Below are 72089 nucleotides of genomic sequence, written 5' to 3'. Positions count from 1 at the left end.
TGTAGAAGCCAAGGTAGAGGAGAAAAAAGTGAGAGCATTTTAGGCACAAGAAAAAGCTGAGGCCACTGCAAAAATGGTTGGCATGAAAAGGCATAGAAGAGAAGAAGCAGAGAAGCACATCAAGGAGCTCCGAGATAGGCTTGAAGAAGTTAGAAGTGATGGGTACATCGCGAACAAGGAGCTAGTAGTCATGCAAAAGGAGCTTGAATATCAGAGAGCCAAAAAGGAGGGTCTTTACAAATGGCTCTGCAACCATTACGGGAGAAATGGGGTCTCAAAAGGGCTCCAATTAGTGGTTTCTAATTTCAAGGGATTAGAGAGGGATTTGAGGTGTACCAATGAGAGTGCTCCTTTGTGTGGGGCAATGGTATGTTGAGGTGGAGGGATGGCAGGCATGCAGAGATCCCCTATTGGCTATTCCTCTTACATTGGGGACTACTCAAACCATCCTCCCCCCCTTTAACCCATGCATGACTAGTGTGCACCCGCCCCAGATCATCCCCAAATCTCATTTATGTCTTTGTGGGCCCTTGTGGGTGAATTTCTCTTCTCCTTAGGTGTGTTGCAGGTCTACCCCCTCTTTCTCTGCTCCTCCTGGTCCAACTGCCCTCTCCCTTCATTGTGGGACCTTTTGGACAAATTTCTTTTATCCTCTAGCCTACTGCCCCTTTTCTTTGCTCCTCTACTCTGGTCCAACTACCCTTTCCCTCCATTGTGGGACCTTTTGGATGAATTTATTTTGTCCTCTAACTTATTGTAGGTTTGCCCCCTTTCTTTGCTCCTCTGCTATGGTCCAACTTTCCTCTCCCACCATTGTGGGACCTTTTGGACAAATTTCTTTTGTCCTCTAGCCTACTGCAGGCTTGCCCCCTCTCTCTCTTCTCCTTTGCTCTGGTATAGCTGCTCTCTCCCTCCATTTTTCAAAATTTGGGTTGCAGAACCTCCTACACCTGGTCTTCTCTCTTGTGCTCTTCTCACTATTTCTGTGTGCCTCCTCTTGCTCTATCCCCTCATGCTCTACCTTTGCCTTCTCTTTCCTCTCTCGATTTGCCCTCTTTTGCTCTATCCTACCAGTTCTCTTTCCCTTCTGTAGGTGCTTCTCGTTCTGGCACAGGTGCTCTTTTCCCTCCTACATGCACTTTTCCTTTTGCTATAGCAACTCTTTGCTCTCCTACATGAGCTTTTTCCCTCTTTCTTTTCCTTCTCATATAGGATACAACTGCTCTTTCCTCTCCTATAGCTATTGTTTTCCCAACAGGCATGGTCTAGAACACAGTGACACAAGGTGGTAATGCTGTGAGCTCGTGTGTTCTGGAGGCATGGTCAAGAAGAAAGTGACACAAGCTAGTAATATTGTGAGCTCTAGTGTGTTGTAGACACATGGTCAGGAACAAAGTGACCAAAGTGGCCAAAGATGGCAATATTGTGAGCTCTAGTGTGTTCTAGAATATGAAAATGCATTGGATGACTTGAACTTACACTTTGACTAACTAGATAGTCATGGAAGGTTTTGCCAAGGGTCCACATAAGCTTCCCAATAGGAAGGATGTATTTCTTAGACTATGTACCTTCCTTGCCTATCTTCTTTACAAGATCCTATTTTTGGCATAGGAGTGGGAAGTAGTGGAATCTTTGATATAACTGACAATGGACTGTCTGTAAGTTGTGCAGGAATACCTTTTAGTCATGGAAAACGAGATGTATAGTCCTTCAACTTTACTTTGAAAGGGTGAAATAGTAGGCAAGAATCTAGAGAAATGCATATGAAAATATCCATTTTATCCCTCGTGCAACATCAAACAATGTGTTTGACCAGTACAAGCTGTCCATAAATTGTAGGTTGGGCATTTTGGAATTTGCATAGGTTTTCTTCATGACTTGGAGGACATTAAAAGCATTGATGGTTTTATTGTGTGGTTTCGTGTCCAAAGTTTTTCAGGTAATATGTATAAAGTTTTCATGTCTAAAGTTTACAGTTAATGCCTATTTGCCTTGCTTGCTGATAAAGGAGACAATGCCATGATGGTAAGCATCCTATGTATTGATTTATATTTTATGGTCTGTGCTTTGTTAGGTCTACTAATGTAATGGTTGTTGAATTGATGCAGGAGGCATTTGAGATCACTCATTGGTGCACTATATTAGTTGAGTAGGAGGATACGTTGTGGTCTTTCACATCCAATTTTTAGAATGGCCTACTTAACTACTGAAGTGCATCAAAGTATTGGCAGCTTGATCATTGTGATCCACATCACATGCTTCCCCTATTGCATTGTATCCCATTGGGAATGGTGTAAAAAACTTTGTGCTTGGCTACCCTGAGAGGAGAGCCTTAATGGTATTAGTATTAGGATCTTACTTGGGGATTTCAAAAGCCTCTTTTTTCTATGTATTAGAGGTAGCAAAGAGGAGGTATAGGCTATGAAGAGTCTTACAAAAATGTACATTTTATCACATTCTCTTCCTTGCAAGATACCATGTCATAAGCAATAATTTTGATTGAATTTTGAATGTGTTGTTAATTCAATATAAGGTAATGTCGCTTTGAATTGTAGAGTATTGAATACACCACCTCCAAGTTTGTTGTGTAGAGAGGTGAACCTTTTAGATGCAAACTTGTCCCTTTTCCTTCATTTGTACCCAAAGTAATTACAAAATTTTCACCCCCTCAACTTGTGACTGATTTTTGAAGGTCTTCTACATTGAATTTGAACATTTGGGGAAGACCATATTTTTCCAGTCAAATATCATAGAGCTACTCATGCTCTTGATTTTGAACTAAAAAAATTTGCAATTGGAGCTATAGCACAAAAGTTATAGTTATTTTACTATTCTCTTCATATTCCATGCAATTAAGTTCTTTTACTTGTATATATATTTTTGTAAAACTAATTTAGGAAAATATTATGAATATTCCAACTCAAAATAATACTCTCGACCAAGTTTGGTAATTTTGGTGACCATTTTTGGCAAATGTAGGAGGAATTTAGCCATGGCACAGAAGGCAAAGTTGGTTAGGACATCATGGGGTGTCCAAAAATGCACAAACCCGCCACGGCACAAATTTGGCCATTTGGAGCGTGTCCAGATGGCCAAATTCGCACCGTGGTAGGTTTGTGCATTTTCAGACACCCCATGATGTCCTGACCAACTTTGCCTTCTATGCCATGGTCAAATTCCTCCTTTATTTGCCAAAAATGGACATCAAAATGGCCGAAGTTGTCAAACTCCTTCATCTACCTCTTCAAAATCTATATTTCTTTATAGGAAATCATGAAGTGCATCAATCCTTTAGAAGGTGATATAGTAGCAAACCTAAAAATTAAAATAAAAGATACATGGACATAGCCAACCTCCATGACTAAGAAAACATAGAAAATGAAAATTTTAGATTCCTCTTCAAAATATATATTTTCTCATGTAATGCATCAAATTGTTTCAAGGTGATTTAGTGATATGAAATCAAATATTTCATTGACATAGCCAACCTAAAAGGTGGCTCCAAAGGCAAGATAAACAAAGAAAATGAAAATTTACAAGGTGATGTAGTGGAAGATCAAAGTCTTCTAGATTTAATTAAAAATTACATCACATAGCCAACCTACAAGGTTCCTCCAAAGCGCAAGAAATTATATAGAGAATATATTGCCTAAGGGTCTTACTAGAGCTATGCTACAAGGCACATAAGTTGTCATATTGACCAAGTATCATTTGCTAAGTTACTTTGTAAATATTTTCTTTTCCAGGTTTATCTATGTTGAAGTTGATGCATCTATAAGGACACATGGATTTCAATTAGGGAGATGAAGGCATTTGACAATTTGGGCCATGCCAATGTCCATTTTTGACAAATGTTTAAGGAATTCGATTGCGGCACTGAAGATAAAGTTGGTCGAGATGTCATGGGGTGTCCAAAAATGCAAAAACCCACCATGGCATGAATTTGGCCATTTGGAGGGTGTCCAAATGGCCAAATTCATGCCATGGTGGGTTTTGGCATTTTTGGACACCCCATGATGTGCCAACCAACTTTGCCTTCTCTGCCGCGATCAAATTTCTCCTACATTTGCCAAAAATTGACATTAAAATGGCCAAAGTTGTCAAATTTCTTCATCTACCCCTTCAAAATATATATTTCTTCGTAGAAAATCATAAAATGCATCAATTCTTTACAAGGTGATGTAGGAAAATCTCAAATTTTGGTCTTTAAACACTCCATTTAATCAATGTGGTGCCATGGTCAAATCTCTTCTACATATGTATTGGAACGGCCAAACTTGAAAAACAACATTTTATTGACTTGTAAGTTACATCAAAATGTGACATAACGTTTGTGTGCAAGGCTGATATAAAAAAAGATGCAATATTAAAAACAATAGATAATTAAAATAGACATAACAAAAGATTCACCATTTGGCCATAGATACATGATTTTTTTTTGCTTTAGATAGAAGAATATTATTAGAAATAGGTGTTTGTATTTCAAATTGTATTACAAAGAGGCTTCATAGCCTGTTTCTCTTCTTCTTCAACTCTAATATACTAATAATAGGGTCTTTGAATCCTTGACTAAGTCCTTAGAAAGACTGCTATGCTAATTGGAATCTCACATTCAACTCGTAAGTTCTTATAATCTCATGTACAACACATTGGAATGGATCACGTAGGTTGCCTTGGGTCAATACTGTGAATTCTCCATGCCTTCTTGTTCCAAATGGATAGATTCTCCATTCCTGCTTGCTACTACACACATGAAGAAACATCATTTTAGAAATTTAAATTTAAATAGATGTAATGCATCATGTGAATTCTTCTTCTTCAATAAACTTTTGAGCTTCAAGACTTACATTAGCAGCATCACAATCTCCAAGCATCTCGTTTGCATCACTTCCCTTCAAGTCTTGCATCACCTCCAAAACAACTTGCTCATGCATGACTTTGTGTCTTTCGATATGAAGAGTCCATGTCATCCATGCCCACGATTCTCATATCATCCTCCATGAAGGTCCTGAAAGAACAACTAAGGGAACCTTAGCAAAAGCAATGCACCACTGTGGATAATCCAAAGTAAGAAATCACATTGAAACACTATGAAATTAACATTTTATCTCATATTCTCCTCTTTAGAGCACCTACTGAGGTTCAAGATGCTTCTTTTCTTGAAAAAAACAATCATGGATCACATATTGATCCTGCAACCGTATGGTCACATCGTATGGTCACATGGTAACATGGGAGATCTCCACAAATGGTGCCATTATTAGTTGCGGAGTTTATAGAGACTGTGATAGGCCATGATAGAAGGTAGGTGATGTTTGAGGAGGGATGAGAAGCACCGTGAATGATTACAAGGGAGGAGAAGCAAGCAGAGGACTAGGTGTGAGGATGAAGGTAGATGAATACGCATGAGTAGGAGGAGTAGAAGCAACAGGAGCAGGCATGAGCACGAGGCAAGAGGAGCTTGCATGAGTAGGAGGAAGGAGGAGTAGGCAGAGCATGAGGAGGAGTAGGAAAAAGTAGCAAGGGGGGAGGAGGAGGATGCATGTGGGAGGAGGGAGGAGGAGGAAAAAGCAGCAGGGGGAGGAGGAGGATGCATGTGGGAGGAGGGAGGAGGAGGCATGTGGACAAAGGGAGGAGGAGGGGGGAGGGAGGAGGGAGGCAGGGGGAGGGAGGAGGAGGACGAGGAGGAGGAGGAGGGTGAGGAGGAGGAATGGGACATGTAAAAGAGGAGGACGGAGGAGGGAGGCAAGGAGAAGGATGGGGGGAGGAGGAGAGAATTCAAATTCAAAATTCAAAATTTAAAAGTTTGACTTTGGAGGGTGGGGGGAGGGAGGGAGAGGGAATTCAAATTCCAAATTCCAAATTTTGACTTTGGGAAAAGTGACCCCTCCTTGGTGTAAGAGGTGGCCCCCTCCTAGGTGTAAGAGGTGGGATCAACTAGGCTTAACCCACCTAGGTAGGGGGGGTTAGGAGTCCCTTTGACCCCACAGGAGGACTTGCATTAGGCCTAATCCATTTCTTAACCCATTCCTTATGAGGCCCTTTCGAGACCCCAATTCTCCCCTAATGATGCAAAATGCATTGAACATTGAAAAAGACTAGATGATGGAGGAGTTGAAAAGGGAGAATGCAAAAACTAGAGCGGTGATGCAAGACCTACGAGAGAGCTTCAAGGCCAGGAAGGATGGGGCAGAGAGAAGCCAAGATGGAGAAGACAATGAGGTAGCTCTCCAGGACAAGAAGGATACAGAGAGTAGCCATGGTGGAGCAAGTTGCAATAGCCATAGTGGGGGTTGTTTTTTTGAAACACTATTGGAAGTTCAAAGAGTAAGCCACAAGACCCTGCAACAAGATTACAATAGGGTTATGCATGAGCTTGCAGTGGATTTCGAAAGTTTTAAAAAGAAGTCTGTCGTCATGAGAGATTTTCGAACTAGAGTGGAAGTCTTGGAAACAAACCATGTTGATGTTTTTGAGCAATTTAAGCAGCTTTAACAGATGCTGATGGATTCAGATGAAGTTGTTGCATGAAGTGAGTAAACAATAGAGGAGATGGAGAACATCCGCAACCTTGGGATGAGGGAGGAAGGAATCAAGAAACAACTTCATCATGTACGAAGCAAGATGTGTTATTGATGGCCACAAAAGTTAAAATAAGATGCCTACCCTACTATGCAGCAGGGTCCGAAATGCATGGTTTGCTATACCCCCATCATAGATCACTGAATGATCCAATAGCCTGTGTGCTACCACCTTGTGCATGTTTTTTTCTTTGCGGTGTTTGTGCATGGAATATCGGAATGTAGAGAATGTCATTTGACATTGCCTAGGTCATGGACATATCAAATGTGCCTGCCTACTACAGCTATCTACAACAAGAAAGTGCATGCTACAACTCAATTTTCCATTTAAGAAAAAATTACAAAAGACAAGGAGCTCAAATTGAAGAAGGCCAAGCCTAAGCCTGACTGTGAGGAAAAGGAGCCTGAAGGGAGGAACTAGCCCCCTTCAGGAAAGAAGTAAGAAGGGCCAAGCTTGCAAAACCAGGAAGCTCAAATCAAAGAAAGAGGAAGCGACATGAAGGGAGGGGCCGGCCCTTGAAGGAAGGAACCAACCAACCTTCGGGAAAGGAGAAAGGAGTGTCGAGCTTGCAATCAGGGAGCTAAAAAAGGTGACCTGCTCAAAGCAATGTGGAACCATCCCCCTGAAGGAAAGGAGTCTTTGAGATGTAATCTAAAGGAAAGGAGTCTTTGAGATGTAATCTATGTGTAATCTATTGAATTATTAATTTTCTCCAGAGTTTACTTGGGCAATGTGTATTTGTTTTAAGATAAATCATAACACTAGCATGGTGGTTTGCTTCTATCATTACGAGGGTCAACTTTTGCTTGGGCATAGCTAATCGATACACCCAAAAATGGCTACACTTGAAAGCTAACTACCATGAGCATGGTGGCTTTCTTCTATTATTATGAGGATATTAACTTAACTACCACTAGCATGGTGGTTGGTTTCACACTAGGAATATAATTGCCACTAGCGTGGTGGTTTGCTTCTATTATTATTATTACAAGACAAGATGAATTGCATACAATTCATTCATTTAGGAATTGTAGATTAGTTATGGGATTTCATATTTCTCAATGTAAGTACAGTTGTTAAGATATATATATATATATATATATATATATATATATGTATGTATGTATATGTATATGTATGAATATTATAATATTTCCAAAGTGACTGAAATCATGTCTTCTCAGCTATGACATCCTTTGATAGGCCAAGGACCATAATGTGAGACAAAAGATTTTGATTAAACAACTAATGTGAGACGAAATATTTCGATTAGACAACTAATGTTAGACGAAAAATTTTGAGTAAACAGTCGAATGATGAGAGGTGGACACGTCAGGTTGTATGAAAGAAGAATGAGAAGGCTGGGCTTAATGAACTCTCTCCCTATTTAAGTGCAGTGCAGACACAACAACTAAGAGCCCTTATGGAATCTAGCCCCAAAACTCTATACACCGATCCACCTAGTGCAAATCTATGGCATATCCAAAAGACTTTGGAATGCTCATGTTCTATCTTAAAACAATGTTGGATGACCTCCTTGCAGAAATAGACCCGGAGAAGAGGGAGGAAAATAGCTACAAGGAGGACATGCTTTGCAATTGGTTGTATCTTAAAGTTTGAGCCATAGTGGTGGTTGGAACCCGAGGTTCCATCTGTATTAATTGCAGGCCACCGTGGTGGAATCTTAGGTGCCACTCTAGATGGGCTGGTAATCATGAAGAAGATGCCTAGGTAGGCCACTACGGTGGTTAGTAATTAACTGCCAGCCCGGTGGAATCTTACCCATGACAGAGGTGGCTGATGAGAGCCACCACCACCCTACAGTAATTCTCACAAAAGTGAATCATGAAGCTTAATCACTCATTACCATGCACTCTAGTAGTCTATTGAGCATGCAAGCCCAATGACTGGTAATTTACTTCACTCGTAGTTATCATGCATGCTTAAGCCTGATGGTGGTAACTGGTAGGTGAGTAGTTGTGGGCCACTATGGTGGCTGGTAATTAACTGCCAGTCCGATGGAATCTTAGCCACAATAGATGTGGCTAATGAGAGCCACCACCACCGAGCAATAGGTACCATAAAAGTAAATCATGAATTCTAATCACTCATTACCATGCACTCTAGTGCTCTACTAAGCATGCAAGCCCAGTGGTTGGTAATTTACTGCACTCGTAGTGATCATGCATGCAAGCCCAGTGGTGGTAACTCGCAAGTGAGTAGCTGCAGGCCACTGCGGTTGCTAATAATTAACTACCAGCCTAGTGGCCATAGACATGGCTGATGAGATCCACCACCACCCGACAATAATTACCACAAAAGTAAATCATGAAGCCTAATCACCTCTAATCACTCATTACCATGCACTCTAGTACTCTACTGAGCATGCAAGCCTAATGACTAGTAATTTATTACACTCGTAGTAATCATGCATGCAAGCCCAGTGTTGGTAACTGGAAGGTGAGTAATTGCAGGCCACTGTGGTGGCTGGTAATTAACTGCTAGCCTAATAGAATCTTACATGGCTGGTAATCTTAGATGCCACCATCATTACGATGCAAGGTAGTACTGTCACCTTGGATTAATCAAAATTTAGGCCAGCCATCACGGCGGCTCTCACCTTGAAAGTGTAGTTGGGCTACAAACTTAAGCCTCCGCTATTCCATTCCCTTAACTATTTTATCTTCTATCCCTCTCAACTATTTCTATCTCCCTTGCACTAAGACTGCAAACTCAATCCTCCATTATTCCATTTCCTTCACTGTTTCATCTTCTATCCCTCTTGGCCATTTCTATCTCCCTTGCCCTCTTCCTGCAACTTCTATCCTCTCTCATAATGAACCCTGCACAATCTGGGAGCTCCTCACACAATCTTTCCCCCCCTCTCCAACACAATGCAAGAGCCTCTCCTCCCCTGATCTTGAAATCGTGATATATGGGAGCTCCTTAGTCGCTCTTCAAAATCCCAATTTGGATTCTCCCAAAACTTCACCAAGTTGGTATAGGAGGTGAACATGAAGGAGGGGCAACTAACTCCCCAACAGGTTAGACATTGTGTGAATGGATTATAGATGAGTACTTGTGACCTTTTGTAAAGGTGAGAAGATTACCATCATTGAAAGCATGCTGCCCTACGTTCAACCCATAAGGAAAAAAGAAAACTCATTTTGGGGCCTTGGAGCCTTTTATCCTAGAAGGAAAAAAGCAATCCACCAATCAAAGGAGGGCCAATATAATGTTCAAAAAATACAAAAAAGGAAGAAAAAAGAAATATTGTCAAGTTTGTATTCAATGATCAGGATACTTGAGCTACTTTATTAGATCTGATGCATAGTTCAAAATTTGATACTTTTGACATCACCAGCGCATCCAAAGTGGGCCAAAACCCCCGCACATTTGAAACAATGAAAATGGGCACCCGGAGGCCCAAAAAGGCCAAAAAGGCCTTGCAAAAAAAGTGTACTAAAGAAAGCGATTGACAGATTGGCAGGGTTTTGGCCCTGGGGCGCTCCGAATGCACCGATGATGTCAGAAGTATCAAATTCTACATCATGTGTTAGTAGAGATATGTCGTATTTTAGTATTTTAGAGGAAAGAAAAATGAAGAAATTGTGAATTTCTCTCAGGGCCCCAAAATAAGCTCCCTTTTTTCCTAATGGCTAGAGCCACATTGGTCCTTCTGATTGACAACATCTTCAACATTGTGCACCCAAGCCATTTTTTCTTTGTTTTGGGGGACACCAACATAACTAATGTTTCCCTCTTTGCAGCTAGTTTATCTAAGTTGTACACCCCTTTCACTTTTAGTAGGCCATTTCTTAGGTTAGAGAGCATTGCCTCTTGGGCGTGCATCTCTCGAGGTGTTGGTAGGGTTGTTACTCTACAAACTTTAGGATCCATGCTAAAGCTTATGAAGACTCGAGATTGGTAATCACTTGAATGGCTTGATGTTGTTGCCTTGAATGCTCCCACCAATCATGACACTACAGCTTGTGTTCTTCACTCTGATGGAAATGATCGAATATGTGTATCTGCAATCGCTTCCTCTTGCTGCTCTACAAGGAGTCTTCTTTCTTCTCGTTGTTTGTCCCTTTTAGATGTTGCAAAAGTATCTTCCATTGCCATTTCGATACCGTGCCAGCGCTTTCCTCGACCTTTAATTTGTTCGTTGTGCCTTGACCTGGCTTTTCATCTTTCCTGTCTCATAGTCTCTATCTCCTTCTCTTGCAAGCCATGGCAAGCTGCATGTTTCCATTGACGCCATGGCCTTGATCAGTCTAGAATAAACCCAGGGAAGCTAGCTAGTGAGGTAAACAAAGTATATAAGACAACTTACCCAAAAGAAGATAATGGTAAACCAAAGTATGCGCAAGGTCACATCAAGGTGCGTGTGGGTTGTAGGGTGGGGGTAGGTTGCAAGTACTTAATCTTCCAAGATTTGATGGGCAAGAGGTGTGAAGTTTCAAAATTCATGAGAGTAGCAAAATTTTTAACCGTCGATTTTTCCCCCTTTGGTGATACACATCAATAGAAATGAATATCCCAAACAAGTGCAATGTGGCCTAAAATGCTTCAAAACACAAATAGGCCAAAGAGCACGCTATCAGATTTGATTCTATGTATTATGAAATGCAATGACCTTAGGTATGCTTATCAGCCATATAGCAAGCAAGTGCATGGAAAAAGAAATAATTCAAAATTATAAATAGTGTTGGATTTATTAAAAGATCTTTGCACATGCACAAATTGCACTTTTTCAACTTCTTCCATTTTAGGATGAATATAGATACCAATACTAATAACTTTCAATGTTTTAAGACCACCATGTAGTAGTTTCACTAGTTTGGATTCCAAAGTTTCAATCCGTTTTGGTTTTTAACAAATTAAAAAAAAGTTATGGAGCGTGACCTAAAATGGGTATGCATCATTTTAGCACAACATTGGAGGCCCGTTAATCCATGCCTAATGTTCTCATTCAGGTGTGTCCTTGGGTTGAGGAGAAGCTCATGTAGTTACTTTTGAATGATTACTTGGTTGCATGTATGTATAGAACAAAATTTTGATGTTTTTGAAAAAATTGCTATATCCTATAGTATTTAGGATGCATGCTTCACATGCAACATAGCATTTGTAATGCTTTAACGGCCTCAGTCCAAATCCTTATTCCATAGTTTTTTGCTCTCATGTTCAAATCCTTATTCCATAGTTTTTTGCTCTCATGTTCAAGTTTGGAATGTCTACTACAACTTGAATACAAAGTTTGTGGAATTCCATTGAGCAATGCATAAGTTATGGATCATGCAAGATACCTATATACAAAAGATTCCCTAAACCTCACCAAAATTAGCTACACCCAAGCAAGCAATGACCCTAGAGGATTTGGTTTTCTTTGCACACTATTCAATCTTAATTTGATTTTTTTACATTGCCAATACATTTGACATTATGTATCATGAGATTAATTGAACTTGCTAAAGGATCTTCATTCTTTGTGAATTATTGATAGAAACTTGTTTTGACATGTGCAGTACAAAACTATCAACATAGACTACTACTCACAATAGTTTTAGGATCAGAGGCTCATTTGAGATTTTTTGCTCAATGAATATAGGTTGAAATGAAGCTCATAGCATTCAGAGAGTGTTCAGTCTTGCAAATTTGCAGTGGGAATCTACTAAGACTAATGTCATCTTCAACAATATAGGACAATGCGAGCTCCTAAACCATGGCCCACTGTTAGTATTTCTTGAGAAGATGAATCATGTTCCCCATCTCATCAAACTCTTAATTGTCTTTTATATGGTCTTTTTAGTGCCTCAAGTGCTATAATATATACTCCTAGGATGTAGTAGCATTTAAGACAGGAAGTCTTTTTCCTAGAATAGAAGAGAACAAATACTCACTCCCAACACATACATTCCTAATGCCGACCTCTTTACCTTCAAATAGGATCTCTAGTTGATTTGATTAAAAATTGATACCATTAATTTCATGCTTATCTAGTTGAACAATCATCAGTACAAATTGTCATTTGCCTCTCCAAGGAATCATGTTACATCTCTCTCTCTCTCTCTCTCTCTCTCTCTCTCTCTCTCTCTCTCTCTCTCTCTCTCTCTCTCTCTCTCTATCTATCTATCTATCTATCTAAGAATAACTTGTCGTGATCCGAGTTATTATCCCAGCTTGTGTGATGTGTTAGTTTAACCCAATGCTTCTCTCTGGGAACTCTGTGGCTGATGGAATTTTTGGGGATCTCTGAGTTTCTTAGGCTTCTATGTAGTGTTTGGAGTGCTTGAGGACTAGTTTTCTGGCTAAACGACCTATGAAACAACAAGAAGCAACAAAAAGGGATCAAAAAGAGAAAACTTTAGCAAGTCTGGACCAAAATGGAAGGTTTTTTTCCCAAGATGGACTATTTATCATCTTCAAGATCTTGAAACTTTAACCCAATCATCACTTTCTAGCTTTTCCAATAGAATGGGACTTCATGCAAGGTTTAGCAAATGATCCAAAGTACTTAGTCCTAGATTTTAAGACCTCCAATGCACACAAAACTCCAAAAAACTACTAAAATACAATTTGAACCTTCTTCCTCTTCCTTCCGACTCTCTTTTCTTCACTTTTTCCACTCTCTCTACACTAAACTCCACAACCAAGCTTCATGGCAATGGGAAGTAATGGAAGAAGCATGTGCAAGCAAAAGCATACCTCTATCTTCCGAGGAATAGTGCTAAAAATGTGTGGTCTCAATAGTGACTCATGAGGAAAGGGGATCTCATAGGAATGGTGAGGGACTCCACACCTCCTACTACTCCTTGTGGGAAAAATGCAAGCCCACGTGGTCCAAGGTGTCACTTCAATGGCTTCTAGAGATGCAACAATGTGAATTCTCAAAGGGGGAATGAAGAAAATGAGAGACGAAGGGGAGGAGAAGAAGGGAAAATGAAAAGAGAGAAGGAAGGGAATGCATGGAGCAAGAAGGGGGAAGCCCAGGTGAGAGGCATTCACAAGGACAAGAGCATGAGAAACATAGACAACACCACTTGAAAAGAAGGAAGTCTTCTATTCCTTGACCAAAATTCAACTCTGTAGCTTTTATACATGGCACCTTTTGAAGGGAGGGCCAACCCTACTCTTCCTCACCACTCTCCCTATTTCTCATGTTACCACCACTTGGCCATGCCAAGGCAAGATTCCCTTCCTATTCTAACCTTTCCTCCACTTTAACAAATTCCTACAAAGGGTATCATTTGCCATATGCTTCCCAAAAATATATTTCACGTAGACATCCCATGTACAAGATCCCCTCATGAAAGACAGCTGAAAGTCAATCAATGCCAAAAATTTTGGGACATATCTATACAAAATACCTTCAACAATGGCATCTAATAGTATCCACAATGCATGTAGCAAACTCTGCGTAATGCTGGTAGAGCTTGCAATGTTCATCTTATGGATTCAACATGGCATTCAAGTCGAATATCACGACAGTAAGCAAATCACGTATATCATTTGTATAGCTCTCCCTAGATAATGATGATTGCAGTCTACGTTGGTGCTAGTATATGCAATAGTTACAGTCACACCGTATAACGTATGCCAGTCAAGAAATAAAACATGTAGCATGCCCATATACCAAGGTGAGTGCGTCGTTCACACACAGCAGGTAGATGAAACCATGTAGGGCGAGTTTGTAGTGCACGCTCTCTAAATTCTAGGCGAAACACATTCGTTACAAGAAATAATATTAATTGTTAAGTCTCATGAAGCTCGCCGAGCTTCTGTGTTCTAAAACTTACACCGCTTAAGAGACTCTCTCAGAAGCTATCTTTGCATTTCAAGTGTCTCAATCCATCCCCAAGTAGAGCTCGTCTGGGGACTGCATCCTATGCGTCTCGAGCCTCAACATTGTGAGATCTTCGATTAAGGTCAAATGACTTTCCATGCACGCTGGGCGTATGATGACTGGCGTTTCCAAGAAAACTAAAGTGGACTAAAAAGACGGGTAGCTCTTGTATAAGCTTACTTGTGAAGGTGGCATCATATGGAGATGTACCCTGCACTTGCCATAGACTAGTTCTTTGAAATGCTAGTATTTGCATATTATCCCACACTCTGCCATTTGCATACGTAGAGGAAGTCATTCGTGGCTTGGGAAGTGTTAGCTCTACAGAGTGAACTCTTGTGGCCGTTGTGCCTCCTCTATGCCCTACTTTGCAAACTATAGAAGCTGTTAGCACTTGCAACTTTATTGTAGTAGAGTCACAATAGGGACCGTCGTTGACGTCGTGCTTGTATATGGTCATTTTTGTCACATGGAATCTTTATTGTGCTCTACGGGCTAACAGAAGGGTATGAATGCATGATGGGTAGCCTGAGTACAACTCTTATTGGCAGTGAGACCGATACTAGCTTATTGTCTAGAAGATTCTACGGTATCGGCTGCTCTTGTGCAGACTGTGCTATTCTAGAGAACCTATCGACTAGCTTCTGGCTCCCGAGATACTCCTATTGAGTCGAACATGAATCGTTAGTTATGAGTTAGTTATGGAGACTCCATAGACTCCCGTATGAGTGTTTTTACTAATAGGGGGCGTTCTGGTACTATAACGAGCTTGGTTATGTCAGACGGGATGGATGTTCAATGGCGTTGGTAGTTGGTGATGCTTAGGTTTCAAGCCTTGTGCGAGCTCCACCAGCAAAGGGAAGTCCTTGATGCTTAGTGCTTTGTTGGCCTGCCTTGGGGGTTAGCCTTAACAATGGTTCTTGTTTTTGAAAGCTAAAATACCATGCTTTTTTAAATAGAGAAAAACTTGTATTTTAATTGGTTGTTGGCTGACGTGTGTGTTTAGATAAGGGTTGAATGTGGGTAAAGGAATGTAAATGTTCTTTGGTGGAGACTGCGGGAATTTGGCATGGCATAGGTGATAATTATTCTTCCATTACACTGTGGACTTGGTGGGGCGGTTTTTTGTTGTTGAGCGAGTGAATTTGAGGTTTCTCGAAGATAGTGTGTAGGCTATAAGAAAGAGAATATGAGAGCTACTCAATCTAGTCTTTATGAGCACATTCGTCGTTATGGCTGATGGACACTAACAGAGGTGAGTTTGTTAAAGGTGGCTCCTTAAGAAAGAGAATATGAGAGCTACTCAATGTAGTCTTTGTGAGCACATTCGTCGTTATGGAGGATCTGATGGACACTAACAGTGCTGCGTTTGTTAAAGGTGGCTCCTTTTCATTTATGTCTTCTCTTACTGGGAATTCGTCCTTCCTTCTTTGGTACTTCGTCCTGAGTTTCTAATGACTTTTTTGTGTCCAAGCCTTCTGAAAGTCTGTCCCCAAGTTCTGGAATCGCCCGTCACAGCAGTTCAGGCCATGGTGGAGCTCAATTACTTTCATCTTCTTCTATGGAAATCGTTGCGTGGCGTCACATGTGGATATTTCTCTGTGTTCTGCGTATCTATTTGTTGTAATGAAAGTAGTGTTGGCCTTGCTCTACACTTCCGTTTTGCGATCTGCGCTGGTGATTAAACGTTTCGGTGTACTTACGTTGTGTTGATTTTCCCTGGTGGTAGAACGTTTCACGCATCACAGCTTATGTAGGTTGGCCTGCGCGGTGCACTTCCATTGTGTGTTCAATTGATTCTACCTCAATTCTATTGCTCTTGGTATCGTCAGGGAGCTACTCGAGTTTGTAAGTGTATGCAGAGAGTACAGTCCCTCATTCTCCTTGCTGTCTACATTCGCAAGAATCACGGCCTCCCCCATCCAATCCTTTGTTTACATTCAACAATCTATTATATGCTCGGTTGTTGGCCTCCCTGGTTTTTTTTATTTCTGAACTAACTGCACTATGACGTTTGTTTGTTATCTGCCCGTCATCTGCAGCTGAGTTTGGATCCACTTCCGTTGCAGAAAATAGGCCATCATGTTCTGTCGTCTCGCCTTGATTTGTCCCGCAGTTCAATTTTGGCAACGCTGGTCTTCCCATCCTCATCGAATTTCGTGCTGACAAGCTTCATACCTGCTTTCCGTGTCCTTGGCAATACCAAGAGGAAGAGCGAGGAAGGTTGAAAAGCGCTAGCTTACCCCAGCTATCCAGATAAAGTCCTACAACAACTTGATTGCTGGTATTGGTAGACTAGACGAAGCTGTCATCCACCTCTCGCAGCGAGAGATCCCCATCGTCCTCAAAACGCACCAAGCTTCCTCCTCACAGGATGGTTGCGATTGGCACTCCAAACCACCCTGGCCTTTGAAATAGAGTCCACCCATGTCACAAGTGAGGATAGAGAAAGTGTAAGATTTCCGTCAACCTGGTGTTAATGAGGCTCAGCGAGACAGACTTTGCCTTTGTGATGGGATGATAGTTGACAGTGAGTCGAGTCTGTTAGCCACTGCAGAGTCCTTATACATTCTCGCACACTTTATTAGCTGAAGCGGCATGCTTTTTCTCTGCTTGTGTCCAGTCGCCTCATGCTTTTGCACTGCTTGTGTCCACTTTTCTTGTGCTGCATCTGAAATTGCACAATATTCGTCTACGCTGCTAGTGCAATTACATGTTCCTCTGCTTCTTTTCAAATATAGGTGATGTGCGCATTCTTAAAAGTTTGTAATGGCCATCCAGTAATTCGTTCAGCTTGCACTCGTATTTTTCTTCTTGGCCCTTGCAGAAGTTTTTCCAGCGCAGAGGATACTTTGTTCCATAGTTGCATATGAGTTTGTTTTCGCCTCATACTATTGTGTTACCTTTTTATCCCAACCTTTAAACTTTGATTTATAATACGATTCAATAATCTCATTTTTCATAGGTGTAGCCATGGCCTCTGCTACTTGAACAAAAGTGCGTCTCCACCCATGCCAAAGGCAAGCCCGTTTGTGAGCGCTTTTCCAAGTAGGCCTCCCTAAGAAAATTTGCTCAAGAATTCTCCAATTAAGAAGAATCCACGGCACTCATTGAAGAACTCTTTCCAAGAGCTAGGAGAAGAAGCTTACGCTCCAGATAAGCACATAATATTCTATTTTACATTTGCATTTTTCGTTTGAACAAAATTTATTTATATTTTTCCTTTCTTTGCTGTCGAGTGAGAAATCTCATACGAAAAAATCCTGAATACATTAGCTTTAAATCCACCATAACCTCTTATGTGCAACACTCGAAGAAGACAAAACATAAGAAAGTTTTGGAGACCAAACAATCCCCACCAAAAGCTAGCATCATTAATATTATCAACATTGACTCGGACTAAGGCACTGCGTGCATTGGGAGTTGTCTTTCTTTATTTGAAAACTTCATATTTAACAATGTTGTTATTTCTTCCTCATGCCCATAACTTCTCTTGAATTTAGTGTTTCAAATTGTGGATTATTATTTTATACATGGATATGAAGTCAAGATTGCTTGGATTGATGTAAAAATTGTTTGCAATCTTGTCATTATAGAAAGATTTTGCTCTATCATTCAAAGCAAAGTTCAATTTGTTTGAACGAATGTGATTGTCTTATTTGGTATACAACTTTACCACTTCTTACAATTGTATTTGCAGTGAGCAAGCAACATATTTACAAGGAAGATAATGATGAAGTTAACTCTTTCAGCGGACCTAATGACTCTAAGAACTTCCAACCATCGCCCCATAATTTTCCACCCACTGCAAAAGCTATAGTTCCATCAAAAGAGAACTTTGTTGGCGGCGGGGGAATTCCTTGGTTTCCCTTAGCGTAACTCAATTATCAGATTGTGTGTCCCATAGATTTGTATTCGAGGGAAAATTGCTTTGCAAGTATGGCACATATAAAGTAGTAAATCCAAAGTATCCTACATTTCTTAAAGGAGATTTAACTAATAGGTTTTTCTCTCACACAGTGACATTGTTTATACCTTCTACATGCATTCACCAATTTGTGAACTTCTTGCAAGTTGGTCAATTCTATACAGTAGATGGTAGGATTATTGTTCCCAGAGGTATAACTGAAGGTGGAACCTGCAAGTTCTCTTTGCTTATTGATGCTACTACATGCATCATTAGAGGAGAACATTTGAAGGCAATCTTCGTTTGTTGCCTGATCATTCCCTATGCACGTACGTTCAATGGGCTGCAGAAATGATCAACTTTGGCAAGCTAAGTATTTCCAATGTGATGGGAACTATTGTAATTGTCATTATTAAAATTGCAAATGATGAGGGCATGGCAAACTAAATCATTGTTACGGATGGGCCTTGAGATGAAGACCAAGCTGCGATAACCTATTTTACATTTTTCTTGTTTTAAATTTTTCGTACTTGCTATTGTAGCCAACCCAACTTGCATTTGACGAGTTTGATTGGTTGTTGAAGCCCTCATTCATCATTGAAAGAAAATCTCGTCTTACTCAACTTGTGCAAGAGTTCAATGAGGAAGGTTGTGTGATGTACATCCTTAAGAATGTGTCATTCTTAAAGGCAAAAGGAACAATCTGTGTGTTTAACTTCACTACATTGGCGGAAGTTCCCGATGGTTCCACCAAGGATAACTTGAAAGCAACTTTTGCTAGCCAAGTTTCATGACTTGGCTATGGAACAAAGGTAGCAATTTCATAGTGAATTTCTATTTTCTTTTCAAAATATTACTGACACATAGTATCAATGTGCTTGCAGGCGTTTGGAATTTTACACTTTACCAACGTTAATGCAAATTTACTTGAGCATGTATGTGATGCTTGCAGTGGTGTTCGCATCAGTCAAGATCTTGTTCTCCCTTATTGCTTCACATGCAAAAGCCCTCAAACCATTACCCAAATTCCTAGCTTGACAGGTGAAATTGTTCAACGTGGAGGTGATCAAGTGCCCGTTCACATTCAAGGCCCACATGTTGATGTTGTGCTCTCCTTAGGAACCCCCTTCCTACAATTGTATGAAGACATCATGATGGCATGAAGCAAACTCAAAACTTGCAAGCCATGTGGAAGCTTCACTGTCAATAGCTCTAGTTTTGTAATTGCATTTGACCCAAATGCATGATGTACTTTTCAAAATCTTATGCATGGTCATTCGATGATCTTCTTGGCACTAATTGAATTCAATTGAATATAAATGAAAAATTTTTAAGTTATAATCATTTGGTGATAGGAACTTTCAAAAGACTTTTAGAGACACCATGGACATCCAAATGCGTCATCTTAAAAAACAATTAGCACTAAATGCTACTTTCCAGATCAACAATCCAATGAACACAAATACTCTCATATGCCTTCAAGAGTTCTTCCCAAGTCTATCATACCAACAATTGCTAGGTGCAATTTTTGAGAACATTATGTCAACTTCAAACATGTCTAATACTCCATGGAACATGTTGCCTTCAATACCATAAGATGTGTTACTCACAATTGAAAATGTTTAAAGGCTATTTCAAAGTTCATCCACATCTCACTCGCTTGTAGTGGACATACTTCAACGCTTTCATTCAATCTTTGGAGCATCCTTTGCTTTGCTATGCTATGATGGCATAAAGCTCTCAAGAAAAAAAACAATAGGCAAACATAAACAAAGTACTACATACATTCTACTATTGGACGAGTCAACCCATATTTGCACTATCACTCCTTTAATCCAATTGCTCGAGAAACGAGTGTACAATGCATGGAGTAAAGGTGATGAAGTGCAACTACAACAACTTATACTTGCAAATAAAAGCTCAACAGCAAAAGAGATTGCATCTATGTTCATGTACAATTGCCCCTAAAGTAAACATTCATTGCAAGCCGCTCTAAACAAAATTTACAAGATAAGAAAAATTGTGGTGCCCACTCTTCATTCATTAGGGGAATTTTGGACTCAAAAAGGGCCTCTTGGATTAGTCCCTTAAGATTTGTGATTAGTAAACCAGCCAATGGGAAGGCTTGGGCATTAAAAGAATGGATGATTCCATATTGGCCTCTCATTGGTGGAGAGGCATCCCTTGGTCCCCCCACTAGGCTCCCACTTGCCTCCTCTTTTCCCCACCACCTCCTAGGGCATTTACTCCTCCTGTTGACTTTTTCATGGTCCTCCTACGGTCCCCAAAATTGTGAGTTTTTTTCCCTCCGAAAGTGTCCCCAACCCCCAAAACACCTCCCAAGAGACCCCCCAAACTATCCCCATTGACTCCTGACCTCCCTCCTAGCCTCTTTCTCCTTTCAACCTCCTCTCAACCTCCTCCTCCTCCTCTCAACCTCCTCCTCTCAACCTCTTCCTCCTCTCAGCCTCCTCTCAGCTTCCTCCTCTCAACCTCCACTCATCCTCCCCCTCTCAATATCCTTAGCCTCCTCTTTGCATCCTCACAACCTCTTCTTGCTCTTAGCCTCGTCCTCTCAATCTATTTCTCTTCTCTTTCTCCCATCCTTTCCATATTTATGAAGCGCTCCTCTTCCCTTAGATCAGATGTAAGACACATTTTGAAAGAGTGCTTCATTTTGGGATTGCTCAAAAGGGGCTTGTATGGGAGCGAGGGTAAGAGGACTCTGTTGTGGAGAGGGAGAGAGAGAGAGAGAGAGAGAGAGAGAGAGATGGATTCCCATGCTCTGTGTGTGTGTGTGTGTGTGTGTGTGTGTGTGTGTGTGTGTGTGTGTGTGTGAGAGAGAGAGAGAGAGAGAGAGAGGGAAGCAAATGGATTCCTATGGATCATGATGTAGTGGACACAATAAAGATTTTACTTGATTCCTAGGCTTGGTTTGATTTGAAATTATTTTGTAGATATTCTGATTTCTATTACTAAGTTAATTATTTTAAAGAAATACTAATGATTTACTTATTGCAATTGTCAGGATGCATCAAAATTGATCATTTAAGGACGTGCCAAGCACCACTACTATAATATCTATGAGAAGTGAATTCACAACCACAATGGGGCATGCCTAACAATGATTATTATTTTCTTTTATAGATCAAAAAGTTAAAGATCAAGAAGTTATTGGAAAGGCACATGGATGTAATACTATCTTTCATTGAATGGACGCATTCATGTACATTGGCTAAAAATGATTTGATTGAATATACCAAGAAATTTTTTATACCACATTGGATATCTATATTTTGTTCTGTAAATTATCATATTAATTATTTCAGAATGTATTACTTTAGTTAATTGTTGTATTTAGTTAGCCAAGACAACTTTGAATTACTACATGAATCAGTGATGAAGAACAATAGGTTGTGCATGGATGAGAGTAGCTAGGTTGTTTGTGGGATCTTGTCGATGAGGTGTAGATGTAAGTCTTGAAAACAATTGATGGAGCATGGTTCCTTTAGAATGAATTCCTTTATTAGGTAGTAGGTTGTCTTTGGGATCTTGTGGGTGAGGTATAGATGTACGTGTTGTGTTTGGGATTTAACATCAATGGGTATATGGTCTTTGAAAATGTACTACTTTTTAAAGATTATGTAGGTTTAATTAGATATGAGTCTTTATTTACTTAATAAATCCCAATGGTGCCAAAATACACCACCTCATGCATGGATGAGACAAATTTATATGTATTATGTTGTGTATATGAAATATCTATGTAGCTATTTGAAAGTTATATTTACTTCTTGGACATTACATCACATTAATTTTGAAATGAATTAGACATAATTGCATGTGATCACTTGTATTTATCATTTACATAGAATGGGAGTTGGCAACTTGGACCCCCAAGCAATACATGCTTTGATGGAATACTCCAAGTAACATTTTGGGAAAGTTCTACTCTTAGGTATTGCTTATATTTAGAGCTAGATTGATTTTTTAATTCAATTAATAACTTTGACTCATGAATAATATAAGTTAGAGGGGATATTATAATTGAATATGTATTTAAAAACTTTTCTTTTATAATTTTTGTCAATTATATAACATTTTTTAAAGATGATCTTCAAATGTACCAAAAATTTGGATGTAATAAACACAATGCATCATTTTTACATTTAAATTATGTGGAAATCAGGCATGCAAAGATTCAGTAAGAAGACAGGACAAGACAAGGGTGGGAAAAACATGTTCAATTTTCTTTATTAAAAGAAGTGGAAAGCTCTTAAAGGTTCAAAGCTAACATATCCATCAAGACCCAATGAATGATATCTATATCATATCCTAATGTTTGGCATCCAAAAGTAAAAGTATTTGAGCACACAACAAGACAAATCTGACAAAGTGAGGATCCTACTCTCCTAGTCACTAAGACAACATCCTAATACAACACTAATCTACGGAGGATGAAACCTAAGTGCAAGCATAATGAAGAGAGTGCTCATGACATGTATCTCAAGTCAATTAGGTTCCAAGATAGATTAGCTTGGACTCATAAAGAGAATCTTGAGATAGTGCAAAGTGCTTGATTGATATTACTTCAAATGAACCTCCCTTTTATAGGTGAGGGTACTTACATCCATTTGCTTGCTCACATGTGGGATATCTCCTCCATGCCATGTGGCAGCTTATCCTTTGCTCATACCTTTGCTCTACAAGTGCTCATGGCACCATATCTCTCAACACCTCCCCTTGGTGCCATAATCCTTTGGCTACTGCAAGGTGGTCAGATGTGAGTTACATTCCATCACCTCCCCTTAGTGCATGCATGCTACTTAAGGTGGTCAAGTGTGGCTTCTACATGTCAATACCTCCCCTGGGTGCTTTCATAGCTACTCTCAGGTGGTCAGGTTTGATTACAAAACATAGGCAAGGTTGGCAAGGTTTTTGCTTTTCAATACATTCCATTGATGTCACCTTTTGGCTCATGGCTTGATGACGACTCCACGTAGTTGACTTGTTGGTTCTTCAATCTGCAATCTTCTTCCTTGTGTCCGAGCTTCTTGCAATGGTGACACTTTGGTTTGTTCTTCAATCTGCAGTCACTTTGATAGTGACCCATCCTTCCGCAATGGTAGCATTTCACTGATGTTTTACTGAATAGTGCTTGTTCTTCATTATAGCTGTTGTATGTTGATGTCGATGTCGATGTCGATGTCGATGCCTTTAACTCTCTTTCTTTTTCGAGAAGAGAGGATACACATTCTTCAAACTTTGGATCTGGCAAATTCTTCAAAGTGGTTGTCAATGCACTATACTCTGCAGGCATGCTTTTAAGGAGAATTGCAAGTGCATCTTTCTCTCCTACTTTTGCATTTATGCCCTCTAGTTGAGTCATAATGCTTTTGATTTTGTTGACAAATTGTGCCATGGATTCATTGAAGCCCATGTGCATACCATAGAATTCAATTTTAAGATGGATTTCTTGGTTTTTGGCTTTTGCACCAAACACTGTGTTCAACTCATCCCATGCATCCTTGGCATGATCCTTAGAGTCTATATGATGAATTATGTTTGGACCCAAGTGCAATCCAATGAGTGATAGTGCTGCTTCATCTTGTTCCTTCCAAGCATCATTTTGTGCAATGGGTATGTCTTCTTTTACAATCTTCCAAAGCTTTTGGTGCATCAGAAGATATCTCATTTGTGTAGACATGTGTGAAATCCATCCCCGGTGAACTTCTCAATAGTTGGAGTGCGGATTGCCATTGCAAAGGTCTTACCAGTTTGATGATACTTTCAAATCTTGCAGTGTCTAATTGCATACAGAAAATCTGAGTTGACAGGTGCGTAGAGCTCGAAAAGACGATCACTTTTCCTTTTTGGAGCGTGTCCAAATTCTTCTTGGATTGAAAGTTATGGCTTGTAAAAGATTCTATGAAGAAGAGGGCCTTTGATGATGTGGCACAGGAATTCACATGCTCAATTCAAACTGTGCTTACAAAGGGACTGTGCTTAGGTGGCACTGTGCCATGTGGCAACCTTTAGACCCACTTGGTTAACCCAAGGTTTACACAAATCTTACCATGGTTTAATTTAACCACACCAAACCTTATCTGCCATGTGGCATAGACTAGAGCACTGACCAAACCAATTAACCCATGGTTGCTTGGAGCTAACCCAGGTCAAAACTTATCTGCCACGTGTCAAAATGTGGTGAACCTTAGAGAAGAAGAAAATCTTGCTTCTCTGCGTCGACGTCGATTTGGAGCAGGGGCGCATCGCTGTAGACCGTGATGCCGTTTGGAGCTCTTTAGAGGAGTCTGAGTTGTTGCAAATCAGGAGAGTTGGCTGGCTGCAGGTCTGAAGATGTTTGGGGCTGCTGCGTAGCTTGATGCGGCTGAAGGGTCGCTGCTGCTGAGAGGTGGTTGTATGCAGTCGTGGTGGAGGCACTATGGAGTTGAAGACTTCCTAGCCGGCCTCCTTCTTTAGCTACGATGCTCAGCGAGAAAACAAAGCCCGTCAGTCTGGTTACGTAGGAAATGAAAGCTCAGCCCGGCGAGCAATTTTTGAATGCTGGCTTTGCTGTGTCTTCAAGCTTGCTTTGCTTTGGAGCAGTAGATAGGTGGTTGCTCTAACGGAGAAGCTTGCTGGATACTGCTTTGCGGGATTTGCTTGGGCAGAGTCGGTGTGGAAGGCTGGGCTGGAGCATTGATGAAGAGTTGCATGTAGCCGTGGCCTTCATTGTGGTTGTAGCTTCATCTCCAACGCCTGCAGTCCTCGACTCAACATTGCAACTTGGAGATCTCTCTTCTTATCTTTCTCTTGAGCTTGAAGTTCTCTAAGAGGCTCTCTTGCTTCTCTTGCTTTATCTCTTTTAGTCAAGAGTTAAAAAACATCTCTCATTCTCAGCAGATCCACAGGAGGTCTCTCACAAATCTTTCTTTGAAAGACTCTCCCTATCTCTCTCTCTCTCAAGAATGACGGAAATATCTCATAGCAATGAACGGAAATCTTCAACTCTCATGGACGGAATTCTTTCAACGGGAGAATGAAAGAATGAACACTAAAAGTGAACACTCAACTCAATCTACAACTAATCTAGGAGAACTAGACCTAAGCTCTGATACCATGACAAAGTGAGGATCCTACTCTCCTAGTCACTAAGACAACATCCTAATACAACACTAATCTACGGAGGATGAAACCTAAGTGCAAGCATAATGAAGAGAGTGCTCATGACATGTATCTCAAGTCAATTAGGTTCCAAGATAGATTAGCTTGGACTCATAAAGAGAATCTTGAGATAGTGCAAAGTGCTTGATTGATATTACTTCAAATGAACCTCCCTTTTATAGGTGAGGGTACTTACATCCATTTGCTTGCTCACATGTGGGATATCTCCTCCATGCCATGTGGCAGCTTATCCTTTGCTCATACCTTTGCTCTACAAGTGCTCATGGCACCATATCTCTCAACAAAATCACCCACAGACGCACACACAGACATGTTTTCTTAACTTTAAAAAAAACTTACGGCATCTATTTGCACGTCTATAGACCCGCATCCATAAGTGCATCTATATAACAAACAGACGCACCTATAGACGCGCAAATAGATGCTCGACTAGAAATTTTGGAAAAACAGAGAGATGCATACAGAGATGTGTTTATTGACATGCTTATAGATGCTCTACAGAATCTTTTTTATTAATAAAAGTAGAATTTTGTGTGGTTGAACAGAATGCTGTGTATGTTGTGTATGCTATGTAGTTACAGGAATCCCATTTCCACATTATGCAATTCAATTCTTATAGCCAACTGCATTTTAATTAGCATGATTGCAAGCACGTCTATAGGTGACGATTACAATTTTGAATAAAACATTACAACTTCAAAACATTTAGTTCACAAGGCATTCATTGATAGAACATTGCACAAGGAAATTGAAAGCCACAAAAATAAAAGGAGTGTATATTAATTCATAGCTCAAAAAGTGCTTGTATGTACATATAGCACGAAGCCCTTCAAGTACAAAAAATAAGAGGAGTGTATATACAAGAGAGGCACGAAGCCAAGCCAGTGGCTTCAAGTACAAAAAAGTGTAGCTAGCACTACTTCTACGACTAATCTAAGTTCTCTACATCCTCGCTCCCTTCTTTGCTCCCTTCTTTGCTCCCTTCTTCGCTCCCTTCTTTGCCCCCTTCTTCGCTCCCTTCTTCCTCATCTTCTTCCTCTTGATCAGTCGCAAGGCCCTGTAAATGAGGGACAACATGTATCAATGTATGAAAAATCAAATCTTTACTTATAATATTGACATTATTTATCTACTTTTAAATACCTGGGGGGCCGCTCCAGTAGCCTGGATATACTGCTCCTCAGTAATCAACCCATCATCATAGAAGTGCCTCCATGTATCTCCTCTGCGATGGTCATGGTGTGAAGTCTGTATCTGCTTGCTCAATGTCAGGCTATTGAAGCTTCATGTGGGGAAAAAGAGAGAAGGAAAGAGAGGAAAAGAGCGGAAAAAAAAGAAAGGAGATAAGAGAGAAAAAGAGAGGAGAAAAGAGAAGGAAAGAGAGGAGAAAGGAGAGGAAAACAGAGGAGAAAAAGAGAGAAAAAATGGGGATAAAAGAGAGAAAAAGAGAGAAGGAAAGAGAGGAGAAAAGAGAGGAAAATAGAGGAAAAGAGAGGAGAAAAAAGAAAGGATATAAGAGAGAAAAAGAGAGGAGAAAAGAGAAGGAAAGAGAGGAGAAAGGAGAGGAAAAGAGAGGTAAAAAAGAGAGAAAAAGTGGGGATAAAAGAGAGAAAAAGAGAGAAGGAAAAAAGAGGAGAAAAGAGAGGAAAAGAGAGGAGAAAAAAGAAAGAAGATAAGAGAGAAAAAGAGAGGAAAAAAGAGAAGGAAAGAGAGGAGAAAGGAGAGGAAAAGAGAGAGAAAAAGAGAGAAAAAGTGGGGATAAAAGAGAGAAAAAGAGAGAAGGAAAGAGAGGGGAAAAGAGGAAAAGAGAATCCATTATTTCCTCACAAATGCAATCCCTTTCTTCAATCATGCTTTCCCTTTCCATCATTCATGCAATCCCTTTCTTCAATCATGCAATCCCTTTCTATCATTCATGCAATCCCTTTCTTCATTCATGCAATCACTTATTTCCGTCATTCCAATATGCAATCCTTTTCTTGGAAGTGGAAGGGCAGCCTTTGGGGAAGGGGAAGGGGAAGGGAAAGGGAAAGAGAAGGAAAAGGAAGGGGAAAGGGAAGAATACATAACAGACATTCGGAGCACGTCTATAGACGTGTCTAACAGTGCATCTATAGGCGTAGCTGTCTATTTTTCTAAAAGACAGACGCACTATTAGATGCGTCTATAAACGTGCTCCAACCGACGCCTTTTTCAAAGAAATAGAAAAGGACATGTGCCCGCTGACCCCAAAAAGAACAACACTAGTACCAAAAACATATGTTCATTGCATACGACAAAGGACGAATCCAAAGAGAGCAACTTCCAAAGAATATCAACGACTAAGAGACTTACCTTGGATAGAGGTATGGAAGTTTCTTGTCTTTCTTCAAAGTTGCTTCCCTTTCTTCTCTTCCTTATTCACCCTCTTCTCTTGTGTACTTGGGGATGATTGTGTAAGCTTGGAGATGAGTGTGGGTGCTTGGAGATAAATGTGGATGCCCAGAGCTGTGTCTGTTAATAGGAAAGCAAGCCATGCAATGCTAAAAGTATGTGAAGGAAAGCAAGCGCGCTAAAAGTAGGTTTGAAAATCAGCTTGCAGTCTACACGTCTAAAAGCGCATCTATTTATGCATCTATCAATGCGTCTAAAGATGTGCTTATAGACGCACTCCATAGTACAGACACGATGTTAGACATGCTTTTAGATGCTCCATAGAGTTTTGACATTTACAACTCATGTAAGAATAAATTTTTTAGGTTGTTTGTATATAGGATATCTTCATCTTGAACAAGTAGCTCCAGTGAGGATGAATCCCTCCGTATCCACCATCGCAAAATGTGGTTGGAGCAAAAAATCAAATGTATGTGTGATCGATGTCAAGGAAAGATGTATCATGCACGCAGAATTACACTTAATCACATCTCAAAGTATGGAGAATGGGATGCGACAATAGACATGGTAAGTGTTCAAGAGTAAAGGTTGATTGAGATACCTATGGGTGTCCATGTGTTTGAGTTATGATCCCATTTTAATTTGATACAGGATGCAGTGCCACACCTGCATATGTTGCCCTATGCTCATCATGAGGAGAGGAAGCGTCGGCGATATGAGGTGGGATCTTCAAGAGGGACCATTATGGATGCATGGAGTGATGGTGATAGCAGCACTCTACCATTACCTCATGAGGCCGTGGAGGAGGAGGTGTTTGATGATATGGTGCAGGATTTATATGTCCATCAATCCTTAGGTAGGGATGATGGCATGGAGTAGGATGATCTTTTTACTGCAGCATCGACTCCAATGTTTAAGGGGTGCACATTCTCTATTCTACATGCCTCCCTTGAGTTACTAAACTTATAGACCATTAATGCAAGTTTGAATGCATTACTCAAGTAAGCTTTAAAGTCTATTTTGCAAACATGGTGAATTATGCTAGTGGGTCAATTACTCGAATGCTTTTTCTCATTTATGGTCTTCACATGCAGGCTATTGTGTAAAATGCTTCCAAGGGAGAATAAATTACCAGCCTCAAGAGATATGGCAAGGCAACATGTGACCTCTCTTGGAGGATTAGATTACAAGCGCATCCATGCATGCGTCAATGATTGTGTTCTGTTTTGTGGACCACATAAGGATAAGGATGCAAGAGAGTGTCCTACTTGTGGAGAGGCAAGATATAGAACAGATCTCAAAACTTTGGATGTGCCTCGTAAGGTTTTGTGACATTTTCCCATAATCCTTCGCATCCAACATATATTCAAGTACAAATCCATTGCAGAGTTCATGTCATGGCATTCCTCCCATCGATCAACTGATGGCAAGTGGAGAACTCCCGCAGACGCTTCTGCGTGGAAGCATATTGAAGACACATGGCCAAGCTTCAAGGAAGACCTAGGAGCTTGAGACTTGGATTGAGTATGGACGGTGTAAACCATTTGGTCTCAAAAGCACCTCTTACAGTGTATGGCCATTGATATTGGTGAATTATAATCTTCCACCCTCTATGGCGATTAAGAAAGGACATTTATGTTATCCCTTCTAATTCTAGGGAAACATAAAGTCAAAAATCCTGATGTTTATTTGGAGCCTTTGATTGACGAGCTAGAGATACTTTGGAGAGGTGTCGAGGTGCATGATGTGAGCAAGCCTCCCTCATCACGAGACTTCAACTACAAAGCAATCTTGATGTGGATGATGCATGGCTTCCCAGGCTATGGCGAGTGTTCAAGTAAGCATTGCACTTTTAATTATGAGTAGGCAATCGATGTGGCACCCTAAACCCACCTTCAACTCTTAATTGTGTCTATTGTTCAAGTCTCACTACATTGGGTTACCATGCATGTCCTGTTTGTGGTCCTTCGCTAGTTGCCTCATGGGCAGACGCATTGAATAAGGTCATCTATGAGAATCACCATCGATTTCTCCCACCTGATCATCCTAGATATGTCACCCCTTGGAATGAAGTTGCCCCACAGTCACTCATTGTAGGAGATTGGATGAGAATTTGGGACAAATCCATGACTCCTCCACCACTTGGCATGAGCCGGTAAGGGTTTGTAACTATTGTGTGCTATATTGGCTGGAAATAAAAATTGCCCACTAACATCAGCATTTTTTTAGATACTCCATCTTTTATCGTTTACCATATTGGTCCCACCTCAAGATCAATCACCTCCTTGATCCCATGCATATCTTCAAGAATGTGGCATCTACCATTTGGGAACATTTGAATGGGACAAGGATTCTGCAGGCATAAGGAAGGATCTACGCACCACAGGGAGGATGCATGAAGCTTGGCCACAAGAGAGGCCAAATGGGCATGTCTTTTTACCTCGTGCACCATGGAGGTTATCAAAGCTAGAGATGGTGGCAGTGAAGCGAGCTATCACTATAGTTCGTACTCCCACTGGATGCATGAGGTTTTGAAGGGGACCTTCACAAAGAGCAAGAAAAGAGGTGTAGAGCAATTATATGGGTTGAAATCTCATGATTGGCACAAGATGCTCCAAGTAAGTATTTTATGTGCATAATATCTTTTTCCTTCCAAATTTGTGAGTGAATTAGAAGCAACTAATCAACCATTCCTCGTGTGTTCAGTTCATACTACCTACTAGCATTTCTCATAGTGCATCGGACATGAATGATTGTATTTACAAGATGGGAGAGCTTGTGAGGTACAAAATGTGAATATCGTATTTACAAGATGGGTGAGCTTGTGAGGTACTTTATAGGATGCAAGGTGTTCATATTGCTAATATTGCATACTTTTTCCCTTCTAGGTATGTGAGCTCAAAGGAAATAGATCCCACCACACTTGAGAATGCTCGAGTTATGTTAGTGGAGGTGGTTTGTTTAGTGGAGGAGACATCTCCACGTTTTATTCTCACAAGCCAACTACATCTCATAGTGAATTTGGTGGATGAGATTGCTATATGTGGTACTATACATGCACGATGGTTGTTCTTCCTCAAGTGCTTCATGAAGACCTTGAAGGGTTTCGTGAGACAAAATGCAACACCCGAAGGTAGCATGGCCGAGGGTTGGTTGATACAAGAGTCACTTGTATATATTTTTGAGTTTCTTGTTGATGTGCATAGCTCTCTTCCACGACTATGGGAAGATGATGAAGACCTTAGATTTCTTACAAGAATTAAAAGAGAAGAAGGTAACCTTTATATGTATATTTTTATATATTACTCTACTTCCGATGTAGGTTCCCTTATTCCCCTTTAATTGTTTTTTTTAATTGGTTAAATAGTCATTTAAATATATAGATGTATATTTATTCATTTGGACTTTGGTTCTCCCCTTTCTTTGTTTGTTTAGGATCTTTGTTGGTTCTCAATATTCTTTATATATTTATCTCTATTTACTATGTAAGCCTTTTAATTTGTTTAAAAGAGGGTGAGGATGACCCCCCTCATTCACTCTTTCACTCATTCTCAACATCTTTTTCCTTGTTGCTTGTCTCATTCAATTTGTGTGGGTTAATCTCTTTTATTCATTGGTTTATATATATATGTATAGAAGGCAACCGAGAAAAGTAGAGAAAATAGAGAAATGTAAATAACTTAAAGGGTGTAAGAAATATATAAGCTATGTATCTATCTATATATAATGAAATCAAGCTTAACATGCAATAAAGTGGAACATTAGTAAATTAGAAGTAACAATAGAATGATATAAAAGATCTACAAAGAACCATCAAGCCAACTATATATATATAAACCAATGAATAAAAGAGATTAACCCACACAAATTAAATGGGGCAAGCAACAAGGAAAAAGTGGTTGAGAATGAGTGAAAGAGTGAATGAGGGGGGTCATCCTTGCCCTCTTTTAAACAAATTCAAAGGCTTACATAGTAAATAGAGATAAATATATAAAGAATCTTGAGAACCAACAAAGATCCTAAACAAACAAAGAAAGGGGAGAACCAAAGTCCAAATGAATAAATATACATCTATTCATTTAAATGACTATTTAACCAATTTAAAAAAAACAATTAAAGGGGAATAAGGGAACCTACGTTGGAACTACAGTTATATATAAAAATATATAAGTGCAAGAAGAAGTGAAAAGTGAGTATAATGATTAATGAAATACAATAGAAAATAATGAAAATACCAACAAAATGAAAAGAGGGGAATAAAGTTATGAATAAGTATAAAAACAAGCTCGGTAACATAAAAGTAAAAAATAAAGAAAAGATAACAATATGTCCCTACTAGGACAGAAGTATAAACTACGGAACCTTAAAAGATAAACATAAAGCAAGAGAATTAATACAAATCAAAATGTGATGCTAGTGGCTAAAGATAAGAGATCAAAAAGACCCTGTCAAGTAAAAGACAAGGGGAATGAAACGGAAACCACCCGACAACAGCAAACATTGGCGTTCTACCACCTAAGTTGAAGAAAGAGAGCAGCCAACACCAGCAACTAAGGTAAAAAGGCACAAAAGAGAGAGAATTAAAGGCCTTGAAGAATCACAAGCACAGCAAGAGGTGAGTTGTTAAAGAAGCGCACTTGAGACTTCGACGTGCCAGACGAAAAGTTTAATTAAGCCTAAAAAGATCTATAGGCGACACAACTACAACTAGAGGGAGAGTAATCCTTGTTAAAAACATGGCAAAGCCACATTGTACGGAACACCAACTGTCGCTATGAGCTGCTCAAGGGAAAGCTGAGAGAACAAGGCTACCACCATAAGCTAGGGGGAATAAGTCGCCAGTGGTACATGTGCAAATGAGAACTGCACTTACCAAGTAGTACACTACGACCGAAAGAAGAGCCCGAGTCAAGAGGTGAGTGTGTGCTATGCTTAAAGCAAAGATGGTGATAGAACTACGTCGGGAGAGTATGGGATTTGAGGTGATGTCGCAAGGATTACAATAGGTCGAGGGATATTGAAAGCAAAGAAAGGTTCAAAGGAAAGGACTTCAGTGGTGAAAAAGAGCAAGAGGGGGGACGTTGCGAGCCAGGATTGTAAAGAAGGTCTTAAGGGAACGGCAAAGACTCAAGCTAGAAGGAAGTGTAGGAGGTGAGATGAACTTTGTGAGTGGAAAGGTCGTAAGGCAACTGAGAAGGACAAGTGATTGGAAAGGCTGTAAGGCAATTGAGAAGGACTCGCGACGGTGAGGCATACGAGAAAGAATTCATTGCAGAGTTGTGAAGGCCAAGGAAAAGCCGTGAGCAAACAATATACCATGAAAAACTCAGTGTCGAAGTAGATGTAATGGTAGGCGAAGACGCTAACAGTCGATGAAGCAAGAAGGCAAGGGAGAAAGAGCGATTGTATCAAGCACTTTACAAGAAAATGAAAAAGATAAGGAGAAGTGGTTGAGCACCAAAGCTTGATGACAGGTATATAAAATGGCCAAATTAAGCACGTAAAATCAAGAAGGCACAAAACAATGAAAGCAAGGGATAGTGTGGCGGTGGCCAATCAGTAATAAGGAAGGATGGTTAGGTAAGAAGGGAAACTAGAGCATGGTTAGGTTAGAGGTAAAAACAAGGTAAGGACAATTATGTAGTCCATTAATAGGAGTGTGGCAAGGGGTTATGGGTCGCAGGTTTTTATAGAGGGAAAAATGACTAAATTAAAGTAATTAATTGAAAGGAGTGTGTGTAAAAAATCAATAGCCAATCACTTAAATATAAAAGAATGAGAAAAATAAAGAAAGAAATTTAAATAGAAAGATATAATAATTAATTAAAATAGATTAATTCATTAGACAAAGTATAAAGGAGAAGTTTCGGGTGTCTTATTAGAATAGTTCATAAAATGGGTAACTCTCATCAGTAGGGGGTTCATAAGTATTATAAACAAAGGGGAAAGTAAATAATTAATGTTTGAATACAACAAATCTTTAAGTTTATATAAATTTTAAAAAAGGGTAGGGAAGGGGGAAAAAAGCGAATAACTAAAAGTGAGGTGATGCAACTAACTATTTAAGAAAAAAATATAAATGAGCTTACCAATTAATTTAATACTAATTTATAACATAAAAATAGTGTAATAGGGGATGGAATGATAAATAAGAAAAGGGAGGGGGAATGGTTGGTTACAAAGTCAAAAAGAATATTTATTTAGAAATAAAAGTATAATTAAAAATGAAAAGGGGGTTTTAGTGTCTTAAAAAATGAGAATATTAAAGGAAGCTGAGGGGCTTTTTACCTAGGGGTTAGACAGTACTTAAAATGAAAATAATGAGTGGAGGAAAACAAATTTATAGCGAAAGGTAGGGCAAAGAATCACTCAGGGAGGAACAAAGTTAGGGGGGGGGTAGCAAGGACAAGAGAGCTAAAAAAAGGGGGCCAAAGCTAGGGAGGACAAGGGTGACAAGGGGGAGTGCATGTGTGAGAAAATGTGTTGAGAAAAAACATAAAAGAGGGGGGGATAAAAATATTAATGTGCCCTCAAAAATGCAGAAAAGGGGAAAGGGGTTGGAAATTTTTACTGAGAAAATTGTGTGTGTGTGTGTGTGTGTGTGTGTGTGTGTGTGTGTGTGTGTGTGTGTGTGTGTGTGTGTGTGTGTGTGTGTGTGTGTGTGTGTGTGTGTGTGTGTGTGTGTGTGTGTGTGTAAAAAATAAAACCTTTTAACAACATGGCACATGATGCTCAAATAAGGGTGGATAATAAATTTCTCATCTTATGGGTTTTCATAACATATGTATACAATTGGTACAAAAAGTGTCGAATCCGTCAGGTAGTCCAAGCTCCAAGGTCAGGGTCCACTTACTTGCCACCATCCAAGAAAAACTAGGTGTTAGAACATCATAGTTTCAATTGGGTAGACAGGTAATGTTTGTATTCCCTAGCATGTTATTGCTTTAGTAGGAACAAAGACATCCGTCTAGATTCACAAACATCAAGTTTTTGCAAATACTATGTTTAAATATGTACAATCAATGTCACAAAGACATCCTTACCCTAACCCCAAAGTGTGTGAGATGATAAGGGAACCAATATTGTCATTTTAAAGGGAACCAGGGGATGGTCCATCTCTTGATTGAAAAAAAACAAGGGGGGTATTCCACTCCTTTTGGAAAAGAGAAATGTCTCTTTATTTTTATTGAATGAAGATACAGATGAAGATGAAGATGAAGATGAAGATGAGGATGAGGATGAAGATGAAGATGGAGATGGGGGATAATCCACATCCATGAGTGGCAATTGAGGGTCAAAACCATTCAAGTTCTCTCTCTCTCTCTCTCTCTCTCTCTCTCTCTCTCTCTCTCTCTCTCTCTCTCTCTCTCTCTCTCTCTCTCTCTCGTTCGCTCGCTCGCTCTATATATATATATTGAAATGGGAGTAGGTCATCGGGGGGGAGAAGAAGAAGAGGAACAAGAGGGAGGAAAGGGGGAGGTGAAGGCAGGGCATGCTCTTTGGTTCTCTTTTGTTTCGACAGTTGAGCTGCAATATAGCTTGAGAGAGAGAGAGAGAGAGAGATGTGTACAAATGAACGTGATTAGGAGGGTTAGGAAATTCCCAACCCTTCTAATCGCTTTCTTTTGTACACTCTTTAAGGTATCTAGAAAGAGAGAGAGAGAACCACACAAGGGGAGGGAGGGAAACTCACAAACAGACACATTTTTTAATTCATCTTTTCAGCATCCTTATGAGTTCTTCCAGGCCTCATTGCGGCAGTCCCTATATGATGCCTTGCATGAGGAGGATTTGGATGTCTCTTGAATTGAGCTTTCCTTTTACTGTTTCTGATGGATAGGGCATTGGCTCTTTCTAGAGCACTGCCCTATTGTAATATGGTTGCTTCATAATATAATGTTCTTAGTTTCATCAAACACACACACACACACACACACACAAACAGAGAGAGAGAAAGAGGGGCAATGGGGGGGGGGGGAATGTGGGACACACACACACAGATGTACAAAAGAAAGTGATATGGAGGGTTGGGAATTTCCCAACCCTCCATATCGTTTACTTTTGAAATTCCCAGCCCTCCATATCGCTGTCTTTTGTACATTGTGCATGGAGTGTAAAGAGAGAGAGAGAGAGAGAGAGAGAGGAACGGGGAGAGAGAGAAGTGTGGGAGGGAGAGAAGTGAGGGACAGACAGAGAAATGAGAGAGGTGAACTGAGAGACAGACAGACAGACAGAGAACTGAGAGAGGTTGAACTGAGAGGGATAGAAGTAAGGTTCACAAATGTTTAAAGCTATTCAAAACACACACAACCTATCGTAGGTACATTTTAAAGCAGGTTGCACTCTCGTTGAGGCCTTGCTAGCTTTGGAACAGTTGTATTTACCAGTGGTGGCCATTTGGATGCCTTTGGAGCTTCTCTTACTCAAGAAATATTAAATAGTACACTTTCGAGGCACTTTGGTGTTAATTTGAAGTTGTCTTAATAAAGGTTACAAACTCTTATTAGTTCAAGCTTTTAAGCTTCATTTGGAGCAGAACTTTTAAGTTTGAAGAAAGAGAATATTGTTCTTGGATTGCTCAAGCAGTCCCTTTTTTAGATTAAAACTTATATTAGGCTGAATTTGCCTAGCCAAGGATTGGCTTGTGGAATAATGTTCTTTTAGTATGCATTCATCTTTGAATATGGCTCAGAATTAGAATCCAAATTCGAGACATGTTTTTGGAGTTTTGTTCCAAGAGGACCATTTGGGAGCACCTTATAATAAGGAATTCCTTGGTCACAAAGAGTCTATGGGTTTTGTTACATGTGAAGATGCCCATCAGAAAGACGTTGTCATTGCTCTTGGTATGCCTAAGCTAGGAGTTAATTCCTATGCGAGGTAGCAAGTGGAGTTAATTCCTATGATAGGTAGCAAGTGGCCAACTGCAATACTTGCAACCACAACCCCTAGTTAGAGATTAAATGCCAAAGATGCCTAGGCTTTGTCGCTCAATGCCTTGTTTGTTAAGAGCTTCATCATACCTCATGTCCATAGCTTAGGATACCTTGGAGAGTATGACAAGGTAAAATACGCGTGTTGATGTGCACGATGGTGATATCAAGCCTTATTGACTAAAGGTAGAAATAAGGCTCAGCTCAGCAACAATCAATGAAAAATGCAAAAAACACAAGTTAGCCCGAAAATGCCATTATCGCGATTCACAAGACGCCTCGACGCCACATCAAGGAATGCAAGGGAAAATAACAAATCTAGAATGACAGCTTCACATTCCAATTCATCGGATGCAAGCCAAGGTAGGGCTTCAACATACTTTGTGATTGAAGACTAGTCTTTTTTGGTATGCAGCTATAATGCTAGGTGTGACACCAACCATGAGGTTGCCTCACTTAGTGTATGTGATGCTTTAGATAGAGTTTGGTACTTTGATAATTGTGCTTCTAGGCACATGACTTCCAAGAAGAATTTATTTGCAGATTTACAGCCTACTCAAGTTTTGTGAACTATGCCAATAATTATTCATACTCTGTAGTAGTAAACGGCGTGGGAGGATTTTGTTGTCTTTAGTTAAGGGACTGATCTATACCTTCCATATGTCCTATATGTGCTAGGGATTAAGAAGCATTTACTGTCTATTTCCTCTAAGTTTTGAAAAAAGATCATTTTTTAGGATGATCAGTACATTGTCAAGATAGTGAAAAGGACTATCAAATGGTTAATACAAGATTAATACATGCACTTTAAATCAAGGTTTGTATAGCTGGACAAACATGAAAGTATTGTACTCTGTCTAATGCATTTGTGGCAACAGTAACTGCAAGAATGGAAATGCAAAATTATGGCATGCAAGATATGGCCATGTGAACTATGGCAGTTTACAGTTATTGCAAAGACATAGGATATAGTACATGATATGCCTTCTTTGGAGAATTCTCCTAGACATGCCTATGAAGGGTAAATGCAAAGGAATGCCTTCTTTGGAGAATCCTCCTAGACATGCCTGTGAAGGGTAAATGCAAAGGAATGCCTTTCCTAGAGATCTTGAGAGGAAATTGTAGCTCATTCATAGTGATGTGTGTGGTCCTATGAGGACACCATCTTTGGGATAGCATCTATATTTTATTACCCTTCATAGATACTTTTTCCAAATCTCATGGGTATACCAATTAAAGAAAAATGAGATGTCTTTCATGAGAGATCATGCATTCATGCACAATGGTGTTACTAAGAGGAAAAATAGGGTCTTTGATGGAAATGGCTAGATGCATGATCAAAAGGGAAGAGGTTACCACACAGATCCTCAATGGAGGCAATAATGTGTGTAGCACACATTTTACCTATGCACATATGCCTAGTCCTTTGAGAGGCAAGTTGGATGATGAGACTATTAAGCTAGCCTACAAGACTGAGAACAAGGATTATCGTCTCTAAAATCCTCTCAACAAGAAGGATTTTTGTCAATAGAGATGTGATTTTTTGCAAAATACTCAGTTGCTTCACAAGTAGAACAGTCCCTAGATGGTTGTTACAAACTCTGCAAGATAACATACTTTCACCCTCTCCACACACGGAGCAAACTTTGTTGATGCAACTTGGATGAGTTCGTTGTATGATACAAATGAACCAAGCAATGTTGAGGATGCTCAAGACAGTGAGGGTCTTGCCATTAGAATTGGATTCTATAATGATGTATTGTGCTACACATCAAAACATTATGGATCTCTTCACCATGGCCCTATCCAAACATAAGTTTGAAGCTCCAAATCAGGTCTACGATCTGTCTATCACACATGAGGATGTGAATGAGGCTGTGAGAGAAAAGAGAGTTGTTTCACTGGAAGCTAGAACAATCCCTAGACGGCTATTGCAAACTAAGCACTTTCACACCCTCCCAGGTGGAGCAAACTTTCTTGATTCAACTTACACGAGTTCATCATATGATACAAATGAACCAAACAATTTTGAGGGTGCTCAAGAGAATGAGCATTGGATGAGAGCTCTGCAAGTAACATTGGACTCTATCATGAAGAACAATACATGGGAACTAGTTTGATTCATGCATGCACGAAACACATTTTCAATTATCATCATACCAAAGAGAGATTGCATGCAAGAGAGATCAATTTGATGCAAGCACGAAACACATTTTCATTATCATCATACCAAAGAGAGATCGCATGCAAGAGATATCAAATTGGTCTAGCACCCTACACAACATTATAAACCTCTTCACCAACGCCCTATCTAAACAAAAGTTTAAAGCACATTGAGCTTACTCTTATTTGGTTGCATGGGGTTGTTGAAAATATTACAATATTAAAAGCAATGGCCAATGTATTAAGTAGTTGGAAGGTTAAAGGCCACTTTTTCCTTCAAAGTTTTTTTCCCCTAACCACAAATAGTGGTTTGAGTTCAAGATTGATTGAGTTTTAACTCACTAGGTTAACCTAGGATTTTAGGAATTTGTGGTGTCGACAACTCTTTGTACCTTCATTCTTGCAACTTGAATTCAAGAGAGCTCCACATTTTTGCTCTCCATATCATCAATTCTCACAATATCATTGATGGTATTATTACTAATGATGATAAGGCAATAGAGGGAGTAATCGGTTGGCAAACTCTTTCAACTGAAATGGAAATTTCTGGTTTTTCACACATTGAATTCATGTAATCACGAGCCTTTAAGCTTTAACTGAAAATTTATGATTGTGTGATTATGAAAACACTACTTACATGGGCTTTCAAACGGGAAGAAAGCTTATACACCATTAGTCTGTATGTTGAGTTACATTGTATGATTATGCAAGCATGAAAACCCTGCTTAAACCTCTCAAATGGAAAAGAGGTATAACCGAAGTGTGTTTTAAGGTTAACATTAATGAGTTGCAAATGAAGCATGCAGCATATCTACATCCCTATTTATGAATGAAGCACAAAAACGGACCAAGAGATGCTGTATATAACTAGATGAATCCGATAACATTTCCAAACTCGTCCTCTAAAAACACAACATAGTGCAGTTTCAATCTCACGAGAGTCACTCATAAGATTGAAAACCATAAACTCCATCATGCATAGCAAGGACTAGCTACTATGACACCCCCACTGACGTCATCGGCACCCAACAATGGGTGTAGACCATAGTATAAAAGTATGCTCTCACACATACAAATCCACGCACCCACACATACTTGAGCATCCATTTATACAAAGTCTTCGTACTGAGTTTTTGTCGACACTCCAGAGGTGAAGGGCAAACTCAGCCATGACGAAGGCTAGCAAAAGGAGAAGGCTAATCAAATAGTCCAAATCTCTTCATTCAAGCTACAACTGCTTGTGAAGTCTAAACGATTTCATTATAGTCTCTCCCAAACAAGCATCTAAATCTAAATCTAGCTGATAGGGCAACGCACCATTTAAGATAGAAAGAATTATCGCAATACCAACAGGCCGCAACGACGAAAACTTCACAAGGTAAAATTTGCATGTCCGCTAATACGGCAGAAGCATATACCTGGATGAATACAAGAACATTCCCAAACTCATCCTCTAAAAACACAAGTGCAGTTTCAATCTCACGAGAGTCACTCATAAGATTGAAAACCACAAACTCCATCACGCATAGCAAGGACTAGCTACTATAACATCCCCACTGACGTCATCAGCGCCCAACAGTGGGTGTAGACCATAGTATAAAAGTATGCTCTCACACATACAAATCCACACACCCACACATACTTGAGCATCCATTTATACGCAGTCTTCGTATTGAGTTTCTGTCGGCACTCCGGAGGTGAAGGGAATTTGGTAGCTGAAAGTGGAGGACATGTTGTCTAAAGAGATGCTGTAATCGGGAATTTGGTAGCTGAGAGTGGAGGACATGTTGTCTAAAGAGCATATAGCTACAAATTATAATAACAATAACACACCCACGCCTCATATTATGTCCCTTCACACTCAGTTACAATATTTCAATACTCTCGAGACACTTGCATAGAAGTCAGTTTAAAAACTTCCAAATTCAAGCAAAAAGCTTGGAACAGAAATCCAGCATTTTCAGACACCACAACATAACATCATCACAGCTTTCAAACGCAACAATCCAGTGGTACTAAAATACATCTCAAGCCATCAGACGGATACTTTTCCTAACAACCTCCATGACACAAGTAAAACAAATCATGACAGATAAGGGACATTCTAGCATAAATTTATTATCTTTGCCTATGTACATGTCAAAGCTGCTTTCCAAAAGTCAATATACATTGGACAAATTATAGTTAACAAGAATGAAACGTTGCAATAAATGTAAGATTCAACCCCATGTCAATCTGAAAGATCTGGGATGAAGTTTTCATCAATTTTTTGACAGATTACACTAGGAGGGCTTTACAAGCAACTAGTGCCAAAGTCAAACATGTAACACTTTGGAAGACCTGAGATAGCAGTTTACAGTAGGCCAAGACCAGGACAAGCCATAAACAAGAAACCCTGGTCTGGCAGGTTTGCAAAGATTCCTTTTTCATCATCCATATTAACCTTGAACTCTTAAGAACAGTCGAAGGAGGAGGAAGCCTTTGAATTTTCAGTCCACAAGATCGATTGAAAACAACTATTGAAGGAGATCAAGGAATCCTTGGATGGAGCTTCTTGTGGATTCGATTATTGAGGAGAAGCTTAAGTATTAGCAAGGCCAATACCTGCATACCTTAACATTTGTTTGCTTGTTTCACGGCTCATACAGCTGGAATCACATATCAGGCCTGCTTTTTTTGGAGTAGAGGAAACTAGTTATTGCCTATTCTCCATACTCACGGATAGAGATTGGAATCCCGTCAAAGAGTCTTCATGATTACTCCTGACCAAAGGAATGTGCTTGGAACCTGGTCGCCTCTTTAAAGCACGAAGAGTGATTGGAGCAACTTTATCTGTCACTAATCGAGGTGGCTCTATGGCTTCAGTTGACGATCCTGGCCTGCTGCTACTAGATATGATAGCTCTCCTCGATGAGCTCCCCCCTCTGGTAAATATTGAAGCTTGACCATGTTCAGGTTCTGTTTGAACCTGCCAACAAAGGGTAAAACAGTTAATCACTCAATCAAACATGATGGTTCAATTATTATTCCAGCATAGCACAACATCAGCCCAGTTATACATACCCTCAACTTCTCTCCTCAGATAGCAATGCTACTTTCAGTAAGGTCACTATCCAGTCTTCTGTACCATATCATTAAGAAAATAGTTACATAAACACATAGGACCATAGAATAATATGATACACGCACTTTCAGCAAGGTCACCATCCAGTTTTCTCAGTTGTATCATTGGCATACAATAGTTACATACATATACTGGACGCTAGAATGATGGCATGCTGCAAGCATCACAGGATATCACAACTGCAATTTCAAGCTTGCTAGGTAACTGACTGTGAGCAATATTGTTTTTTAGGTTTCCGAACACCATAGTAATTTAAAAAACGATTTTACTAAGAAATTAGTCCACTAGCCAATTCAGCTCTGTCCACCTTGTAGGAAGCCGGAGCTACTCAAAAGATAGAATGATTCAATGTCTAACAAAAAACAAGGTCAAGAGACGTAAAAATACAGATGAAAATAGCCACTGCAATACTTACACTGGCAAGAGGGCTGATTCCAGATAAAGACTGCACACGTGCTAAGCCTTCTTCAGCATGAATTCCAACATCAAATAGGGACTGTCCAGTTAGAACACCATTTTGAGAGGCCATGAAACTCCTATCAGTACGAATTTGGTATCCTAAGCACAGAAACTGTGCCCTAAGGGGTGTGTTTCTAAAAGGGCAAAATACAATCACTACAGAACGATGCCCATTGTAGTTGACAATTGCTAACAACCTTGTAGACCTGCCATCGGACCTGCCAAGCTCAAGAGCCACGCTAGACTGGTCGCAGGATCTGCACCAGCACTACCAGGAAACAGACGCAGGGTTATTTTGAAGCTGCGGCAATTCTACTAGGGCCCAAGAAAACAGGCACAAGGCTGTTTTGACGCTGTGCCATCACCACAGGGGCCAAGAAACCACAGAGGGGTCTGTTTGTAGCTGCCCAATGGATCCAATGGCTCCAAGAACCTGTCAAAGGACTGTCTGAGGCTGTCCAGTATGTCACAGAGGATGCCCAGCAGCCCCAAGAAGACCTGCTCTGCGGCTCCAGGTTGCCCCAGTTTTTTGCTTTCACAGAGATGCTGATTAGGAGGCCAATGCAGTTGTAAGAGAGGGCAGGACAGCAACTCACAGCTGGTATAACAGTAAACCAGCTTCTGGGACTGATACCAGATTTCCTGGACTACTTTTGCTGCAACAGCACCTACAAATATGTAAGAAACTGTCAATCAGCTCAATCTATCAATTCAAAGTTTTCTGGGACAGCAGGAAGTGTATTATTCCTACACCGGGATGTGTGGAAAATACATGGAGGACAAAGGCCCTGGAAACTGCTATGGCCTCTTATATGGTAGGAGCAAGAAGCTACCTCTGATCTTATTGCTCATCTCAATAGAATTTGTCTGGTCTTCGTGCAGCAAACATTTTGAACAGATGCCCAACCAAGGCCTTAAAAACAATTACTCCCTTTGAGGCTTGGTATGACAGAAAACCCAGGTTGACTACTTTAGGGTGTTTGGCTGCACAGACTAGGCACACATGCCTCGTCAGTTGACAAGGCCATTACATTTTTGTAAGCTGTAGCAGTGAGAGAAAAGCTTACCGTCTCTACAATCTTAGACCACCAGGAATTTTGTCAGTAGAGATGTCTTTTGCAGAAAACTCAGATCAGTCCATGATTGAGTTTGATAGATAGCTGCATACAGGTTCTTAGGATGTGTTTGAAGGGTTACTTCCAATGGCAATGGCAATTGAAGGCATTTTGGAGCAGCCAGTAGAAGATCAGAATATTCAGCATTGCACATGCTGATGCACAGCAGCCTTTGAATGCTTCCAGGAGCAGCCTATCACACATGACGATGCGAAGGAGGTTGTCAGAGAGGAGGGAGCCGCTCCACAAGAAGCTAGAGCAGTCCCTAGGTGGCTGCTACAAATCCTGCAGGACAGCAGACTTTCAGCCCCCCTCTCCAGAGTTGAGATCTGTACATCAGGATGGCTAGAGGGGTATAAATCTATTTCCATGTGATTTGAGGATGTAGCGGTTGGATGTGGATGATGGAGACTTGGTTCCTTTTAGTGCGTGATCATCCCCTTTGTATTGTGAGAATCAACCTATAGCCTTCTTGTGATAAGGCTAATAATCAAAGACTTACCCTTTGATTTTATTGGAGTGGTCTTCCGTCTTCTTTATCTCTCTTCTCCCGTGTGAGCTTCCTCTTTGTGCAATCGCATGTCATGCAACATGGTATCAAAGCACGGTGGCTCCTTGAATTCTCATCCTCTGCCGTATTGGAGCTCCCTCCTCGAGTTCCTTCATCTATCAGCCTCCACCAATTCCAACCTCTACCCCCTCATATGGAAATACCTCCGCCATTGCCCACTTCACCGCCTCCTTCTCCACCACCGCTCCCGGAATCTCCATTTCCATCTCCGCCAGTTTCTCCCCGAGCTTCCTCCGTTAATTCCCTTGGTCCCATTCTCTATATGAACTCTGGAATCAAACCGGAGCCTATGGAAGAAGATCCACCCCAAGCATCCACCTCACAACAGCCCCCTCGGGAGCAATGGCGAGGCAAGCGCACAGCATTTTTTGGCGGGCCTGGATCTGAATTCATGAGAGGTAAATTCCAAACTCACTTCATTGATGGTGACCTTGATGAGCAAACTGATCTGCAGAAACGGCTTCAGCACAAATCCTTCCCTGGATATATTTTAAATATTGATGCGGTCTCACCACAGGCAATGAAGGATATTCTCAAAATATTCTACGGACACATGATGTCATTAGTCACGATCTATAGATGGAATCCAAGAGATGCAGCAGTTGAAACCACCAAAGGTTTCACCGGTGTTATTGCTAATTGGTGGGAGTTCTTATCAGATGAATCCAAAGAGCAAATCTTTGCAAGTGCTGATGCCAATAATCAACCTAATGCCCCAGATTCCCTTATAGCAGCAATCTCCAATCAATTTCTTCCTACTTTCACAGATGATCGCGCCCAGGCAGCAAATGAATTTTCTGCTCTCAAGCTATGCGATCTTTTTCAGTTGGAAGCCTACAATGCACATGTGCAACAGCTGGTTTATAGAGCTGGTATATTTTCTGACACCGCAGCAAAGCGTCATTACCTGTACAGCTTACCGCACCGACTTGAAGAAGTAGTCATGGTGGTCATCGAAGCGCAGACGAAGATTGTCAACATTGACAATCAACCGACTGAAATTCACAAGACAGTCGCAGATTATACTTTTGCTAACCTATTCCAGATGGTCCAAGTATATATCCGTCGACAATGTACAGAATACACTCTCCGACGCAAACTTAAAAAAGTTGGTATTGTTTCACCGGCCATATGTGAACAGTTTGTGGGTCACCAGAATTTTTGCCTTTAAGTTCTAAGTATGGTCGTCCTCCTCGGCGATCCCATTCATCAAAATCTCGCCCTTCTAAATGTTCATGTGGGACCTCGAACTTTCCTAAAATTCGAAGGCTCCGATGGCGTCGTCGCTACTCTAGAAGGCCTCAACGTTTTCTTCGCTGCCGCTCTTTCCAACAAAACAAATCCACAGGATGTTTTATCTGTGGCAAGAAAGGCCATTTTGCTCGTGACTGTCAGGAGAAGCCCCGCAATCCACAGCAAAAACAACTGAAAGGTTTCTTCGCAATGGTAGCACACCCCGAACAATGGGAAGTCATTTCCCAAGGTGAGTCTGATGAGTCTCTTCTAGAATGTTCTGAATCAGATACTCCAGAATGTCTTCATTGCCAGATACATGCTTCTCCAACATCCGAAGATGACGACCCCAATGTATATAGCCTGATGAATCTTCCTCACCGACGACAACCTTTCCATGTTGATATTGAGATTTCCTCGGGAAGTTCTGATGGAGAGCCCCCAGAAGAACCTCCTTTCCCAGAGGTTTTTGCTCCAACTTTCGGTCGAAGCAATTCCCGTGGTCACAGCAGAGGTCGCGGACGACACCCTGGGTTTTCCCATCGAAAATTTTCATCTTTTGATTTACATACGTCCGAAGATCTTTCTGATTCTTCCTTTACTCCTTCTCCAAGTAGAAGACTACCTTCAACAGATCTCTATTCCGGACCTTCGATCTTTCGGCTTCTCCACAGTGTACATGACTCCTCCCCTAACTTCCTTCCTCCCCCTTTCTGGAAATCCCCAGTCACCACTCTCTCTGCCCCTGCTCCTCTGATCCAATCTCCTCAACGAAACTCCTGTTTCGACCAATTTGAGAGCCTTGGCATCAGCATTGATGGGCTTCGAACCCACCTAAAGACGATCACTGACAATTGTGCCAAGCTTCAAAATTCCATCGACTCATTGGATCGTAAGGTTGGTGAACATTTGACTCAGTGCAAGCTCTATACTGAACCAGTTCCGAATGTGTTATCTCTTCAAGATTTCTTTTCGTCGCCAGCACCAGCAGTCCGAAATCCTATGAAAATTTGGTTAGTAAAAGTTCAGCTCAAACCACCGGGGGTACCTCCTTATAATTTGGTTGCTTTAGTAGACACAGGGTCTGGATTCAACATCTGCAAATACCGAGCTCTTCCTGTTTCTTCTTGGCAACAACTTGAGACCCATGATCAGATGCGTGGTTCGACAATGGGTGGCGGGCTTATTGCATGCAAGAGGTATGCATCAGAAATCCCTATCACTATGTCTGGGCATTCCACCACTATCAGTTTCTATCAGTTGGAATCCCAAGGGGTAGATCTGGTTATTGGTAATGCTTTTCTCAACCAACATCTCCCATTCGGATTTTCTACTAAAGAGATGGTCCTTACCATAAATAATGTCTTGGTACATATCCCTGCAAGGGAATCTCTCAAACGTGTCCTCAAGCCGTTTGAAGAGGACCTAGAGATTGTCCGACAGTGTTCTTCCCCAGTTGACCTCCAATATCTCAAAGCTCCACCCGAATATGATTCTACTCCAGATGCCTCTCCAAATCTTGCCGAGTCATTTAGCCCTCAAGATGCTCAACAACCCCTTCAAGGAGCTGAGCTCGACGACTATATCAACAACCTCCTCCAGGTAGAAAACAGTAAGCAGCTCCGCCGAACTGTTCATACTCTTCATATGATGACAGCACTGCAGGATATGCAACAGAAGTTCATTCGTGATTGCAGTAGTGACTCACCTACGGCTTTCAAAAAAGTGTTCCAGCATCAAGTCGACCTCCCTCTTTGGGAAAACTTGAAACCGTTCAAAGAAAGCCCATATGGGTTTACCCAAGCCGACCGACAATTGTGCAATCAGGAAATCCAAGACCTCTTGGATATGGGTCTCATTGAACCGTCCCGCTCTGAGTGGGCAGCAGCGGCATTCTATGTAAATAAACACTCCGAGCAGAAGAGGGGTAAGAAGCGTCTTGTCATAAATTACAAGCCACTAAATAAATGTCTTTTGTCCGTTTCTTATCCAATTCCCAACAAAGAATATCTTATGCAAAAAATTTCCGGTGCTACAATCTTCTCGAAGTTCGACCTCAAGGCAGGGTTCTGGCAAGTGGGTCTTAATCCTAATGATCGACATAAGACAGGATTTGTAGTTCCTCAGGGCTTCTATCAATGGAATGTGCTGCCTTTCGGTCTCAAAACCGCTCCTGTAGAATTTCAGAAGTTCATGGATTCCATATTCAGTCAGCATCACTCTTTTTGTCTAGTTTATATTGATGACATACTAGTATACAGCAAGGATGTCCATTCGCATCTCCGCCATCTCCAAATTATGTATGATCTCATCAAATCCAAAGGGTTGGCCCTTTCTGCCAAAAAAATCACCCTTGGCCAAGAAACGATTGAGTTCTTAGGAGTCCACATCCACAAGGGTAATATTCAAATGCAGCAACATGTCTTGAAGGCCCTTCTTGCATTTCCGGATGAAATCAGGGATCGAACTCAACTCCAAAGATTCCTGGGATGTCTAAATTACATATCCCCTTTTTATAAACAGTTGGCCAGAGATCGGCATCTTCTCCAACTCTGTCTCAGAAAAGATGGTCTGACATGGGGCCCACCGCAAACAGAAGCGGTGCAACACATCAAAGAAAAGGTTCAACAGTTACCATCTCTCACCATTTCATCAGCCACAGCACAACTAGTAATTGAAACAGATGCATCTGACCATTTCTGGGGAGCAGTCTTACTTGAAAAGACACCCACTGAAGAAGTTGTATGTGCCTACCGGTCAGGAACTTTCCAAGGTGTTGAGCTCAATTACCATTCAATTGAGAAAGAAATTCTAGCAGTCAAAAGGGCAATTCAAAAGCTAGAACTCTTTATCTTAAATAAAGAATTCCTCATCCGCACCGACAACCAGAACTTCAAGACGTTCTGTACCCGTCGAATTGATAAACAGATTGGCAGGGGGCGCTTAGCTCGCTGGCAGGAATTCTTTACCATGTATGATTTCAAAGTAGAATGGAAAAAAGACTCCTCAAATGTGCTCTGATTTTGGCTTCATGGCTAGACCTTTAATCTGGACGTACAAACACAGAGCAATGGACAAGTGGGGGTCCGTGAGAGACATTTTGAAATTAGGATAGACTACTGTATAAACAGGCTCTCGATTGAGGCTACCATGGATGATTCCTATGCGGGCATCTTTAATATTATAGTGGCGAGTATCTACCAAACTGACCATGCAAGTAGCATTTACACCCATGCGAAAAAGCGGTTCTATAGCTAGGATAAAGCATCCATAATGTATATACTTATATCCAGAAGACTGAAAAGAATCAATCTCGTGGGGAGTAAAGAGAGGGAGATAAACACCAGTGGAACCCTCATCAGCCACATTGACCACTACTTCGGATACCTTCACATGTTTGAGGTCCTTGAAATGGAACGCAGAACTTGTAAATATCATCAGCATTGATCGTTGGCATATTCCATGCCGCCTTGTTGTCCATAAGTTCGGTAGATGAGGAAGCAGAGGAAAAGGGGCGGGGAGCAAAAAAACGGGAAGAGAGGGATCGAATCACCATGGCCATTTTGGGGTGGAGAACTTTGTGATAAGGAATCCTCAAGTGGGGTGGCTCAACCTCAACACGGCTCTTTGCCTTTAACGGGGAGCTCTCAATACTCTCTTGGATCTTCTTACACACAGGCTCTGATACCAAGAAGGATGGGTGATACCAAGAAGGAACAATGATAGGAAGACGTAGATCTGAAAAGAGAAAATTAAACGGAGTAAGAGCGAGAACCCATGATGATGCCGAGGGGTAAGGAGAAGACGAAATCGGGAGACGAAGCGTGAATGAAACAGACGTAGGCAGGAAAGTCGGTAGGGGGAGAGGTGCGAAACAACGGGGAAGACCAATCGGGGGCAAAGAACAGGACGTAAGAGATGGAGAACGGTGGAATAGTCATGAAGGAAAACTGAAAATAGGAAACTGAGAACAAGGGAGTTTGGAGCAAGGAGGCTTGAAAGCTGGATATATTTCAAAAAGCTGAGGATACAAGAGCTCTCGGAGGCAGACTCTGCCTACAAATGAGCCAAGGGTGCTCTTATATAGGAAAAGATAAACTGGAGCGATGAACTGTAATCCACTCTGAGCTGCCATGAGTGGAGGTTAAGCTGTAATCCACTCAGAGCTGTCATCCATTTGTTTGTACAATGAAAAGATATGGAAAAGACATAAAGGTGAAGGTCTTACTCAAATATGAGCAGTGTCTAGTCACTTTATGATTTTTATTTAATTTTGAACAAGTGTCATGGTGAAGGTCTTATCCAATTGAGGACAGTGTCTAATCACCATGACCGAGACATAGGACTTCTGGTTGTTCAGTATCAAGTGGAAGTAGTAATCCGCCATTGTGAGTGTCCCAATAAGGTGCTCCTTCACGGGAGAGCATGTCTGGGAGCACATTTGAGGAGCCTTTTTTCCAGATCTACCCCTTGGGATTCCAACTGATAGAAACTGATAGTGGTGGAATGCCCAGCCATCCCCCTATTTTGTGGGGGGGTGAGCCCTCTTAATAGGGCCATGGGCAGCCCTAGTGGTGGGTCCGCCCACCTAGGCTGGTTGGCCCTACTACTAGAGGCGGCCCTCTTCTAGCATAGCCGACTAGGCAGGTGGGGCGCCTATATATAGGCACCCCACTCCTCCTTTTGTGCATCATCTGGTGGAGCAGCACATCAATGCAGTTTGGTGCCTGGTGGAGCAGCCAGAGTAGCACCACAGGAGCAGGGTTGTGGAGCAGTCCATCCACTTTGTGTGCCTCCAGTGTTGTGGTTGTTGAGCTGACCAGTTGAGCTCTCGAGCAGCCTGCAGAGATCCCTTGCAGTTCTCTTGTTCCTTTCTCTCCTTCTCAGTGTGGTGTGTGTGTGAGGCGTGCTCTCTCCCATTCATTTCCGCTGCGCTTCTCACACTTGCAACATCTCGTAAAGTTGCAGAGCCTATTTCTCGGTGATGCCTCCCTAGTGAAGGGGATTGAGTATTTCAGGGAAGTTGCCACTCAGCTGTTGTTGCAGCATTTTCTTTCTGTCTTGCAATCCTTTATAGCCAGCAATGAAAGGTCCGATGATTCCAAGGCTGCTGTTGTTCGTTCTAAATTCGCAAAGAAGGTTCTTGTATGCTACTTCCTCTGTCTGAATTAACAAGGGCTGGTTTAAGAGGAACAAGAGGATGTTGATACACATTGGGATGAGACACTATGTGATACCAATGAACCTATCAGTTTTGAGGATACTCAAGACAGTGAGCATTGGATGAGAGCCATGAAGCCAAAATTGGATTCCGTGCAAAAAAACAATACGCGGGAAATGTGGATTTGCCCACTATTGGGACAAAGTGGGTGTGCAAAATCAAAAGAAAATATGATGGTACCATTAACATGCACAAGGCAAGGTCGGTTGCCATGCATGATGCAGGTGGACCTTTCAATGCTGTCATATGCAGTTTGGCTATTGGATGCCTCATTTATCAACCACATTCTTCGTTCAGTGTATCCCAATTGAGCAGCTACATGCACAACCCCAAGACACCGCATTAGAGTGCTATACACACGTTTTCAGGTATTTGCAAGGTACTCAATCTCTCGGTATGTTCTATGCCAGGTGGGGTAGCTCTAACTTGAATGCTTTCAGTGATTCAAATTCGGCTAGGGATTATGATACCAGACACTCCACTAGCGGAAATTGTTTCTTTATTTGGTTAAGCAAGAAACAATCCATTGTGCCAACATCATCATATGAAGCTGAGTTCAAGGCAGCCTTTACAACTACATATATGGCTCAGGAGATTGATGGCAGATCTTCATGGTGGTTTGCAACCATCTACTCCCATACTCATTGACAATCGTAGTGCCATTACAATGGCATGGAATTCTATGTTTCATGCATGCACAAAACACATTGAGTTACATTATAATCAAAGAGAGATTGCATGCAGGAGAGATCAGTTTGGTCCAGAAACTACTCCTACACCAAGAGATTGTCGCTGCAGGGGGTGTTGGAAACATTGTAAATATTTATGGCACTAGACACTCTAATAATTAGTTAGAAGGGTAAGGGACATTTTTACTTACAAGGTTCAACCACAGTTGGCAACCACAGTTCGTCATTGAGTTTAGGAGTGTGTTGGGTTTTAACCCTAGTCTGGATTGACCTATGGTTTTGTCATGATGACAACCCTTTGTATTCTCATTCTTAAAACTTTAGTTTTGGCGAATGTTTCACATTTTGCTTGCTCCATGCATTGTTCTCCGCCTCTCTCTCTCATGTGATCCTACTACAAGGCTGTTAATTATTGTTTCTCAAGATGTTATTGTCAACAAATAGTTATCTGAGTCTCAACTCCACCATTAGGTCCGTCGGATCCGACAAAAGGTAAAGCTATTATACAATTAAACAGACATTACACATGAAGTTTTTAAATAGTATGGGGCTGCCTTTAAAGACTTGTTCCAATGGCAAAGGTGACTACCATCAAGACAATTATTGCCATAGCTGCACACTAGAATCTACCCATTTATCAAATGGATGTGAAAAAAGCTTTCCTAAATAAGTATATTAATGAAAAGATCAACATGGAACAACTTTAAGGTTATGCAGTCCTAAGCAAAAGAGCATTTAAAACACAGACTCCACAAACCCTTTTCTGGACTATAGCAAGCACCAAGATAATGCGATGCCCAATTGATGCATTTATGTGTATGGCTTGCTTCTTACAAGTTCTTGCGGGAAACTGATTGATAATATCGAGGGGAACTCACTGATGATACAGCTCATAGGTAGCTTGGTCTATTTGAACATAAGAAGACCAGATTTGAGGTATGCCATCAGAGTTATCAACCAATAGATGCAAAAGTCAAAAAGAGCACATTTGCTAGCATCCTGCGAAGTGCTAAGATATGTCAAAGGAACCATTAAATCTAATGCCTTTGCAAATGTAGATTAGGAAAGCAATACGAAGGTCAATGAGTCGTATGTTTTGTCTCAGTTCAGCAGCAATCCCGATTCCCTTGGCAAAAAGCAAGTTGACACTGGTGTTAAGCTCAACTGAAGCTGAATACCGAGCAACCACAAACACAGCATGTGAAGCTGCTGTTCCACGGACTCTTGTTAGAGGTTGACTTATTTTTATGAAATCCGACACCCATTCATGGCCAAAAGATGTTTACTTAGTCCTTGATAGCATTCCTAATTCTCAAGATAGAGCACGATACTAAAGCCACAGAGGAAAGATTTTTCAGATAAATACAAAACTGTCCCTTTATGGGGTTGAGAGTTGAATTTTGGAAAGCATGCAACGTTAGAGTCTAAATACGAAACTGTCCCTTTATGGGGTTGAGAGGTGAATTTTGGAAAGCATGCAATGATAGCCTATGGATTACACCTCGTTACAGTAGGTTTCCTATTATTTTCCTTGCATGTTGTCACAACAGCGAAGGAGCTCTGTCTCTTAACTTATGAGCTGGTTCACTTCAAGAACTTAGTATCACACTCTCAATATATCCTTCGTTTAAAGATGGACACCATTGCATCATTAACATTTGTTGGCTCCAAGGCATATTAAGCCATTTGGATCTGTATACTAGAAGAGCAAGAGGCTGTGTAAGGTCTTTTTCTCCAATTGATCATGCATAGCAGCCTTAATTAGGACAGCAACTAGCAACAATCAGAGCGTCATGGGTGTGTCATGGATAGCAGCCTTCATTAGGACAGCAACTAGCAACGATTGGAGTGTCATGTGTATGTTAATGATGCCAACCAAGAAGAGAGCCCCAAGTATTATTTGTGGGGCTGGGTCTTTGAAGCCTTGTGACCATGCTGCAACACTTCTCATATCAAATCTTCTTGTGATAAGCAATTGTGTGAGGCAACCCAACCTTACATATGTGGGGTGCAAATTGCACTTTGGATGCTTTGTGTACAGGCCTCTACAGTCATCATGCATGATTGAAAGAGGAGATACACCCGTTGCAATCTTTTATTGGCCCAAGGCAGATAAAACGTGAATGCCATATGGCCTCTGCCATCTTGGCATACATCAGAAGCAAGGTGCCGTTATATTAGGAAAAGGCAGCATTGTCTGATAGAAGAGAACTATCGAATATTTGGTTGGATCTAATCCATATTGTTGAAGATGATTGGGAGAGACAAGCTCAAGCTTATCATGGGATATCGTAAGAGCAGCATCAATTACTGTCAAGAGCCTAGATTCACGATAAATTTTCTCAAGTGGCATGTGAAGACCTATTGAACAATAATTCCTCCTCCAGCTTGGGATCGCATCCTCCCTTTTTCTTAACCATAAAAATGACTAGTTCTATATGGTATCCATTTACTTCCATTTCTCAAGTGGTGGTAGTTATCACCTCATTCTTTATCACACTGCTGTTAGATTGATATTCACATAGGATTATGCACGTGTGTGTATGTGTGTGTGTGCACACGTGCACGTGCGCGCGAGCGCACGCATGTGTGTGTGTGTGTGTGTGTGTGTGAGTGTGTGTGTGTGTGTGTGTGTGTGTGTGAGAGAGAGGGAGAGAGAGAGAGAGCATGCAAATTGATTAACAAAAAAATTTTAATTTATAAACTCTTAATAGATACACGGACACTTCTAAACTACTGAGTTTACAATCAGTCTGCTGACAGAGGTTGCCTTCAGAGTGCTGCACTCAGTAGTTATAATGTATGTCATTTCTTCTGCAATGCTGCTGAATTACAAATGCTTATGATACAGACTGGGACATTCAAATACTATACTGACCACATCTTTTGCAGCCATGCCATCAAGTGCTGGGCTCTTCAGCTTGGGTGTTTCCAATGAGACTTGAATGCCTGCACCAGTCAATCCTCCAGTAAACCTACGTTGAGCTCCATCTGCAGCATCAGAATGTCTTGGCAGCTGTTGGCGTCCATCTTGTCCTGCTTAAACAAATGCTAGACTGCTAAAGGGCTAGTTATGTTCCAACATTGTTTGCCCTGTTTGGACTTAACCAAAACAAAAGATAGCTCAATTTTAAGGCATCACTGAACTTACTTCTAGCACGTTTCAGAAACATTTTCATAGGAGTACCATATATGCAATCTTACTAACTGAGAATTACTGATGACCCATCCCAATTATAACCAAGAAAACAAAGTCGTTGAAAATATATTAGAATAAAGAATGTTTATTGCACTTACCTGCATGATTGTGCACGTGAATTACCCACACAAGAATTGAAAATAACCTACTATGGAAATATGTAATGTAAATGCGTAGTGCTGAAATCGACCAAAGGGATCTTAAGGCTTCTGTCTTTGGCAGGACTTACCTGATACCATCTCAGGAGCAGCACCTGCTGTCGTAATGTTATTGCTTGGCCCTGCGGTTCCAACCTAACCAGAAAGTTGGGATAACTGTAAGCTGCGGAAAACATTTGGACATTCCACTTATCTTATAAAGTCCATTGACATGCATAATTATTACAATAAATGCAGCTTCCCATCATGGCCTTTGCCTACACAATGTGAAGTTTGAACCATATACTATGACATCAGTTGACAACACCCAAAGTAAGAGCAGCACATGCAACTAAAAATGTCTTTCTAATACAGTTTTCTATCACTTCTCTGAGTTGAAAGTTGGACTGATATGAGCAAGGCTACGTCTAGAGAATCCATAGTCAAATGCAGTCTTTCAACAACTACTAGGATCACTGAAAGGAGTCCAAGGAAAATATTTAGATGACAACACGTTTGGAGAATACACAGCCAAGGATAGAAACAGTTGGCATAAACTATTTGGTTACAACCTGAAGGAAAAACTTAAAAGAGAACCTTCTACTCATGTATGTTCGTCACACCAAGCCATAATTCATCACAGAACATGCAGTACGTGGTCTCATATGTTGTCCCCTTTAATAATGGTGTCTTTAACATAAACCAACATGCTGAGTTTCTATGGCTTTGACTACAAATTCCAAGAACCAAACTGAGAGAGAAGAGCTGGTTGGGTAAATGCACCAGTGACGATAAAGAGGATTAGCATGAACCAGGAGTTGCAACTTAATCTCAAAAGATATTTGTAATCCATTCATAGGTTCGTGTGTAAATTAATTAGGCAGCTCAACAATGGAGATCATAAATCCAATTTACCTTATCACTCAAAAGTTTTTGAGGATGGCCAGCGATTTGAGTCTGCTGATATTTGAGAATGGTCCAGTCAAAGACATAATCAAATTGAAATCCTGGAATATCCGTTCTGAATAAGCGAGATTTAAAATGACACATATATCTAGCACACCCCCCCCCCCATTCCCGCACCCACCCACACACTTTTTTTTTGGGCAGGTGAAAGCCATGTATCCTTATATTACAAAGAGCAGTCCTCAAAGAGGGGACCTACTATTACACATCAAAACATTTTATTATAAGACAAGTGTGTGTGTGTGTGTGTTGTTGTTGTTGTTGGTTTTTTTCTTTTTTTGGGGGGGGGGCGGGGGCAGGGGGCTCACACACATAGAGAGAGACACAAAAACACCCCCCCCCCCCATAAGACTAGCATATACAAATTAAAATTTTCATAAAACAAGCAAAACAACAAAGGAGAGAGAAGTAGAGATAAGGGAAGATGGGAGATTGTAAGCGCCACTAGAAAAACTTAAGAGTAAATGAGAATAATCTTTAAAAAATAACTTAGTAAGTAAAGCTACAATTATGTTCTCATCAGTACTCAAGCATAAACTGAAATCTAGGTTTTGAAAGATTCTAGAATCTCTTGGGTAAGCCCATTGCTTACTAAGCTTTAAAATCCCCACCCAAACAACACAAAAATTCAACAAAAAAAAGAAAGATAATAAAGCGAAAAAGAAGAAAAAGGACACACACACACACACAGAGAGAGAGGGCATAAGGTTTCAGTATGCTGTGAATTATTTTTTAGGATGTCCACAACAAGGCCTTCTCTATTGGGTTTATAAAGTTCTTGTTACCAGTTTTAATGGTTGTACCCATGACAAGAAGGTTGTTTAATGCCTTATTAATAAGTTGTTACGTACATCTGCAGAAAAGATTAGTTGGCGTGAAGCAAGCCTGGAGTCTAGGAGTCAAAACTTCACAAATTTGAAATGCAAATGATCGTCAAGATGAATGGATGATTACTTTGCCGCACCTGCAATGGAAGCCCGTGTGTAGAACCACTGGAAAATGTGAGTGCAATGCAACCGCTTGCAAATGCAAAGCGATGCGCAAACTCTGTGTGTGCATACATGTGTGTGTGTGGGGTGTGTGAGTGAAATATTTGTCATATAGTCAAATCTTCAGCTGATGTACTTATGCGCTCCCCATTCAAGGGAAGCCATTGTGTAATATAAAGCATAACTATTTCCACCAAACAAAAAAAAAAGATTAAAAAAAAGAGAGCACATGATGTGCTCGACAGCAATGTCTTCATTATTTCAATTTTTTAGCTTTTATGGAGCATTGGAGTATATCGATAGAGGAGGAGGATGCCCATGATTTGATTGGGGGAAGGGGGGGGAGAGAGAGAGAGAGAGAGAGAAGACTCACACAAGAGCTGCATGGATCTTTTGGGAGGACACTTGTAAGGCAGTGCTCATAAACGAGTCGATGTTAACAAGGCGTCTAAATATGCAAAATGAGAACCAGCTCACATGATCTAGAAGTGGAGAAGGAAAGGTGGGTAAGACCTAGGGTCCCAAGGGAAGAAAGAATCTGTAAAATCTGCCCCACAAGGGAGGTGGAAAATGAACAGCATGTACACCTAGATGTCAGGCCTACGCCCACATCAGAGAAAGATATGATGACGACAGAGGCAATCTGAAAAACCTATTAGATAATGTAGTGGAAGAGTCCCTAGAGACTAGATCCCATAGGGAAAGGGTTAAGTAGCCCATGATCTCACACAATGAGATATCTTGGAATCCAAAACTTCTTTCCTTAATCTGTACTTAGCATATGTGTGCAGCACGTAAATGGACAATGCACAAGAGAGATGTAGAACCAACAAAAATTATATCTCCGTCCAAGATGACACAATACAAAAGCAATGTCCAGTGTGTCACCCTCTAGTAGCTAAGTGCTATCTAGATGTGAACCCATATACATAAACAAGAGTTGCTGTGGCACTCCCGAAACACTTGGCCTGTGCGCTCCCTATGAACGATGTGGGCCTCATCATCATGCCCCACAAACACACCTTCAAGCTGACCCTCCCGGACAGCCAAAACTAACGCAGTGCTTTACCTAGAACCTTCACCTCCTCATTGCTCCGAAATGCAGCCAAAGGTGAGGCACAGGCTCTCCCTTTGATCCGTCCTCCTTGCTGCGCTGATAGACAGCCAAGTGATGAAGACTTTGTGAGCTCTTTGTCTACTCCAAACAACCCACTCCCTTGCTCCTGAACTTGCCCTTGAGGCAGGCTCTTTGCAGCTCCAATCCGCTCCAAAACTGGTTCTCCAATGGATGATAAATGAGCCCCAACTCTAACTGCGAGCTTCTGCACCATCGAAGCCCCTTCCCACTAACTCTCACCTGATATAGCTCCCCTGCTTCCCCCCTCCACCTCACCCCTTCCTTGCGCCTCTGCCCTCATCCATTCCACGCCTCTTTTCCAGCTCTTCCCCACGCCTTTTGCCTGGCCACTGGAGCACTCTTGGTGCTGTACCAGCCTGTGTAGCTGGACTGAGGTTGTAACAACCCTCGCCAGGTCTGGTCAACCCTAGACCCTGGTGGGGTATCCACGTCAGCTCCATAACCAGAAACCCTAACAGAACAAGGACCAAGCCCGCAAGAAACCCAGACATCCGCTATAGACACAACCCATAAGGGTTGGCTCTAGCAGCTCAACTCCCAGCCGTAGGCTCATCCAAGCCAACCCCAAGCTAGAGGTCTAAATCACCTGGAGAGAGCCAGCCAGCCTCAGGGTCCAGACTTGCGTCCTATACCACAAGGCTCTCTGGCCAGCAGGTCCTGGTCATTGAGGAACGCATCCTCAGGACCCCCACAACTGAGTTGCATGAGAACACAAGAGGGACCTAAGATCAGGTCAGTTTAGTCAGCAGACCTGCTGTGTCAGTTTTTCACTGAGCAGGGTCGGCCTGGTGTGGTCAGTTCTGATTACTGACCAGGTCAGCCTGGTCAGGGCAGTAGGTTGCCTACAAAAAGAGGCCACAAAGCCCCAATTCTCATCCACAGAAGCCCTTCATAAAAGGAACACAGGAGTAGATTTTGGGCATTCCTTGTCAACAAGACCAGGCTGCCCTTTGCCCAGCAGATCGCTGGATGACTGTATCTCATGTCTGGATTATTTTGCCACCCTTGTGGTTGCTGTAATCTGAGTATTGTTGAAAGTGCATGTGCTGCTCTAATTTTTGTTAGAAAATTACCCAACAGAGGGTACGCACAGCAGAAGACTTATAGTAATGCCCAGGAGCTCACACAGTGTGGGTGTGGGGTAAGGAATCACAAACTTCTTTACTTATGTGCATTCAATAGATGTGCAGACTCATCAATAGACAATGAACCAGCCAGATAGAGAAACCACCAAAATATATATTTCCGTCCAAAACTATGGACACAATACAAAATAGATAGATCCAGAGTCCCACCAATGGTGTGGTCCTCTGATCTAACCACAAGGTCCTTCTCCAATCTGCTGGCTATCTCTAGACTCGAGCCCGCGTGCTCCACCTCCAGCGTCTGTAGACTTTCCGTCTGTTGGAAAGGTCACCTCCCGATCTGTAAGCCCCCAAATGAGGAGTGCGTGGGGGAGGGAGACCTAGGGCAGAAGATGCCCAGAGAAGAAAGAGAGAGGAGGCTGCCACATGGGCAGCACCTCACAAGAGAAGAAGGCTGCAAAGGACGGAACCTGTGGAAGGAGCAGAAGGCAGGGACAGCAAGCCCTAGATCTGACCTGGCAGGGCGCGATGACATCAGCAGTGTACGGCGTAGGACACGTGGCTGGGAAGAGAACCTGGCAGAGGGCAGAACCAGCAGGCCTGGTGCAGCAGGAAATGTGACTGTCAGTGGGCAGAAGGCAGGCCTTTTATAGGCTGGATACCTGCCTTGAATGGAGGGCCAAAGGACCCTGGAAGTTTGGGCCAAAAGCCCTGGGTGGTGTGCCCTTTTAGGGCTGGACCAGCCACAAACTGGTCGGCGAGTCTGGTCGGCCAGTCTGTAACAGGCTGGTCGGTTTTTTGCCAGCCCCCTTGGGGCCTATAAAAGGAGAGGCCCTAGGCCTCATTTCATATCCAACGGTTCAGCAGAACCAGCAGCAGACAGGAGCAGCCAGAAGACATTTTCTTGGGCCTCATCTTGGAGGTGAAGGAGAGTAGAAGGTGTGCTGCAGACTGAGCTCTCAAGGGCTGAACCTTGGCTGTCTCTCAGGACAGCAAGGTGTTGTGATCTGGACGGAAAGTCTACAGAAGCTCGAGGTGGAGCACGCGGACTCGAGTCTAGAGATAGCCAGCAGATAGGAGAAGTACCTTGTGGTAAGATCAGAGGACCACATCATTGGTGGGACTCTGGATCTGTCTCTTTTGTATTGTGTCCATATTTGTGGACGGAAATATATATTTTTTGGTGGTTTCTCTATCTGGTTGGTTCATTGTCTATTGATGAGTCTGCACACCTATTGTATACACATAAGTAAAGAAGTCTGTGATTCCACACCCACACCGCACACTGTGTGAGCTCCTGGGCATTACTATAAGTCTTCCGCTGCGTGTACCCTCTGTTGGGTATTTTCTAACATGGTATCAGAGCCCAAGTAGGAGGCTCACAGATGTGGGAGCCTGAAGGCAAGGACCTTGCTGAAGGACGACCCTGATTCAGAAGCTCTAGGGAATCGACTTCCACGACTGGAGGATTGTGCCCTTGCGAGAAGGAGGGTGACTCAGGTTCAGTCAGGTGCGTTCAGAGTTCTGGTTTACTGAAGTGAGTTTGGTTGACTTTGCTGTGTGGTATAAACAGCAGAGATGTCGACCTCTACAGCCTCTTCAGCCCCTGCTTTCCCTTCCTCCTCCCCCAGTTTTCTCTCTTTCACTATCCCTAATTTTGGAGAGTCTGGGAACCTGGACGGGACTAATTACCCGATCTGTAAAGTGAAGATCCGGAGTCATTTAGTAGCTCGGAAGTTGTGGAAGCTGACCACGGGAAAGGAGTCAAAGCCGGAGGACATGGTGGACAGTAAAGGGGAGGTACTCATGGCAGTAGACAGAGAGGAGCTTGAAGCTTGGGAAGAAAGAGATGCCCATGTCCTGGCAATAATCATAGGGACTATGGCGGACTCCGTTCTTCCGCATATCCAACTGGCCGAGACGTCAATAGAGGCGTGGGCCACCCTGAAAGATCTGTACGAGACAGACAATACCTTCCGGATCGTGCTTCTTCAGCATCAACTCTACAATCTTGATATGGAAGAAGGAGATACGGCACATAGCCATTTGACGAAGGTCAAGGTGGTGAGGGATCAACTGGCAGCAATTGGTCACAAGACAGACTCATGCCATCTGGCCTTGATGATACTGAGGAGACTGCCTCGGAGTTTCAAGAGCTTTGTTACGGCTGTGACAGCAGGACAGAGGACCAAACCTCTGACGTTTGAGGAGTTGTGTCCATTACTGCTATAGGAGGAAGCTCGCGAGAAGCTCTACAACGAGGATAAAGATGACAAGGCGATGTTGGTGAAGGATTCCGCTAGCAAAGTAAAGGGCAAGCCTAACGGTGGCAAGTCCAAGCAAGATGACTCTGACGATGAGGGGACTTCGAAGAGGAAGCACAAGAAGAAGTGTTTCTATTGTGATACGCCCGGACATTTTGCAAAGGACTGCAGAAAGAAAAAGGCGGATCTGAAAAACAACAAGGAGTCTGACTCAGATTCAGAGGAAAAGGCCAAAGCAAATGTGGTAATCGAAGAGTTATTCCTGGTGACATCACCGAGTGTTACCGAGGTCAGATATGTTGATCCAAAAATCACAGTGAGGATGTCTGACATAGAGATGTGGGTCGACGAGGAGTTAGATGCCTTTGTGTAGCTGTTGATCCGATAAGGTTTTTAGCATAGTCTCAAGAGAAGTAAAACACAAGGACATGGAGATGATAGCCATAGATTACTTCACCAAGTAGGTAGAGGGGAGAGCCACCGGGGGTGGATTCCATGGAAGGCCCTGGGGTCTCATGGTCAGATGGATGCTGGAGTTCAAAAGGGGACAGTACAGGATTACACAAGCGCTTGGTGGATGCCTTAATGAGAGTTTGCTTTCAGAGTGAACATTCAGGCAGTACAACAGTCTGGTATGTATTTGATATTCTACATTTGAGCCTTTATAGCATGCTATGGAGAGACTCTGCTCTTCATTTGTCTCAGGTGATAAGAGATTGGAAGGAATTGGCCTTCCTCGAAGGCAGAAGGGAAAGTATTGGTGCTTCTTCAAATCTTGGACGCAAATTGCTAGAAGGTGATGGACAAAGAGTACTGAAGCCAGAAGAGTACCTGCTTGAGAACTCAACGAGAGTTCATGGTCCAGGTTATCTGGAAATATTCATTGGTTGCAGACCTTGCCAAAGGAAGGACGGGTTGAAATAGACCCTCAGAGCATGGTGCCTGGAAGACTCCAGGTTGTTCACTCATTATGAGGGGGACGACTGAAAGATCGTGACAGCTGGATTGCTCGAGTTCAGAGGCGGGAACGTGACTGAAGGAGGTGGTGCCAGGAGGTGCTACCAAAGATGGACCTGTGTACCAAGATGGTGTGCGGAAGCGGAACCGGACTTGGTGGAGCAGGAGCCACTGGATGAAAAGCCAGGAAAAGATTGACACCAAAATGTTCCAGAGGACTATGACCAGGGAGTCACTGGAGCATCTTCATCAACGTGTTGGCATTGGGCTGAGATGTGTCGGTGAGAGGGGGTGTTGGAAAGGTCACCTCCCCGTCTGTAAGCCCCCAAATGAGGAGTGCGTGGGGGAGGGAGACCTAGGGCAGAAGATGCCCAGAGAAGAAAGAGAGAGGGGGCTGCCACATGGGCAGCACCTCACAAGAGAAGGAGGCTGCAAAGGACGGAACCTGTGGAAGGAGCAGAAGGCGGGGACAGCAAGCCCTAGATCTGACCTGGCAGGGCGCGATGACATCAGCAGTGTACGGCGCAGGACACGTGGCTGGGAAGAGAACCTGGCAGAGGGCAGAACCAGCAGGCCTGGTGCAGCAGGAAATGTGGCTGTCAGTGGGCAGGAGGCAGGCCTTTTATAGGCTGGATACCTGCCTTGAATGGAGGGCCAAAGGACCCTGGAAGTTTGAGCCAAAAGCCCTGGGTGGTGTGCCCTTTTAGGGCTGGACCAGCCACAAACTGGTCGGCCAGTCTGGTCGGCCAGTCTGTAACAGGCTGGTCGGTTTTTTGCCAGCCCCCTTGGGGCCTATAAAAGGAGAGGCCCTGAGCCTCATTTCATATCCAACGGTTCAGCAGAACCAGCAGCAGACAGGAGCAGCCAGAAGACATTTTCTTGGGCCTCATCTTGGAGGTGAAGGAGAGTAGAAGGTGTGCTGCAGACTGAGCTCTCAAGGGCTGAACCTTGGCTGTCTCTCAGGACAGCAAGGTGTTGTGATCTGGACGGAAAGTCTACAGAAGCTCGAGGTGGAGCACGCGGACTCGAGTCTAGAGATAGCCAGCAGATAGGAGAAGTACCTTGTGGTAAGATCAGAGGACCACATCATTGGTGGGACTCTGGATCTATCTCTTTTGTATTGTGTCCATATTTGTGGACGGAAATATATATTTTTTGGTGGTTTCTCTATCTGGTTGGTTCATTGTCTATTGATGAGTTTGCACACCTATTGTATACACAGAAGTAAAGAAGTCTGTGATTCCACACCCACACCGCACACTGTGTGAGCTCCTGGGCATTACTATAAGTCTTCCGCTGCGTGTACCCTCTGTTGGGTATTTTCTAACACCGTCCAGTGTGTTCTTCTCCACCTTACTGCCTGTGAATCAGCCTAGGTGGGCAGCCCCTGCCAAGCTTTGTCTGCAGCACACAGGTCCCCTTGGTCCTCCTGAATGTAGGCCCCAAGATAACTGTTCCACTGCTCCAACCTGCTTGTGAATGGCTGCTCCAGAAGATGATGATCTCAGCACCTTGCTGCCCTAGAAGACAGCCAAGGTCCAGCCCTTCCTGGCTAAATCTGCAGCCCTTGTTGCACTCTCTCACCTCCTCTAGATAGGCCTAGAGAGTAGGCTCCCTGCTGCTCCTTTCTGCCCTGGAACTGCTGGCTATGCTGGATAATGAATGCGGGCTGGAGGCCCTTCTTTTATAGGCCCAGGGGCCTGTCATAAAAACCAACCAGCCAGCTTCATACTGGCCGACCAGTCTGCTGCTGGTCCAGCCCTTTAAGGGCTCACAAAACTAGGGCCCTTTGGCCCACACTTCTAGGGCCTTTAGGCCCTCCAATCTGGGCAAGGGCCCAGCCTATATAAGGCATGCCACTGCCCACTGGCAGCCCCATTTGCTGCTCCATCTGGGCCCAGCCATGTCAGCGCCTGTTCACCCTGCTCTCCTGACCCGCCTGTACCGCACCTTTGCTCCAGCCTTCTGGTCATCTGCATCTGCTCCGTACCTTGCTTCCAGCCCTCCGTACTGGCCTGTACAGTTGTGCTGTCCGCCTGCACGTCTGCTGCAGATACTCGCGGCCCAAAGACCTCGCTCCAGGCTCTCCAGGATGCTCTTGAGCAGTGCTGCCCACATGACAGCCTTGCTGCTGTCCATGTGGCAGCCATCTCTTTCACTCTTGGCTGTGAGGTGCTGCCCATGTGGCAGCCCCCTCTCTTTCACTTCTCTGGGCATCTTCTGCCCTCGGTCTCCCTCCCCCACACTCTCCTCATTTGGGGGCTTACAGATGGGGAGGTGACCTTTCCAACAATTTTCCATATCAGATTGATTGTCCTAATGCTACTAACTGTGAGATGACTGTGACAAGGACATCATATTTCTTGACATTCTTCATCTTAGCTCCTACTATTGCCTGAGTTTGGCAGTTGGATCAATTGTTGAGATATTTATTCCTACACATTTCTAGGATTTTGATATTCTGTTATTTGACTCCTGATTCAAGGAGAAAATCATTGTAAACAGCAAGCTGTTGTTTCTAGATTTTAATTTCATCGGGAACACAAATAAGGCATCATTGGAATAAAGCACTCCCTCCAGGGAGGCAGCGCTAACAAAGGCATTTTACCACAGTTTACCCTTGGTAGAGGGGGGGTCCTATTTCACAGCCCATGCGGTGTTATTGTTTCTTACATTGGAATAAAGCACTCCCTCTTAGGGAGGCAGCGCCAACAAAGACATTTTACCACAATTTACCCTTGGTAGAGGGGGGGTCCTATTTCACAGCCCATGCGGTGTTATTGTTTCTTCATTCCTCTTCTTCTAAACCCCATCCTCTTGTGTGAAAGTTTGAAGTTAAAGCGGTTTAAATCATATTTTAGTTTGTCATTTCCAAGGGTTAACTAGGTCATTCACTGGAAATCACTTTGGAAAAATATGCTGTGCCAGGCAGTATGAAAACAGTACTGATCACACTCCACACATACACACACACAGAAGGGGAGGAGGGCGACTGATCAGGGGAATTATTATATAAAATAATAAAGTGGACCCAGCTACTTGTGCATGGGCCAGCTGAACAATCTGCTCTCTGTCAGCAGATTTCTCTTCACATACGCCCATAGCTGTGGGAAATTGCCAAACTCGTAAAACTGAGCTTATTCTGGCAAGCTATAAAGCTGTAGCTTGCCAAGCTTGAGCTTGCTCAATACTCTGGAGTCATTAAAACAATTGACCTTATGAACACCACTTGTGCAGCATGGTAAACAGCCTTGCAAAGTTCGATAATTATGAAACTCAACCTAATTTTCCACTCACAATCCTCTCTGATGCAAGGAGCTTACAAAAAATATAAAAATACATTAGCAGATAACTCAAAATAATTCTGGATCCCTGACACAGACAAACACGCCCTGTAACCAGACTCAAAATAATGTCAAACACAAAGACATGCACGTAGTTTTGGTTTGAAGGAGCAATATATATAGCTGCACTAACCTTCACGAATAAAAAGGTCTCGAAAGATTCTCTTTAGATAGGCATAGTCTGGTCTGTCATCAAAGCGTAATGACCGGCAGAAATGAAAATAAGAGGCAAATTCTGATGGATAAGACTTGCACAGTACCTGACACAAACGTTCAGTCTGCTTCAGTATACTTCATGAGATGCACAAGCTAAATTTACAAGCAAAGTCAAAAAAACAGAAAACTGGACAGGCAAAACCTCAATGGGAGTGGTCATCTTCTTTTCACTGATCTTTTCATACTTCTGCTTTTTGGTGGCAGCCTTCAAACCCTGCCAAGGAAGACTGATATAAACAGTCCATGAGAGCCAATCAAGGAAGCCCTCTATTATTTGAACAAACAAGGTTTACAACTTCAATGACAGGGTCAAGGCTTCTGTAAGCTAAAGAGATTTTTACCTGCCTCGCAAAAAGTACATGAGCACATATCCAAGAGATTCCAAATCATCTCGCCTGCTTTGTTCTGTTTTGTGAAAGAGGTTTATAAGAAATTGAACACCAATGTTAAATAAACCCAATTTTGTGTTGGCCAGAGAAAGTAAGGCCACAATTACCAATTCCAAGGTGTGTGTTGATACTCGCATAACGTGCCGTCCCAGTCAAATTTTTGTTCTCCCTGGATCGGCATTCAAGGAAGACAATATCAAGCACACAAACCTGCAAAGAGAAATTCCTCTCCTACTTTGGAATGAGAGCCAAGTGTAACCACTTCTAAATTTGAACCAAGACAGACACTCTGAGCATTGCAATCATTGTCAAAAGTAATTAAACCACTCCCTTGACATAAAAAGTGTTCAAAAAGCTATACCTCTGTGTCGGGGAAGGGGCTTAAAATACCTGTAAGGAATATGCTGATGTGTTGAAGGATCTCTATACTTTTTGGCAAGTCCAAAGTCGATGATATAAACCTGCAGTGAGAGCACACGTAGGTAGTAGAAACAGAATCCTTGAAATTATCATATGTCTCAAACTATGATTCCTTTCAATAAGATCACATCAAAACCCACAATGTATCCTGAATACCTGATTTACCTGATTTGCTCTCCGCCCAAGACCCATCAGAAAATTGTCTGGTTTAATATCCCGATGAAGAAAGCTCTTCGAGTGTACATATTCAATCCTATTAATCTGTTTTAACACACTCCACATGAGACTTCAAAATAACACTGAAAAAAATGCAAGCAGCGGAGAGATGAGTCAAATTTAAGGCAGAAAACTGAAGGGTGCAGCAGAAACGAAGCACTTCACCAAAACTGAACGTACCAGTTGATCTGCAAGCATTAATACTGTCTTGAGAGAAAACTTTCTACTACAAAAGTTAAAAAGATCCTCCAAGCTTGGTCCCAACAAATCAAGCACCAAGACGTTGTAATCCCCTTCCACTCCACACCATCTTATGTTAGGAATGCCAGCTACGAATAAAAACAATATAATCAAACCACTCTGCTCCTTTATCAAGGTTCTGAAAATATATGGAGAGACGGTGCAGACTCAAAGAAGGCGAGAACCCTTACTTCCGCCTTGAAGAACCCTGTATAATTTGGCCTCATAAACTAGCTGGGGATGTTTTGTCTTGACACTTTCCTGAGATCATGTTTTGCAGAGTGTCAGTAAGAAAACAAGAGAATACAAGTACTCGTGAGCACTGCCTTGTGTAGAGGGATAGGCAAAGCAAAGCATGGGCAGCGTGGCAAAGACGGGCTGGCAGCTTCAGTTAAAAAGGTGCAACACTTTTTGGCAAAAAATAAACGTAGAGGCGCAGTGCTAATAACGACATGAGCAGCAGGTTGCAATGCCAATGCCCGCAGAGCACACCTTACGTCGTCATTATATCCAAATTTTGAAAATACTTGATCAATGAGTGCATTTCCACATCCACCCCTATACTGCATGCCGAATCTATTTCGCTCTAGAAGACGGATAGGAACTTCTTAAGGTTGGATATGGCGCTTAGTATATTGAAAATACTAACCAGCCGCATGATGCGTTAGTGATCCACTTACCAACTTGATAGCAATTTCCTCGTTTGTCTGAACATTGGTCCCTGTTAAACACAGGCAAACACGGATCAAACCCAAATTCCGCCAAAATTCCCAGACGAGAAAACACGAATGCCAAATTTCTGAACTATGGCGTAAGAGAAAAAAAATGGCATGGGAATCCACGAAGGATGAGGGCAAACAATGCGGGCAGCCAGAATCGAATCGACGGCATACCTAAGTAGATCTCTCCAAAGGACCCACTTCCAATTTTACGACCGAGGCGATATTTATTGCCGACGCGGGGCTCCATGGGGGAGATGGAGAGATGGGTTTAAGGGAATTGGGAGGGAGGCATAGGAGGGGAGGGGGAGGGGCAAAGGGGAAGGAGGAAAGGTGGAGGTTTGGGCGTGGGGGGAGGGGAAAGGGGCATGATGGAAGTGGGCTTGGCTGGCAACACCAGATTGGAAAGCGGATTGTGTTCAAAACCCCCAAAACAACACAATTACCAAGAGAGAGAATGTGAACAGGGATGTTCCTCTCTCTTGGCTTCGCCTCCCCCTCCTAGTGAGAGAACATGAGTCCCTTGCCACGCTTCATCCCATCATCCCAAGCCACCCGCGCACATCTTTTTCTTGTTTCCACCATGCGCATGCTCGCGGCAACTGTTTCAACACGTTGCCCTGACAACGAGTAGCTAGCATTAATGCCACGCCGACAGATCTGACATCCTCTGTTTTGGAAGCGGAGAAGGCTCAGCATCCCACCCAGGCGATTGTGGCTGACACATCTCCATCGGTCGATGCAACACCCGGTGGTGAAACAAGGATGAATTTTATCCATCGGGCCTTCCCTGTGTCTTTGAACAATTAAGGAATATCTGCAAAGATAGTGTACTAAATTGAGTGATTTGTCCAGTAAGAGAAGTTCGTCCGTAACATTTGTTGATGGCTTTGAGTATTAGTCCATATGTGATCGATTGTCGATCCATATATTGTTGTTGGTTTTTTATTCTTTGGTGCATATTATGATTTGCCATGAAATTTGTTAGATTTGTTAAGTCTTTTGTTTTTGCGTCGAAGTTAATGTTGAAGTTTCCGAGAATATATGTTTATTATTGTATGTTTGTTTTGCCCAAAATTTGACTGACATTATTTGAAGCTTTTTTCTTTGTAAAAGAGGTGTTGCAAACCTCATTTTGGGTTGGGAATCATTTGCATGTATGAAAGAGGTGTTCCATCCCTCATTTTGGATTGTCTCAAGTTTTGCTCTAAAGAATGTAAGGACATTGTGTGATTCATGGATGATTTTTTGCACGAGTCGAGGCATACGTAGTTTGAAACGGATAATAGAGTCATTGCGGCAAAGCTACTTTGGAACTCTTCTCGAGTGCAACATTGTGTAATTTTGCAATGTTGATAAACAACCATTTCTTCCCACGTTGCCATTATCCACACATCCAAACACCAAAATGGACTTTGCTACGCAATTGCAAGACTACGAGATATGCAAAACAACAGAAACCAGTGATGGAAACTTAGACATCATTACTTGCTTGCTCACTCTTCTTCCGCTTGAAAATTAGACGGCTGGGTTGAGAAGCTATTTGTGACAATTGCAACTACAAGGACACCTGATGCATCATCTTTCTTTCTACTTTCTAGGGTCAACTAATTCCTACGACCATGTCACGGTGGTGTTATGTACTGCATCGTCATCTAGGTTGGTTATTTTCGAAGTGTTGTTGTGCTTCTCTGATTCGTTCCACATTGCATACAAAGGTTGGTGAATAATGGATCCACACTCACACCAATCTTTCAGATTGGATTGGACACTTACAGCCAGTGCCATCACATACTAATAGATGAAAGTAGAAGTCCCCCAAATTTTTTGCCACTCGAGTGAAGGAAGAAGAGGAAATAATATGTTACTTTGAGTAAAGAGGATGAGTTGAAACTACAAAATTTGATGCATTCAAAGAAACATTCTTCTGCTAGGGAAATCATAGAAATGGTTACATACAATGAGAGTTGTAGCAAATACACATTGCAAGGAATCACAAAGAAAATATACAGAATCCAAAAACAATACCATGAATACGAATGCAAGTTTGCAAAAACTAACCAAACTTACATTGACGATGATGGCATGAACACACGGACCGAGGACGTCATAGCACTAGTGGCCTAAAAAAACAATCAAGGAAAAGAAAAAGAGGAGATAATTTTGCACAAGAAGAATATCAACAAAAAATTAAAGACTCCCCAAAATATGCTTGCATTTGTGGTGGAACACTTACGGTTAACAGAAAGTTAAAAGCATTGTCAAAATTTATAAGGCATTTCCTACAACAACAGCTAATCATTCCACAGAACTTCCAGTCATGTGAACGATTGTTGTGCTCCCCATGTGCAAAGTAAATCAACAAGTAAAAGTTGCCTCTATTTTCAAGCAAGAACATGATCATGTCAAATCAAACAATGTACACATCGTTACTAAACAACATTGAAGCACGGCTAATCTCCATTAGAATACCTTTTTCGCAAATAAGGGACCTCTCCCACGACAGACAATACGGAATACGAGGTAGAGTAGTCAATGTTTTTGCAGACAATAGGGCCCAATGTGTATTGCCTCGCTTCATGGACGAGACAATCGCAATGTCCATAAAGAGGAAGTTGGAGTACAAACACGGTTATCTAAGAGGTCTTGTAAGACCGGACCTTGATGATGCATGCTCTATAGGAACTTCTGTAAACACCATTGTACAAAGAAGCGGCTGTCAAACTCAATGAACTATGGATTGACCACATTGCATCATTGCAACAAGAGCAGCAAGCAAAGTTGCAAGCCATGGAATCGAAGGTGGTCTCCCCCAGTGATGACGACAATGACAACGACACCTTAGTCCATGGCATTTACATGGGCCAACAAGTTGTCGATTACGAAGACATAACAATTTCTGTGGCATTGTCTGAGGGATTCTCCCCACTTAGCATTTTCAAGGACAAGTACCGTGAGGAGCTTGCATTCCCTAGTCTCTTTCATGGCTATCCTCGTAAACACGTGATATCAAAAACCACCTCTTATCAAAATATAGCGGAATGGGAATTGTTGAACAAGGACAGGAGGCTTGCACTATGTATTGAGAACCTCTTCTTCAAGACTATGAAAATCATGGTGCGACAAGTGACTCCATCGAGTTGGGTGAGGATGCGCAAAGGGAAACTTTATGGAAAGCAGTTGATAGGAGTGCAAGCTGTTCGTGAACAAGACCATTGAAAAGCTTTTGCAATCAAACATTGGGTATAGGGACTTTGCATGCCTCACACATCAATGGACTACAAGAGTAGGTTGAAAAAAACATTTTCGTAATGCTCCATCAACTAGGACCACCTACATTCTTCATAACACTTTCTTCTGCGGAAAGGCTATGGGAACCACTTGTAGAGTGCCTGCGAGACTTGCAAGAACCTTCACTTGCTACCGAGTCAAAAACAAACAGCACGCAACTACAAGATTTAATCCGTTCAGACCCAATCACAACTGCATGATACTATGTCCACAAATTCAAGGCATTAAAAAGTATTCTGCAAAAAGATCCATTCATTCGCCCACACTTCAAAATGCAACAAGAGATGCCATTCCAACGTTCACCGATAAATACATATCAACATATATATCTTTGTTTGACAACACAGAAAAGGAAATGCAAACACATAGGCATAAAAAAACCTATAGCAAAAAAAGAAAGGGTTGTAGTTTCGGCTTCCCAAGACCACCTGTGTTAAAAATAGAAATATTGGAACCACTATACCATGACGCTGATAACAGCACACACTTGCATAACGCAAAGCTTATCCATAATGCACTGGAACAAGAGAACACCACAACAATGGACTTCCAAGGGTTTCTAAACTATGTAGGCCTAACAGAGGATACATATGTTTTGGCACTGAGATAAAAAATAGCAGAGCCAACTATTTTTTTAAAGAGAGATCCAAAAGACATATATATCACCAACTTCAATTCAACACTGTCCAAATTATGGGGGGCAAACACCGACATTCAATTTATTTTGAACCCCCATGGAGCAGCGGCATATTGCACATCGTACATTGCCAAAGAAGACGAGGCAACAACCGAGGTTGTCAAATTTAGGCCTAATAGAGGATACATATGCTTTGCGCTAAGATAAAAAATAGCGGAGCCAACTATTTTCTTAAAGAGAGATCCAAAAGACATATATACCAACAACTTCAATCCAACAATGTCCAAATTATGGGGGGCAAACACTGACATTCAATTTATTTTGAACCCCCATGGAGCGATGGCATATTGCACATCGTACATTGTTAAAGAAGACAAGGCAACAATCAAGGCTATTGAAACAACATTAAATGAAGCGATTAAAAACAAAGATGCAGCAAATGAATGTATATGAAAGGTAGGAAATGCAATACTGAATA

At 41.8% G+C, this 72089-nt stretch overlaps 1 protein-coding gene across 2 annotated transcripts; it reads right to left on the bottom strand.

Annotated features, from left to right (window-relative positions):
- Window positions 1-41142: 41142 nt before the first annotated feature.
- Window positions 41143-68099, bottom strand: LOC147894274 (serine/threonine protein kinase HRR25-like). 2 transcript variants are annotated; one of them, XM_087384431.1, is made up of 14 exons: window positions 67858-68099; window positions 67645-67685; window positions 67156-67225; window positions 66905-67053; window positions 66665-66769; window positions 66479-66549; window positions 66196-66257; window positions 66041-66104; window positions 65842-65926; window positions 65617-65743; window positions 55656-55747; window positions 54833-54896; window positions 54283-54440; window positions 41143-41960 (listed from the first exon to the last, which is right to left on the bottom strand). In XM_087384431.1, the coding sequence occupies exons 1-14, from the start codon at window positions 67931-67933 to the stop codon at window positions 41688-41690; spliced, it is 1437 nt and encodes a 478-aa protein (XP_087240557.1). In that variant the 5' UTR covers window positions 67934-68099; the 3' UTR covers window positions 41143-41687. The 2 variants fall into 2 exon arrangements, with proteins under 2 accessions (XP_087240557.1, XP_087240558.1); XM_087384432.1 differs by having other exon boundaries at window positions 66674-66769; window positions 67858-68098.
- Window positions 68100-72089: the final 3990 nt, after the last annotated feature.

The sequence above is a fragment of the Dipteris shenzhenensis genome, chromosome 14 (genome assembly GCF_047967505.1).
Source record: "Dipteris shenzhenensis isolate YYH24624 ecotype China chromosome 14, Dip_SZ_1.0, whole genome shotgun sequence".
NCBI classification, from domain to species: Eukaryota; Viridiplantae; Streptophyta; class Polypodiopsida; order Gleicheniales; family Dipteridaceae; genus Dipteris; species Dipteris shenzhenensis.
Note: the sequence above shows the minus strand (reverse complement) of the source record. Positions and strands in the feature narration are given on the sequence as shown.

Excerpts from the sequence above, each read along its gene's own strand:
- LOC147894274 (XM_087384431.1), bottom strand. The coding sequence starts at position 67,933 with ATGGAGCCCCGCGTCGGCAATAAATATCGCCTCGGTCGTAAAATTGGA. Across the intron at positions 67,054-67,155 it reads CAGGGTTCTTCAAGGCGGAA|CTGGCATTCCTAACATAAGA; the intron begins GTAAGGGTTCTC and ends TTTTATTCGTAG. Across the intron at positions 54,441-54,832 it reads TGCTCCTGAGATGGTATCAG|GACAAGATGGACGCCAACAG; the intron begins GTAAGTCCTGCC and ends TTGTTTAAGCAG.